Source organism: Henckelia pumila, chromosome 1, assembly GCF_033568475.1.
Source record: "Henckelia pumila isolate YLH828 chromosome 1, ASM3356847v2, whole genome shotgun sequence".
Lineage (NCBI taxonomy): Eukaryota > Viridiplantae > Streptophyta > Magnoliopsida > Lamiales > Gesneriaceae > Henckelia > Henckelia pumila.
In genome coordinates, this window is record NC_133120.1 from 78,199,016 (window position 1) to 78,271,104 (window position 72,089).

The window sequence follows — 72,089 nt, forward strand, 5'->3', positions numbered from 1 at the left end:
ATTCCCTTAGGAATTTTGACACCCTCAACCTCTTTAGTAGGTATGTAGGGACCTTTCACAGTAACCTTCCAAAGGTCATAGTCTACGGATTGGATATATAGGGACATTCGGTTTTTCCAATACCCGTAGTTTATGCCATTGAAAAGAGGAGGACAATTTGTTGATTGCCCTTGAGCATAGTCGCTCGCTAGATTTGCCATAGAGCCTTTTTGAAAATATTTTGTAAAAAGGTGGCTCTATACCACTTGTTAGAACCTAATGGGGGGGGGGGGGGGGGATTTAGGTTCTATTGGCAACTTTAGCAATTTAAAGCGATTATGCAAGTATGCAAGTGGAAGACTTAAAGCAATCAAAAATAAATGCGGTAAATAAATGCGTAAAAGAAATAACACGATAAATGAGATAGGATATGTTTATGGAAGTTCGACGATAAATCATCTACGTCTCCCCTTCTTGGTTAAGATTGATTAACCAAGGATCCACTAGCACTTCAACTCTTGGCCTTGATGGCTTTAAGGATAGCCGTACAACTCAACACGATCACCGCGCCGATACAACTCGAACACTTGGCCTTAAGGGCTCCAAGGATAGTCTCAACACAACACTTGGCTTCACACTCAAGTGCTTACAACGATAGCACAACACACTTGGCTTCACACTCAAGTGTTTACAACAATAGCACAACCAACTCACAAACTATTTTTACAAACACTCTCAAATATATCACACAAACACTTTGATAGTGAGAAATTGCTTGCAAAGGAGAGAAGAGATGAGTTGAGATGTCTTCAAATGAACTTGGATGGCCTCTATTTATAGTTGGCAAAGATTTGAATCTGATTTGAGTGCTTGGAGCGTGTGTTAAGAAGTCAAGGAGAGACAAAAAGTGTTCGGCGCCGCTGCCATCTTTTTCCCAGCACTGAGCGGATTTTGTGGAAAAATAATATCTTCCAGTCTAACCGTTGGATTGATCTGAAATTTGAACTGAAGGTTTAAAACATCCAGATCTTCATTCTGAACGGTGAAGATTTGATTTGAACAGTCAAACATTTCCAGTAATTTTCGGAAGTCGCTTCATCATGTTTTCGAACCTGTTCTGTGCAATAAATTTGAAAAATTCATATCTCTTAATCCATCCGTTGGATTGACCTGAAATTTGGACATAAGCTTTATAACATCATAATACTGGATCTGATCAGTGGAGATTTGATTTTGATTTCTCAAACATTCCCAGTTATTTTCTGAAGTAGATTCTTCATGGTTTCGTTCTTTGCAGAAGTGGGTACTGTGTAGTATATATGGAAAAATTCATATCTCTCATTCTAGCCGTTGGATTGCTCTCAAATTTGGACAGTACTTGTAACACTTCTTTATCTAGATTATGATCGGTGAAGATTTGATTTGGAGTCATAGAAAATTTTCAGTAAATTTCGGAAGTTGCTGCTCTATACTTTGGCTTCTTCTTGTTTTTCTTCATATCTCTTAACAATGTTCCATCCATTCAATGAGCAATACAAGACTTTATAAATACATGTATAGCTTCAAATAACTTCCAATAATTTATTTTTCAATAAATCTAATCTGCAAAATCTCACTTTAAATGGTTAGTAACAATTAACCGAGTTTTGTAATCATCAAAACATAATATTATGAGACTTGTTAATGCATTAAAAACATTAATCTCATAACACGAAATTTGTATGCGTTTAAGGCGTAACAATAAGACTAACTTCAATTTATACCATCAAAAATTAAATTAAATTCAATTTATTTATTAATGAATTTTACTTAAAAATATTATATATGTTGTCTATCGTCGAGATTAAATGGACTGCAACCAAATTGATATGAAACGCACATATTTATGTATCTTTCCGTCCTATCACTCGAAATTAATAAGCAAAACTTTCATAAGATCGTTTCATGATTCGACTTTGTGATACGATCTCTAATTCGACTTAACTTATAAAAATATTAATTTTTTATGTTTAAAATATTATTTTTAACCGAAAAAATATCAATTTTTATTAGGTATATATATGTTGTGATGAAATATTGTGTAGTATATAATTATTTGATTTGAGTTCAAACTAATTATATTTTTTTATATTTGAATTATTATTTTTTCAATACAAAATATCAACTTTTGTTAGTTAGGTTGTGAAGAAATATTGTGTAATATATGTTGATTTGAGTTAACATTATTATTTTTTAAGTCAAAAAAAATCGTGTAACATATATTGAGTTGAATTAAAATATTATTTTTATTTCAAAAATATTATTATAAAAATGCTTGATTCGACTTATTTACCGTGTGATCGATATATTGCATATCGTGCTTATATTGGGTCTCGTGCTAGTATCTCAAGAAGTTGACTAGATTTCTAATCAACTAGTCATCAAGTTAAAATGCATCTGACCCGAAAATTAGAATTGTAGTCCACATAGAATATATGTTCACACCAACTCGCCACATCCTTAGACTAGTCGACGGTAGTTGATGGTGTGTGTATTTCGTCTTTGCATATATTGTGTATGACATCATGACAATTTAGCACACAAGAATTGAAGTATGTAGTTAATTAAAATTTAAATTTTTTTTAACGTTAGTTACATAACGGGTAAATTACGATAGGTGAAATTTTAATATTTCGATCATCAACATGCATGTGATGTTAGAGTTTTCAATTAATTATGTGAGGAGATCACATGATCTAATAATCTTAACATTAAGACTCTGTTTGGTGTGAGAAATTGAGTGTGATAAACATACGATTTTTAACTTAAATCCATGCATGTTTTGCTCATTTTTTCCTATACTCATTTTATCAAGCTTGGAAATTACAAAATTTGTGTTAAAATCTGATAATTTAATTCACATACACCTAAAAAGACTAAAAATTCATGTTAAACACTAATTTTAGTCTCAAAATGCCTTAACCTCCTATAAAAAAAAGATAAAGAAAACGCTATCCTCCTATAAAAAAAAGATAAAGAAAATGCTTCATAAAAAAGTTTTAAAAGTTGTTTTAAGAATAAATATGTGTTTGGACAATTATTCTATAAAAAACATTTTACATGTCAAAGGTAATATGTTCATCTCTACCTTTTATAGTTCCATTCTAAAAACACCTCTCAAGTGTTCTTTAAAACTATAATTGGATAATATTTTTTAAAAAATATTTTACAAAAATTTTATCCAAACAAATACTTTAAGTTTTTTTCACTTATAAAACACTAAAAACGTTTTTAAAGTACATGTCCAAACGAAACTTAAGTGTTTTCGGTGTTTCGTAAGCTACAAAATTTACATGATAATAGTTTTAGATTAGGTCAACATTACCCATATTTACATTAAAAAGTAATATTTTTGGCATAAAAAGTAATTAATACTTTTCATGAGTAACCCAAATAGGAGATTCGTTTCATAAAATTGAGTCATGAGACCGTCTCATAAATTTTTTTTCCTAGTTTAGTTTATATCTAATTGATTATTTTAGAAATTATAAATGAAATATTATTAATTTTTTTTAAAAGTAGATAATTAAAAATTATGAATTCATGTTAGGAAAAATTGAATTTTAGTATATAGTTCAGTATCTCAATTTTTCAATATATTAGGTACGGTTTTGTTTGACATATTATTAATATATGTATAACTTATTTATTCAATATCATGTTTTTTGTCATATTATTTATCTATCGATTAATTATTTATTTTCTATAAAATTTTGTCAGGTAAATCAAACAAACTATAATCTATCAATCAAACCAAATAATATATTAACTATCATATCTTATTTAATTTTTTATTACATTATATTACTTATCTCTGTATTATTTATCTTATGAGAAAATTGCAAATTTAGTCATGTATGCTTGTCACTTTGCGATTTTGGTCCTTTATGTTTTCACATTTTAGTTTTAGTCCTGTATGTTTCGATTTTTGGCAATTTCGATCTTTTTTTTTCGAAAATGCTGACATGGCACTGTACACGTCAGCTCCACATCAGCATTGAATTGGTGTCACGTCAGCGTCACATCGGAAAAATGACTAAAATTGCCAAAAAAATAAAGATAGCGGACTAAAACTGCAATCTGAAAATATAAAGGACCAAAATCACAAAGTGACAAACATACATGACCAAAAAAACAATTTTTCTTTTATCTTATCACTTAAAACAAACTGTAATATTATTATTCTTAATCATTGAAATTTCATCCAAGAAATGCCAAACATGTAAGAGGAAAGAGATGATGTTTTCTATAAAAACAAGAAATTAATTTTTCCATCTAGCCATGAACAAAATTTAATTTAGAATGTGGGAGGGTAAAAAATAAAAGACTATAAAATTATAAAATAAATTAATAGTTGGACACATGTCAAACAATGAATAGCTCCGGCTACGTATATCATATGATAGGGTGGAACGAACCCAGTCGGGTAGTAATATGATGCATGCGCATGCATCATCAATAAATTCAACGAAGATTGGCGGATGAGCTGTCCAACACAAGTGGATTCATAAATATAATTAATTATACAAGTACTTGAGGTGTTATAATCCTACGTAATTAGTCAAATCTTGTAACATGCAATATAAATTTACCGTCAAATAATGTTCGAGTTATCACTAAAATAATCTAAGGTGCGGTTTGGTTTGAGTGATGAGATAAATAATACATAGATAAGTAATATAATGTAATAAAAAATAAATAAATAATAATAGTTGATATAGTATTTGATTTGATTGATAAATTATAGTTTATTTGATTTGGTTGATTAAATTTTATATAAAATAATTAATTATTATTTTGATCTTGTAACAATAAATAAAATATAAATAATATTATTTTATAAGGGATAGTATAGTAGTTTAAATTCAATGATTTGATTGATGTAAGATAAATTATTAATGATTTGATTGATGTAAAATTAATAATTAATAAATAGATAAATAATATGACAAGAATAACGCGAGATTGAATGAGACAAGTTATACATAGATTAATAATACATCCAATCAAACGATGTCTAACTCCAAATTTTTTAACACGCACAGAACTCTTGTGTAACAATCTTACGAGTCAATTTTGTGCGACAGATCTAATATCTGACCCGACTAATGAAAACACTGATTTTTATGTTAAAAAAAATTCATTATAAATATGGATCGGATCGAATCGAATCGAACCGTGCCACGTTATACTTATTTTTTAAAAAAAAATTATGAGCCTAAAAAAATAAAATAAAATAATATATTGATGATTTGAGTTATATTTATAACTTCGCTATAACCATTTTATTTATTTTTAAAACATTACTCTAAGATATTTCTAACCCTAAATTTTATTTCAGTTTAGACTTAATTACTTTTACATGTATTTTGTACATAAAAGTGTAATTCTTACACTTAATACAATATTCATCTCTTACCCGTTCAAATGATACTATTTACAAATAACTATTCTATTACGTAAAATATCTATATAAAAGTTATCAATTATATTATATATCAAAATTAAATGTAAATACATTTATTTAAAGATAAGGAATAATATAATAATAATTTTCTTATTTTGTATTATTTAAATGTTGGAGTAATTAAATTCGTCAAAAACTTTAAATTGCATTTTTGGAAACGTAGGAGGGTTCAGATACGACCAATAAAATTAGTAATACAATGTTTAAAACAATTATTTCATTGTAAATAATGACAGATTTTACAACTTAAAAATTAATTAGCATAATTAAAAAATTTCAAATAATTTCTAAATAAAAAAGATCAAAATAACACTAATCGTTATGTGACATAGTCGAGATTGTCTTTCTCCTCTACAACAGCAGTCAAAGAAATAAAGAATTCAATAACGAAGATTGAAGACTAAGGGTAGGAATTAGAAAATAATTAAGAAGATGTTTTAGATATAATACAAATGTATACATACGTATTTTCTCGTTTTTTCTTTATTCGTGTGTTTAGATCAATGTATTTGAGATGTATTTCAAAGAATTTTATTTGTTTGGATCGACAAAATTGGCGTGAATTTCAAATCTATTGTATATCAAGTTATGCAATTTCAACTATAATTATGGTGTCATACAAGATATGTGTAATCTAAAATTCATTTGTCAAATTTTTTATGCGAGTTTTGATTCTTTGACGTCATAAAAAAATATTTACACTTCTAACGACTCCTAACTACCAATCTAGTTTACAACCATTTTATTTATTCTGTTCTGCTTCCTTCGCAAGTTGAGATTATAGTACTAAGACACATCTACTCGGTATAGTTTATATTATATTTAAAGTCAATATGTTCCCCGTGTCTCTCCCTTTATTTCTTTTATATATATATATATACTAATTAATAATTATAATTTTCTTCACGCCACAATAATCTCATTGAAAGTTTGAAACCATCAAAATGCAAGTAACTTCAATTACTTTATCTCTGCCAACTTCGTTTTATTATATTTTTTTGTTTGTTTTGTTTTGGACAGGTCACAAACTTTGATGCCACTACCCCACTTTCTATGAAAATTGTCAAATTTCCATTAAAATAAATTTTAATTTTTTTATTATATCAAATTGTATTACTTTGTCATCTTTTTATACAAAATTTATATTCCTTTTGTAGTTGATCTAGCATCTTAAGTGAGATACTATTTGGTCGAAATAAATATTCGAAATGTTTTAAATATACCTGGTATATTATAAAATATTATTTAAGTTTGGAAATGACTCGCGAACTGTCGAAACAAATAATTTGATTCTAAGTTTAAACATAGAAGTAGTTTTATTGTGTTAAATCTCGGATTGGATTCAATAATTTCGAATATGAATTTGATGAAGTCAAAAATTTTCTTCGGGTTCGGTTTGGTAGAATGGATCCTTCTTCAAAGGAGGTCGGGTCGGGCACCAGTGAATTCTGCACAAGAAATAGCTAGGTCAAAGGGGCGCCGAAAGTGTTTTGGCGTGACCTCTCCGATGCCTAAGTCAGTATTTCGAAGGCAGAGGGTATGATGAATGAAAAAACAGAAAAATATGTGTGTGTAAAAGTGAATTGAGAGTGAGTATTGATGAATGAATAAAACCATAACAATACCTGTATTTATAAAAGTAGGATGAGCAAGTTACCTAGTCGAAGTAGAACTAGTCCTGAGGTAGGACTCCTCATTCATTGGACCACCTTAAAACTTATATTTATCTCGTGAACATCTGTAAATGATAAAGCTTATCTTGTATGCATATGAGTCCTACTTAAACTATAAAAGGTATATGCGGCCCATTAGGCCCAGCTCGGGTAGGCCCATTAGAGGCAGCTCAGGTCATGGCAAGACCTAACACGTAGAGAACTTGGCTAGACCTTACCTTCTAATAATAATCCCATAATTGGGTCAACCCTTATAAACCCATAATGAACGGGTTCGGGTTAAAATAATTTCACAAGGTATCAAAATCAAATATTTTTTGAGTCAATTCGATTTGTTTGTAGCGTTATTTGTATCTTTAAATAAGTATATATATATAGAAGTATAAAAATATATATATGTGTGTGTTTGTTTGTAGGATGTCCAAGGAAATACTGAAACCCAAATACCCAATCATACATCAAAAAACATATTGAAACCAATAAAAGCATCCGAAATGGGCCTGATATTCTTTATTGACGGCCCAATTATTTTACAAGCAAACATGCATATATAATAAGCAAATTATTAATCAAATTCTTCTTTTTCTCGAATGATATATGTAATCAAACCAGACAAACACATTATAGTATCGGTTATTCTTATTTGATTACAACAACATTTCGAAATATACCAAAGGGCTAGTCAATGGTTACAACCACAATCATTATATAATCGAGTCCCTCACATTTTTAATGTAAACTAACGTAAAAAATTAAAAATACAAAAACTAAAATTTGACCACACCATATGTTATACTAGGCACTCTAATATATAACATATGTCATATAGGATAAAATCACTCCAGTATAGCACATAAGTTAATGATAAAAAAATTGTCTATTTCTGCATTTTTTGAAAATGACCAATATTTTGTTTTTTTATGAAAAAATAAATAACTAAAAATCAAGTGATCTATAAAATTGAGAAGCTTCCATTTCCCCCCAAATTATTCAACACTAAAGTCAAATTACAGTGTTGTCATGATTTTTTTTTTTAAAAATAAAATAAGGTAAACATAAGGGAAAAAATATATCAATTTTTCTAGACCACATGACATTGTGGCGTGCTACCTTTAATAAAGAAAATTTAATGTGTTTTGTCCCAATGGCGTGAAGAGAAATGGGTGCAGTGTTTTGCTTTTGTTCCAAGCAAGAACACATGCATAATGATATGACAAATCTCACGTACTTGATTGAAGTGACCACTTGTATTTGATGGATTCATTCTTTACAAATTTGAATTAAATATTTATATTATTAATATATATATATTAGAAAAAAATAAATAACAGTAAGTTTCATTAGATGGAATTGAACAAAAATTAAAAATTTTCCTGGTCTCCTTCTACACACCTTCTTTCAATTTTTTTTTTTTTGTGCAAAATGACCTTCAAACAAAAAAAAAAAAAAAAACAAACAAAACAAAACAAGAGAAAAAAATTGAAAAGATTATATTTCAAAATTATAATCAAACAAAAGTTATTTAGTTAAATAATTTCACAATATATATCTATTATCATTATCTGTTATATTATCTATTATTTATTATTTTATAATAATGTGTCATCCCTCGTTAGCAAATGAAACATTTGTTGCCCACCAACAAACATGTTAAATGAAATCTAGTTCATTTTAGTTAAAGGATAATATCATAATGTTACATCCAAAAAATTAAAATTGATTCAAACATATTGAGGCTTATAAAACTATATGGATTACGTATAACTAAATTAAAATTATATAATTGGATATAAGATGAGGGTATTACTTTTAAGTTTTATGTTAAAATATCATGTGTCCGTCAATGAGGTTTGCAGGCAAGCCGACCTGCAACAAACCAAAACTCGCGAGTTGGAGAGGCGGGGTGGGATGAAAAATTAATCGATGGATTTGAACTATGACAGTATTTCGAATTCCCGATTCCAAATTTATAGTTTTCAAGTGGATTTCAGAATTACTCAACATAAAATCAAGCATTTTCAATAAATTATCTTAAGTTAAAGAAGTGAAATTTATTCTTGGCATTTTTTTTTGAGTTATTTGCACCAAATACCCCTGTGAAATATTAAAAATGCACATTTCTCCCCTGTAAAATTTTAATAGGCATCTTCAACCCCGGCCTTTTATAAAATTAGCACACTCGCCCCTTCAAATTAGTGATTGTTGCGCACGCGCTTCTCATGGGACTGGGCAAACATTTGATATTTTTTTGCACCAAATACCCTTGTGAAATATTAAAAATGCATATTTGACCTCCTAAAAGTATAATTTTTAAATCTATTCAACTATGATACACAATTTTTATTAAAATCCAACTATAAAATATTTAGCAAACACTTTTCGTTTTATTAATTTTTATTTTAAATTTAAATTTATTATGATTAAATAATTATTTATTAAAAAATATTATTATCTTATTTTGCTATCATTATTTTATTAAATTCAATTTTTGTTTCCAACTTCTCAATTAAACATGCATTCATAAACGAGATTTACATACCTAAAAGTAACAAAATATTAAACCAAAATAATAAGTTCATGCATATTACTTTTAAATTTAGGACTATATATTTTTGAACCAAAATCTAAATTTTTTAAAATGCATTGCAGAATTTGCATTAAATAATAATACATAATATTTATTAATATCCAATTATAAAATATTTTTAAAACATTTTAAATTTTATTAATTATTAATTTTTAATTCTTAATTAATTTGTTTCTAAAAAATATTATTACTTTATCTCGTTATCATTATTTTATTAAATCATTTCGTGTTTTTAACTTCTTCATTAAACATTATTAAAAAATAAGGATATAAATATCTAAAAGTACCAAAATATTGAACCAAAATGATAAGTTCATGAATATTAATTTTTCGATTTAGAATTATATAACCATGTTATTTATTATTATTTATTAAAAATTGTGCAATGCATTTTCTCGAAAAATTTAAATTTTGGTTCAATAATATATATTCCTTAATCGAAAAAACAATATGTTTGAACTTATCAGTTTAGTTCAATATTTTGGTACTTGAAATTATTTAAATCCTTGTTTATGAATGCATGTTTAATGAAAAAGTTGAAAATACGAAGTGATTTTAATAAAATAATGATAGCAGGATAAAGTAATAATATTTTTTAGAAAATAATTAATTAATGATAATACATTTAAAATAAAAAATAAAAATTAATAAAACAAAAAATGTTTGCTAAATATTTATAATTGAATTTTAATAAAAATTATAAATTATGGATTCAATATATTTAAAAATTATACTCTCAGGGGTCAAATATGAATTTTTAATATTTCATAAAGGTATTTTGTGCAAAAAAAAATATCAAAATATTTGTCCAGTCGCATGAGGAGCGCGTGCGCAACAATCACTCATCTGAAGGAGCGAGTGTGCTAATTTTATAAAAGCTCAGGATGAACATGCCTATTAAAATTTTATAGGAGAGAAGTGTACATTTTTTTTATTTGAAAGGATTATTTGGTATAAATAACTTTTTTTTTTTTTTTTTTTGGAATCAATCAATTCATTTAAAATTACCAACGGTAAAATGGATTAAATCACCGAACAAAAAATTCAACACAAAGTGGTCAACAAAACACACATCAGCAAGGTTCATGGAGATTCGTGCAAGAAGAGAGGCAGAGGCCACCAATGGCCAAGATCACATTTTTCACAGACTCTCACACACTTTTTTTCACACATTAATTTTGCATGTCACCGCCCAGGCAGTAATAAGTCTTTCCCCGCTATAAATTATTATTCTTCTGGCTTTTCCACTCGCTTCTGTCCCACACACGCACACTCACTCTGCTCCTCTGTAACTCCTGGCTCCGAAAACAACAAACGCTTGAAAGCAAAAAGAGAAGGGAACCCACTTCAATAATCATGGAGGAGAGGCCGGAGACTGAGCTTTTATCGATTCCGGCGACTCCCCGAACCTCCACTCCAGAGATACTCACTCCATCCGGACAGAGATCGCCGCGGGGGTCGGCGGCGGCTGGCGCCACGACCAAGTCATGGACGCCGACTTCGTTCATATCTCCGAGGTTTTTGAGCCCCATAGGCACTCCGATGAAAAGGGTCTTGGTTAATATGAAGTGCTATTTGGAGGAAGTCGGGCATTTGACTAAGCTTAATCCTCAAGATGCATGGCTCCCCATTACCGAGTCGCGGAATGGGAATGCGCATTACGCTGCTTTTCACAATCTCAATGCTGGTGTTGGGTTCCAGGCTTTGGTTTTGCCTGTTGCTTTCTCTTTTCTTGGATGGTGAGTTCTTTTTTTCTTTTGTGCTTCTTGAAAATGGCCTCAAAAATAATTCTTTTTTTTAACGGTTCCGAAGATTTTTCATTGTGTTGTTGCATTAAAGAGGGTTGGCGGAATTAACTTCAGCTGCATTTTCTTTCAACCTCTCTCCCCTTTTTGGGGTCTATTCAACACGTTCAAGATAGCATTTTGTGGTCACTTTCCAATTGATTCTGCTTGGTCTCTTTCAGACAGTACTTAATTTATTTCAATTCTCTCGTTTCTTGGGTTCATCTGGAGTCCAGAGCATTATAATTATCCTGAAGAAAACTTTCTTTTTTCCTTATCAATTAACCCTGTTACTAATGAAACGCTGAAAACAATTTCTTTGATGAAACTTTGCGTTTTGTCTTTTCAATCCTCATTAATTCGAATCTTGTATTCTTGTTGTCATTCCAGCACATTTGTGGCTCCACTGGGCGATTTACTTTAAGCCATGATATTTTTTTCTCACCTTTTTTCCAAATGCCATCATGAACATGATTTGAATCGAAACCAAAGATATATTCTTTGGCAAATGCTTTCACTTTTTGCTTTTTCAAATATGAATGCCGCTTCAACTGGGTCCAAGAATTATGATATCTTATGGAAATCCAGAGAGTGCAATTGCTTTACACTTGATTAATATCTGGGATTATTATTTCTGTTTTAAAAATTTCAGCGTGCCCGTTTCTTTTTCCAAATGCTCAGTTTTATGATTTTTTTCCCCCAGTAGTGCAGAGATTCTTGATTAAAACCAATAGTTTAGCATAGAACAAAGTGGGACCTCGACTTGACAATGAACCACACCGAGTTGTTTTGTAGTGTTGAAACTCGTATATATGTTGTGCTGTGTCTCGGCTAAATTCACTACATTGAGTGATGTGGTGGTTTTTATCATGGATCTTTGGAATATTTGGTTTAAAGACCATTAAATATATTTCCATGCAGGAGTTGGGGAATAATCTCCTTAATAATAGCCTATGTTTGGCAATTGTACACATTGTGGATTCTGGTTCAGCTGCATGAAGCCGTCCCTGGAAAACGATACAATAGATATGTAGAACTTGCACAAGCAGCATTTGGTGAGTGCAGATGCTTATTTTTGGGGAAAAAAGTTGAAAATTTAATCACACTAGTCACAAAAAACATTTTTACCTTAAAAATTATTAAGATGTTATTATTTCGCGCAAAAGCTCTTACATTTTGTACGAGTTTTGTTTTTAGGTGAACGATTGGGTGTCTGGCTTGCTCTCTTTCCCACCGTTTACTTATCAGCTGGCACTGCAACAGCTCTGATTCTGGTCGGAGGGGAGACCATGAAATTATTCTTTCAGATTGTTTGTGGTCCACTTTGTTCATCGAATCCTTTAACAACTGTAGAGTGGTACCTGGTTTTCACGACCCTTTGTATCGTATTATCCCAACTCCCGAATCTCAACTCCATAGCAGGACTTTCGCTCGTAGGTGCTGTCACAGCCATCACATACTCGACTATGGTGTGGGTGCTCTCTGTCAGCCAACCGAGACCACCGACCATCTCATATCAACCAATCTCATTGCCTACTGCAACAGCTTCCCTGTTTTCCGTCTTGAATGCACTTGGAATCATAGCATTTGCATTCAGGGGCCATAATTTAGCCCTGGAGATTCAGGTCTGTCCCATCTCCTTACACAAGTAGTGACTTTGATTATACTTGAATGCACAATACATACATCCAGATTTTGAAAAGAGTCTATACGATGTTTTTTTAGGCAACAATGCCATCGACTTTCAAGAAACCATCTCATATGCCAATGTGGAGGGGAGCAAAGGTCGCCTACGTCTTTGTTGCCATGTGCGTCTTCCCGGTTGCCATTGGAGGTTATTGGGCTTATGGAAACCTTGTAAGTATGGTGCTTCGCCAGTTTTGAAAAATGGTTCTCTTGAAAATATTAAATTGGACACAAGATAGATACAACTCTAGGTGAACCGAATCACCATAGGGCCTGGCATCTATTATATTGCACAGATGTTATGGTGGTTGACAGTGACGTCGCAATTCAAATATTTTAAGTCAGAGTGACATGACGATGCCACATGTATAGATATACATGATAGAAAATGCAATTGCTGCAGCTTAACATCTGTAATGATCCTTTGTAACCATACTCAATGCTTTTCTGATTGTTGCAGATGCCTTCTGGAGGGATTCTCAACGCGCTATTCGCATTCCATGTTCACGACATATCAAGGGGACTTCTTGCCATGACATTTCTTCTCGTCGTGTTTAGTTGCTTGAGTAGCTTCCAGATATACTCAATGCCAGTATTCGACAGCTTTGAAGCAGGCTACACGAGCCGGACCAATCGACCTTGCTCAGTTTGGGTCCGATCAGGTTTCAGAGTGTTTTACGGGTTCATCTCCTTGTTCATCGGCGTGGCGCTTCCATTCTTGTCTAGTCTCGCAGGCTTATTAGGAGGGCTGACTCTGCCAGTCACGTTCGCATACCCGTGTTTCATGTGGGTTCTTGTTAAAAAACCAACGAAATACAGCTTCGGCTGGTATTTTAACTGGACACTGGGTTGGCTGGGTATTGCTTTTAGCTTGGCATTCTCCATTGGAGGCATTTGGAGCATGGTGAACAGTGGAATGAAACTAAAATTTTTTAAGCCTCCTAACTAAGAATGAAATGGATCCTGTCTGGTTTGATTTGGCGCTGTTATTTCAGGTTCAGGGTGTTTTTACAATTGTGGTTTTTGATCATGGTGGATGTTACATAACCATCATCTTGTATGGTTCTAGTGGGAAAAAATTGTAAAATTTTGTTGTAAAAACTTATTATTGGGAGCATGTATCAATTATTGTTTGTTTCTTGTGGTTTACATGTGAAGTTATTTGAAGTAAAATTCACAAACACAATTATTAATGAAATTGTTAAGCTCATGGATTTCATGTTTTTATGTGATTATGTTAGTGCAAAAACAATCATTAAGGAATACTTTGAGAAAATATTAGTTTAGATAAAAGAAATACTAGTTGGAAAAAGTATATGCATCAAACCCAATCTATTGATCTCGTGAGAAAACATATTTCGTAACAAAAAAGGATTTGAAGAGGGAAAGTTGTGTATATTTGTAGCTAAAAATAATATTTTTGATATTAAAAAAATATTTTTTTATTAGTTTAATAAAATTAATTTGTGAGATTATCTTATAAAATTTTTTTGCATTATAAAAAAAAAACTTAGTATCTGTCTATATTTATAATCGTATAATATATATTTCTTTAAAAAAAAAGAATTGTTATGCACAAGTGAGCTAATTTAAACTATAAATAACTTTAAAATTAAAAAAAAAAATTGAAGAGTTAAAATAGATAATTTTTGGTTGTGAAAATTTATATTATGCAAGAATTGTAATTTTTATTAGGAAAATTAACTTTTTTAGTTGAAAGGGCCCGTGTCCTGATTTAATATTTAATGATCAAACAACCAGGATTAATTAATGTAAACAACGAAAACGAGTTAAAAATTTGCGTTTGGGCCTACAGAAATTTCGGCATGACCTATTCGTAAATAGGACATCCCAAAAACCTGTACAACACAACCAGCAATATATACTCGAAAATAGAGTCACAACTCCAATTTACAAACCTATAGCCGCACTGGCCAGGACTAAACACATGCAGAGCCGGCAAGGCTCGATCACACAAATAACAATTCAAAACAAGGTCCAAAACTATTTATACAGATACACAGGGCATCACCCCGGCAAATATAAACTCGCTAAACTGATATATATATATATACATATATCTGGGAACTCGACTCCACGCTCGCCTCACTGGGTACCACTAGATGACGCTCCACCAGATGCGTCAAATCCCCCTGGATAACCTGCTATGGAATCACAAACAACCACAACATAAAAAGAAAAAGGGGTCGGACCCCAGTACGACGAACTATAAAAATTACGACAAATATAACTGACATGAATAAAATCAAGTACAATGCAATGAAATGCAATGTAATGCGTGACAGGTATCAATGAAATAAGGGATACCAAAAGGAGTCCAAATAATCGTATCACAATAAACTCAGTGGCCACCCGTGCCAGGAACGCAGCAGACCTCGAATCATCACTGCTAATCCATACACGTAGCATCGGAGGGTGACAGGAGCGACCCGTCCAGCCTCATGCTGTCATCAGGAGTGTCGTACGTAGCATCGAGAGCACGGTTGCTACCCGCTCGGTCTCGTGCTAACTCAGGAGTGCAATAAATAATGTCACTCGCTCCATCGATGACTCAATACATCTCAAGAGATCAATATCAATAGCAATCAAAGGAGTCAAGGCTCAACGTGCTATGAAAAATTAGTAAAATGAGTGAATGCAATCATATAATCCACATAAGCACATAAAACACGTTATCACTCATTACAAAATACTTAATATCATTACATGCCATTATAGGCGTCGTAATATAAACAGCTCATACGTACCTCAACCAATTCTTAATTTACCATAGAAATTATCCCAAATATTTCTCGGATATTCCAATCCCAAATTTTCAGAATCTGTAATTCCAGAAAAATTGCTCATAAATCCTAAAATTCATATTTAATATTAAAACATCCTATTAATGACCAAATATCGAATATACGACTCTAAAAGTCGAATTACCTAAATATAAATAATCTGAAATTTCGAAATAATGCTAGAATAATTTCTGAAAAATAGCCAATACCTCCAAACGAGTCCGATATAATACCTACAACCAATAATAAATCAAATATTAATTCTCGGAAGTCGATTGAATCAAAATTCCCAAAATTCGAAACACTAATCTCGAAATCTACCTCAAATATTCGAATTAAAGGTCTAATAAACCGAAACAACAACCCTCTACACTCCGGCGGCGATCGGCGACGGCGAACGGCGGTGAACGACGGCGGCTGGTGCGACGGGTTTTCGGAAATCTCAATAAAAATATGAAATATAGGTACCGAAAGATAGCTCTCGTCGAGAGGATTCCAGAACTATATTTACTTTTGAAATCCGGCCAAAAACGAAGGAGATACGGAGATTTGAAGCGATAGGAAAATTTGAAGAAAAGAAACAAAAGAAATGAAGAAGAAGACGCGAGACGCGATGCAGGCGGATGGAGGAGAGAGAAACAGTCTGAATATATATATCCATATCTATTTAATTAGATATGTATTGCTTTAATGTGTGTCTTATTTTATTCATTCGGGGTTCAAACTTGACCCGGTTCGAGTTATTTCAACTCCTGTGTGCTCTATTAATAACATATTCATTTTAATATCGTCTATAAACCGATATTTATAAATACATATTTTTAACACATAAATTAATTAATATATTAATATCGGGTCCTTACATTTCTCTCCCTCTTAAAACAAGATTTCGTCCTCGAAATCAAACACACATCAAACTTATACACATAGTCAAGCATCTATCACTGATAGTACATAGGGAAATCAGAGTACATGGCATAATTCATGACATTGTCAAACAAATGAGGCCATTCTTGATGCATTCGAGACTCCAATTCCCATGTAGCTTCTTCTCTCCCATGTCTACTCCATTCCACCATAACCAAAGGAATCGTCTTGTTCCTCAGTTGCTTTTTTTTACGATCAAGAATCTGCACTGGATACTCAACATAGCTAAGGGAACTATCCAACTCCACATCATCAGCCCTCAAGATATGAGAAGGATCTGGTTCATACTTCCGCAGCATAGATACGTGAAATACATCATGTATCGCAGACAAACTCTGCGGCAAGTTCAAACGATACGCTAAAATACCAATCTTCTCAACAATCTCGTATGGACCGATATAACGAGGAGCTAATTTCCCTTTACGCCCAAATCTCATAGTACCACGAAATGGTGATACTTTCAAGAAAACAAAATCGCCAACCTGAAATTCTAAAGGTCTACGTCTGTTATTAGCATAGCTGGCTTGACGATCCTGGGCTGCTTTCATTCTTTTCCTGATCAGTTCAACTTTTTCTTTCATCTCTTGAATAAACTCTGGTCCTGACAACTGTCGTTCTCCTACTTCTTCCCAACAGATCGGAGATCTACATTTTCTGCCATACAAGGCTTCAAATGGCGCCATCCCGATAGATACTTGGTAACTGTTATTGTAAGAGAATTCCACCAAAGCTAAAGATTCTTGCCAACCACCACTAAAATCCATCACAACAGCTCGTAATAAATCTTCAAGTGTCTGAATAGTCCTTTCAGATTGACCATCTGTCTGTGGATGATAGGTAGTACTCATGGCCAATTTAGAACCCAAAGCTGATTGCAAACTAGACCAAAACTTAGAAGTAAATCTGGGATCACGGTCTGATACTATAGTAACTGGCACACCATGCAATCGCACTATCTGATCAATGTACATTTTCGCCATTTTCGTATATGTCCAAGTACGATCATATGGAATAAAATGGGCAGATTTAGACAATCTATCCACAATAACCCAAATGGCATCACAACCACGATTAGATCGAGGTAGGTGTGTCACGAAATCCATAGTAATGTGTTCCCAATTCCACTGTGGTACTTCAAGACTAAGTAACATACCACCTGGTCTCATTCTTTCAGCTTTAACTTGTTGACACGTCAAACACTTAGCCACAAAATCAGAAATATCATTCTTCATACCTTCCCACCAGTAATGGGCTTTCAAGATATGATACATCTTTCTAATTCCAGGATGTACACTATGTCGACTACAATGAGCTTCTCGTAGTATATTGTCTTTCAAATCTATCAAATTCGGAACCACAAGTCTACCATTATAACGCAAACATCCATCAGAAGCAACAAGAAATTTCCCTGACTGACCAGCTGGAGTTAATTCTTTCAAATGATATATATGGATCAGTCTTTTGTGCTGCTTTGATTTTTGAAATTATTCGTGGTTCAACTTGAATAGATGAAACTATGAAATGATTACCTTTAGCTCGATAAGTCCATCCTGAAGTTCTCAAATGCTCATGAACTTTAGAAATGGTTAAAGATGCCAACATCTTAGTATGAACTTTTCTGCTCAAAGCATCTGCAACTTGATTCACGTTTCCTGGCTGGTATTGAATATCACAGTCAAAATCCTTAAGTAATTCCAACCATCGACGTTGTCTCATATTCAAATCAGACTGTGTGAATAAATATTTCAGACTCTTATGATCGGAATAAATCACAAACTGTTCACCGTACAGATAATGACGTCATATTTTCAATGCATGCACAATGGCAGCCAATTCTAAATCATGAACTGGATAACGAGTCTCATGTGGTTTCAATTGACGAGATACATGCGCAATCACGCGTCCATTTTGAATCAAAACACAACCCAGTCCATTCAAAGAAGCATCTGTACAGACAACAAATCCACCTGAGCCTGAAGGTAATGCTAGTACTGGAGCCGTAGTCAATTTCTCTTTCAAAGTCTGAAAACTAGCTTCACATTCCTCAGTCCACACAAAACGTCGATCTTTTTGCGTCAATATAGTCATAGGCCTAGCTATTTCAGAAAATCCCTTGATGAAACACCTATAATATCCAGCCAAACCCAAAAAGCTACGAATCTCAGAGACATTGGTTGGTCTGGACCAATTAAGAACATCTTCAATTTTACTAGGATCGACAGATACCCCTTGTGCTGATATCACATGTCCTAGAAATAATACTCTGTCCAGCCAAAATTCACACTTCGAAAACTTAGCATATAATTGTGATGTTCTGAGTTTCTGAAGTACTAATGTCAAATGTTCTTTATGCTCCTTCCTTGACTTAGAATAAATCAAAATGTCATCAATGAAAACGATAACAAATCGATCTATAAACTCCCGAAACACACGATTCATTAAATCCATAAAAACCGCTGGAGCATTAGTCAACCCGAAAGGCACAACTAAGAATTCATAATGTCCGTAACGCGTTCGAAATGCTGTCTTGGAAACATCTTCCTCTCGAACTCGAAGTTGATGATATCCGGAACGAAGATCAATTTTAGAATATACAGATGTACCCTGCAACTGATCAAACAAGTCATCAATTCGTGGCAAAGGATACTTATTCTTCACAGTAGCCTGATTCAATTGCCGATAATCGATGCACATTCTCATCGTTCCGTCTTTCTTCTTCACAAACAAGACTGGAGCACCCCAAGGTGATACACTTGGTCTAATATAACCTTTTTTCCAGGAAATCTTGCAATTGCGTCTTGAGTTCTTTCAATTCTGCTGGAGCTAATCGATATGGAGCTCGGAAAATAGGACTTGTCCCTGGCATTAATTCAATGCTAAGATCTATTTCCCTTTGAGGCGGAAAACCCGGAATCTCATCAGGAAATACATCAGGAAAATCCTTAACGACAGGAATATCTGAAACTTTCAATTTCTCTTCCTTCGTCGCATCTAGAGCATAAATCATAATTCCTTCATTTTCTATCGACAATAATCTAAACATTTCCATTGCCGATACTAATGGAATGCGAGATTGTGAATCACTACCATAAAAATTCCACTTATTGCCATAATACGATCTAAATCTCACAATGCCATGGAAACAATCAACCGTAGCTCTATAATTCATCAGTGTATCTATACCCAAGATACAGTCAAAATCAGACATAGCTAGTTTGATTACATTGGTTATCATTATCTTATCCTCAAATCTAATCACACAATTCAAAACTATCTCATTAGACATCAAGAAAACACCAGCAGGAGTAGCAACAGACACAGTATCCAATAACGGAGTAAAAGCAATCTCATGCTCATCAACAAATGTAACAGATAAAAATGAATGAGATGCTCCTGTGTCTATCAAGATACGTGCAGGATACTCAAAAATATAACAAATACCTGCAATAACTCCCCCAGGTGCATCTTGTGCTTGATCCTGAGTCATAGCATGGACTTGAGCCTGCTGTGGACATGGAAAACGCTGCTGACTCTGAGGAGATGGATACTTAGGCTGCTGAGTGGACTGTACTGGAACATAAGGCTGTGTAGGAGCAAACTGTGGTACAGGAGCATATGGTCTGAATGATGGTCGTCCAGAAAACTGGCCAAACTGTTGTGGCTGAAATTGCTGTCTTCCAGCATTTGGACATACTCGAGACGAATGTCCAGCCTGCCCACAAGTATAACAAGTTCCTGGAAATCCTGTACAATGTGCACTCAAATGCTTACCACCACATCTGTCACAGTACACCCTACCAGACGATCCAACTGAACTTTCTGCACGACTACCACTGGAACTCGATGAACTAGACTGCTGTTTCTTTTTAAATGGTTTTCCCTTAGCTTTAAACCAAGGCCTTTTTGCTTGCTGAGAAGATTGAATAGGCTGATATGAAGGTAAACCCATTGGTGTCTGTGAACTACTTCCAGCTCCTTGAGGACTAGCTGCTGGGATTGATTGTGGTTCACCCCTGAGTAGACTTGCTTCAATCTTCTTTGCCTTTTCTACGACTTTCATATAAGTTGATGGAGTTCCTGTAGTTACCAATGTGTGGATAGTTCGTGTAAGCCCCTTCAGAAAATGTGAAAGCTTTGACCGATCATTCTTTGCAACATGTGGGACATAAGGCAAAAGAGCAGAAAACTGAGAAGCATATTCAGCAACAGATTTATTGCCTTGCACCAACAGATTAAATTCATCTTCTTTAGCAGAATAGTATGATGGTGGTGCATATTCTTGTGCAAACTGCTTACAAAATACTTCCCATGTGATCTTTTCACCAGAATCAAAAAGTGTTTCTGCTGTCGTTTCCCACCATAGTTGCGCTCGATCTTTCAGCTGAAAAGGAACTAACTTCAGTCGAATGTCATCAGGATATTCTAATCCATTAAACATATTGTTGAGACTTTTCAACCAACTAGCAGCTTTCTCACTTCCTTCATTGCCAAAGAACTTTTGCGGACGCAACTCCTGAAATTGAGAAATTATTAATCGTATTCCTCCCATTTTCTCAGTCAATCGGGCTACTGGATCAGCCTCAGCCTGAATCGCTTTTCCTTTGTCAGGATTTACCCGTGGTTGTTGTTCCACCTCTAATTCCACATCTTTCGGAGGCTGAATAGCTGGTCGACCACGTCTTCTCCTGACAATATCATCAAGATTTCTAACATTTTCCGCTGCAGACTCTTCTACAACTTCCTTCCCTTTTCTACCTCTTCCTCATGGTGCCATTCTACAAGACACAAGGATTTAAATACAGGCAAAAATATCTTAACAAACAGAAAACTATGATAGGAACTCAGAGTTCTAATAGAATTCATAAACTAATTCTAAAGCCAAGAACTACTGGTTCTAACAAATATGTTCAAAAATAAACACCACAAGTACGTCACGTAAGAACAAGTAGTCACACACATACGCAACCATTTTGTTAGTGTCTAAACTCGAGTGTCCTAGACTCTAGTTCGAGCATATCCCAGTATACGCTTTGATACCAAATGAAAGGGCCCGTGTCCTAATTTAATATTTAATGATCAAACAACCAGGATTAATTAATGTAAACAACGAAAACGAGTTAAAAATTTGCGTTTGGGCCTACAGAAATTTCGGCATGACCTATTCGTAAATAGGACATCCCAAAAACCTGTACAACACAACCAGCAATATATACTCGAAAATAGAGTCACAACTCCAATTTACAAACCTATAGCCGCACTGGTCAGGACTAAACACATGCAGAGCCGGCAAGGCTCGATCACACAAATAACAATTCAAAACAAGGTTCAAAACTATTTATACAGATACACAGGGCATCACCCCGGCAAATATAAACTCGCTAAACTGATATATATATATATATACATATATCTGGAAACTCGACTCCACGCTCGCCTCACTGGGTACCACTAGATGACGCTCCACCAGATGCGTCAAATCCCCCTGGATAACCTGCTATGGAATCACAAACAACCACAACATAAAAAGAAAAAGGGGTCGGACCCCAGTACGACGAACTATAAAAATTACGACAAATATAACTGACATGAATAAAATCAAGTACAATGCAATGAAATGCAATGTAATGCGTGACAGGTATCAATGAAATAAGGGATACCAAAAGGAGTCCAAATAATCGTATCACAATAAACTCAGTGGCCACCCGTGCCAGGAACGCAGCAGACCTCGAATCATCACTGCTAATCCATACACGTAGCATCGGAGGGTGACAGGAGCGACCCGTCCAGCCTCATGCTGTCATCAGGAGTGTCGTACGTAGCATCGAGAGCACGGTTGCTACCCGCTCGGTCTCGTGCTAACTCAGGAGTGCAATAAATAATGTCACTCGCTCCATCGATGACTCAATACATCTCAAGAGATCAATATCAATAGCAATCAAAGGAGTCAAGGCTCAACGTACTATGAAAAATTAGTAAAATGAGTGAATGCAATCATATAATCCACATAAGCACATAAAACACGTTATCACTCATTACAAAATACTTAATATCATTACATGCCATTATAGGCGTCGTAATATAAACAGCTCATACGTACCTCAACCAATTCTTAATTTACCATAGAAATTATCCCAAATATTTCTCGGATATTCCAATCCCAAATTTTCAGAATCTGTAATTCCAGAAAAATTGCTCATAAATCCTAAAATTCATATTTAATATTAAAACATCCTATTAATGACCAAATATCGAATATACGACTCTAAAAGTCGAATTACCTAAATATAAATAATCTGAAATTTCGAAATAATGCTAGAATAATTTCTGAAAAATAGCCAATACCTCCAAATGAGTCCGATATAATACCTACAACCAATAATAAATCAAATATTAATTATCGAAAGTCGATTGAATCAAAATTCCCAAAATTCGAAACACTAATCTCGAAATCTACCTCAAATATTCGAATTAAAGGTCTAATCAACCGAAACAACAACCCTCTACACTCCAGCGGCGATCGGCGACGGCGAACGGCGGTGAACGACGGCGGCTGGTGCGACGGGTTTCCGGAAATCTCAATAAAAATATGAAATATAGGTACCGAAAGATAGCTCTCGTCGAGAGGATTCCAGAACTATATTTTCTTTTGAAATCCGGCCAAAAACGAAGGAGATACGGAGATTTGAAGCGATAGGAAAATTTGAAGAAAAGAAACAAAAAAAATGAAGAAGAAGACGCGAGACGCGATGCAGGCGGATGGAGGAGAGAGAAACAGTCTGAATATATATATCCATATCTATTTAATTAGATATGTATTGCTTTAATGTATGTCTTATTTTATTCATTCGGGGTTCAAACTTGACCCGGTTCGAGTTATTTCAACTCCTGTGTGCTCTATTAATAACATATTCATTTTAATATCGTCTATAAACCAATATTTATAAATACATATTTTTAACACACAAATTAATTAATATATTAATATCGGGTCCTTACATTAGTCCTGTAAGTTTTTCACTTTACGATTTTGGTCCTCTGTATTTTTATGTTTCAATTTTAGTCGACTATCTTTATATTTTTTTTTTTACAATTTTAGTCTTTTTTCTGACGTGACGCTGATGTGACACCATTGTAGTACTGATGTGGAGCTGACGTGTATAGTGTTATGTAAGTATTTTTGAACAAAAAAGACTGAAAGTGTGAAAAATCGGAACATGTAAAATTAAAACTGAAATATGAAAATATAGAGGATTCAAATAACAAAATGACAAACGGCAAGACTAAGAGCCCGTTTGGGAACAGTAGACATTTTAAGAAAAACACTTATTTTTTAAAATAAGTGCTTTTATTAAAAAATCATGTGTTTGTTTACAATAAACGTTTTTAAAAAAGCACTTATTTAAGCCCAAATAAGTGTTTTTTTAAAAGCAAAAAATTTTGGCTTTTTGGATTCTGCTTATGTTTTAATTTAAAAAATTACTTTTATAACATTTATCCAAACACTAAAACTACTTCTACTTTTTTTTTAATAAAAGTACTTTAAAAGAACGTATTTAAGTGCTTTTTTAAGCCAATAACTTTTGTTTCCAACCAGGTTCTAAAATTGCAGTTATCCCTTTTTAATTAATACTTTTTCTTTTTTTAAAGTTAAAAGCTTGAAATTTTTAATTTTTATTAATAACTTCAGAATTATAATTTGGGTTGTGAAAGAAACATAAATTGTCGGGCATTTCGCAAATCTTGCATACGTAGAGTCACTAGCTACCTGGAGTTCCCTGATTCCACCAAAGAGGTTAGCAGAGCGAATTAGGAAAAATGATTATCAAGAAATTTATGGGTTTTCTGTTTGGAGAAAGAGGATATAGATAGGTGGTGGAGAGGTGTAGAGAGGAGAGGAGAGGAGAGGAGAGGAGAGGGACGATGTGTGACATAAAAAGGCCCTACTTTCTTCGGGGTTTTGCCCCTTCTACGTGCTCAGAAAGATTGGTAATTTTTTCTGGAGAAATTTGCTTTATCATAGTTCCTTTCTGGATCTTTGTCTGCATACATTGTAATGAATCGAGAAAGTTTGGGCAAACAGTGTATGGTTCAAGATTACATTTAAATTGGCTAGAAAATGGAGTTTATGAGTGGTGTTAGAAAATTATAGCAGTGTTTCTTTGTTAATTTACTATGGTGTGAAATTGGATAAAATTTAGTTTAGTTGCTTCCTTATTTTAAAGGTTATGATTAGTGTAAGGACACGTCTTTGTTGTTTAATATATGCAATGACAGTTTTGTAAAATTTATGGATCTAATGCTGCATTTCGTACCTATGGGGATATAGATGTTAATGGTGCATGCTTTGGCTTTGCTGCACGATGCATCATTTTTCTACTTCGTTCTGAACGTTTCTGTTTCAGAAAATTGGGCGAATTTCTAACTAAAAATATTTTATGTTTATATCCTCTTTTGTGCATGGAGAATTTCTAACTAAAAATATTTTATGTTTATATCCTCTTTTGTGCATGCGTCTAATTGAAGTTTTTAGTATACATTTGTTGCAAAAATGAGATGACTATTGCTTTGAAACATGAGGACTCTAGTATTCTATGTTGCTACGGTTGGAACATAGTTCTGTTATGATACCATGCACATTCATGACAAGTATTTCTTTTTCTTAGAATATACCTTGTAGCTTCATTAAACATATGGAAGGAAGAGCATCGGGTACCACTACTTTGGTTGGTCCTAGTGGAAATAATTGGTATGCGGAGTTAATATTGATTGGCGATGGCTTATTCTTCAGTGATGGTTGGGAAGCATTTGCTAGCGATCACTTTCTTGAACAAGGAGATTTTTTAGTTTTCGGATACGATGGAGATTTGCAGTTCACAGTGCTAGTTTTTGATCAGAGTATGTGCGAGAAGGAGGCCGCGCTTAAAGTTGAAAACCATCGAGATATCAACAAAAATGGTGGTCATGTGGTGAAAAAGAGAGACAGGGATATATCAGCTTTACCAGATAGCATAGTTGAAGGTGTTCCAAAAAGAGGAAGATGCTCCGAAATCTTATCCGATTGTGCGTACAAGATCCATTTAGACAGTACGAGTATTGGTGATGATAATGGCGGCACACAAGAGGCGGATCAAAATAATAAATTGAATAATACCGTAACTGTTGCTGTATCACCTACTGCTGCAGTTCAAAATGACTACTCGGGTAATATTTCCAAGTCATTCTTGTTGTATATTCATATGCAAGTTGCACTTTAGTATGTATGGCAATGCTTTTTGCAATGACAAAGCTAGGGGGAGACCTAACTTTATATATTGTTATAAATTATGGTTTCGCACGAGTACCTCATCACGTATTACATTCTCTCTATACAATACTTTTGGCTCCGTCACTGCCTTTTGTGACCAATCATCCAGGAAAAACAACTATTATGATTTAATGTAGAACTGTTGTCTTTCACTTGGTTTATTGCTTATCTAAACTAATCTAAGATGTCCAAGAGTTTTGAATGCAACTTGGTGTGTTAACAATGACATATTTGAACCAAAAAATTACTCGATTTCATAAAAATATAAGCCAATTTTCTTTATGAACTTGTTAAACAGATCTATCTGTCAGGAATAGAAACACCAAGCTAGATATGCTATTATCACCATTGGAAGCAGACAGAATAGCCCGATCATTTGCCTCATCTCTACCCAACTTCGTAAAAGTCATGAAAAGGTTTAACATAAGTGGTTCTTATACTCTGGTGAGTCAATCTTTTTACCTTGAGCTTTGCAATGCTTTATATCTGAACATAATGATTTGTCAATTATCTTATACTGAATTTATATTTTGAGTAAATTCAGTATTTATGTGAAATAGTAGGGTTTTTCTATATGTATTTTTACGGAACAATGGTTCTGTATCCACAATTTGTCCTTTTCACCCATGTTTACCGTTGTCATCTAAATGCTTCTCGTTATTCCTTGCACAGAATATCCCTTACCAATTTGCAATGGAGCACCTTCCCAAATGCAAATTACAGGTGTTGCTTCATAGCCTAAAAGGAGGATGTTGGACTGTTAATTCAATTCCCAACACAAAACTGCAAACATCTCATACTTTCTGTGGAGGCTGGCTGAGTTTTGTTCGTGATAACGATATTGATGTCGGGGATATATGCATCTTTGAGCTTGTGCGCAAGTTTGAGCTCCGTGTTCGAATTCTTAGGGTTCGAAAGGAAGGTATTGGTAGTCATGATAGCGAGGCAGCTCGTGATGGGGTTATCAATGGTTTTACAACATCACCTAAAACGTCTAGACGAAAATCAAAGATCATAAATAAACCTTCTTACGACAGAGGATCAGTTTTCGGCTCTCTATTGGATACTTGCCACGTAGAATCAGGTGCAAATCTGTCCTTAAAGTTGTATGATGTGCATTCTGTTAAGATATTTGTTGTGCACCTTCCCGAGCACCTGGATCACAATCCCATTTAAAATTCATGCATAAATGTAAATCTTATTGGCCCATCCTCCCATGCTTGAACTTTCGATAGGAGTAGGTTATGACGCTGCGTTTTCTTAAAACCTTCATGGCCTTCTCTAAGTTTCATTTCCTGCATATTTGAGCAGAGATTGGTAATAGCTTTGGCTCTGCTGACAAAAGGGGTTCACACACTAAAGGGTGTATGTCAATGAAATCTGCGCCAGAAGAAAAAATTGCTGCTAAATACTTTGTATCGACTTTTCCTCATTTTGTCAGAGTCATGAAAAAATTCAACGTCTGTGGTTCATACACTCTGGTGAGCATCCTTTCTTATTTTTCTAGGCCGACCTTTGGCACAATCGTGTATCTAAGTTTAACTTATATATTACAATGTTGTCTAACTTGAAACTTCTCTCATATTTTCTTTTTTATTTTCTAATGGTATGAAAGCAGACCATATTAAATTTTAATCTTGAACTAGGATTGTGTTGAAAGAACTTGCAGACTTGTGGTTTGTTTCCATTATATTATGTTCTTGGTTTGCTCTGTTTTTCTATTTTCCCACCATAGAACTTGTTCTTCTGCAAACTGCCTTCTTCACTTGTCATTGCTCACTCACAAAAGTTTCTTTTTTTCATCATCAAGAAAATCCCATATCAGTTTTCTGTGGAACACCTGCCAAACTTGAAAACGAAGATTGTTCTGCATAATCTAAATGGACAATGCTGGAGTGTAAATTCGATCCCCACAAAAAGGGTTCAGACATTGCATACTTTTTGTGGAGGATGGATGGCCTTTGTTCGCGATAACGATATCCAGATCGGAGATATTTGCATTTTCGAGCTTACAGGAAAATGTGAAATGCGTGTACATATATGTGGAATCGGGAAGAAGGGTTTAAACTATCGAAATGGAGTGAAGAACCATGCCAAGCCATCAGATGTGGAGGAACGTTGACCATACGTAGTTATGGCCCTCTTCCTTGACTGATTTTGATAAGATGATTCGCCGTTCCTGAGATTTATCTGACAAGGAAATGAATGAATTTGAACTTTGGGCAGTGGATACTTGGAGAATCTACTGGCAGTGGATCCTTAAAGAATCCACTGGACTTCATTTGAACAAGCAATGGGAGCGGGGATGATCAGTAAGAAGCAAGAAAGCTCAATTTCTCAATTTTGTGATCTCTTGTAAATTATGTTTTAGGTGAGATTTTTTTTTATTTATTTATTTATTTTTTTGTCTATGTTTGTACTGGTCAGGTCATTTTAGCACTAGTACGCAATTTAGATATGAGATTTTTCATGGGAGATATGTATGCATTTTCCTTTTTCCAGCTGCAAGATATTAAAGTCAGTGGTTTATAGCATCTGGCAACAATACCTCAAACTTTAAGACGAGATCTTGGATTTGAAATCTAATTATAAGAAACTCGTCGTTGGACTAACCTAAATCTCTAGCCAAAAGCACTTTATTTTAATGTAGATACGAGTGTGGCTGGAGAACTTATATCAGCAGGGAAAAGATGCTCTCTTCTCCCATAAAAAAACCTGCTTTTTGTCTTTTAGATGTAGAATGGACATCTTCTTTTCTTCTTTTCTTTTTCATTTTTTTATTTTTTTGCTTGCATAATTTTTAAATTGTTTAAAAATAGAAATTCAAGTTTAGAAAATATTTCTCGTTTTTAAAAAAACAATTTTGCATCTCTCAAAAGAGAAGTAAATATGATAACTCGTCTCTCTTTTTCCCCTAAACTTTCTTCCGTTTTCATATTTTCAAACATCTTTATTATTTGTCTTCTTAGTATCTCATAATAAATTCTTTATTATCATTTAGTCAAATAATTTCTGATGTTTACTTTAATACGAAAAAAAAAATTCTGTTGACAGGGATAATTTTATTTTTCCAAAACAAGACAAATATGTATTTCACTTCTCCCAAATATTTCACAAAACTCCTAATAAAATCAAACATAGGGCCACCTCCTTTTCTTTTCTTTTCAGATAGAATCTCACTTTAAATAAAGATTGGGCTAGTTTTCTGCCAGATAAAATGTGTGAAGATTATATTGTCACCATGACAAACACAAGCTTCAGATTAATGCACAATACTCTTTCTGACCACTAAAAATTTCTAATGATCAACTAGACAAGGTTTTGAATAAAGATAGTTACTCAAGAAGACCTCGAAATTCTACAACAGCCACCTAAAATGGGTGAAGAACTAGAACGTTGCTAAACCGTTTGCTCTTCATGTCATCACGACCTTGTAGCTAGATCTCTGGCAGGCAACAAATAGCTGCCAGCTGATGAAAGCCATTATCAAAGAAATGAACATCTCGAATCCTACTATCTTGGGGAAGTGCCATCCCAGGCCTCGTCTCAGATAGCTGCAAACACATGGATAAACACATAAAACATGGTAGTGTAGAGATGTGCATGGTATTCGATAAGAGATATTTTTAAGGAGGGATTCTTAAACCGAATAGATAAAATTTTAACATCAAGCGTCGCAGACATACGCACCTCGTGATTGATGGCATTGTGGCAACAATCCCTGCACATGTGTATATAATAGGAATCAAAGGCTTGGGCTTGTTTTTCCGAAGCCACATTAAAGAGCCTAATGCCGCAAGTGAAATGCACAACACCTGGAATATTATCGGTGGAAAAATTATATGAAAATATCAGAACATACGAAACAAAGCTGAATTCATTAAACTTATGAGGAACAAGTGATACTTTGGTATAAAACACGAGAGGAGCAATTAAGTACCAGATTGGCATTAGCCTCAAGACCCTGTAAAATGTAGTCCCAAGTAAATTCTAAGCCTCTCGCACCGACCCAAAGAGGTGCCAACCTATGCAGGACGGAGTCGGCAAAGGCCCAACCTGCCAAAATTGAATTATAATGCCAACAAAAATAAGCATATGGTAAACAAATGATGAAGGATGAAACATTTTAAACTTGTCACAAGTGTCCATTCTTTTTTATTGTCTGCAGGGGCCAGATGAACGGTTGTTTATTTAACATAAAAGATATCCCGAGACGAATGATTTGGTTTTATATAATTTCATTTTCACAGGTGTGGGATAAGTTTTACTCTTCACGTCAAGCATAATACCGTTCTGCACTCAATCACTTTAACCTTCAAAATAATTGAGAAAATGGAAGCATTACCACTCAACCTTAAAGCTTTGAGGCATGTAAAAGAAAATGTGTTTTCTATGCAATATTAACAAAAATGGTGATGAGCATAATCGTACTTACCAAGTCCAACAGCTTGGAATTTGTGATTTTGAGATATATTTCTGTGAGTCAGCCGTGTTAATGCAAAATAAAGTCCGGCAACATCTATGAACCCAATCATAGCTTTCATCAATTCCTGAGATAGAGAACGAGAGACGACAAAGTAATTATCGATTTTGCATTAGAAATGCTCTTTTAATGAAGTTCGACCAATTGTCATTACTCATAGTCTCCCATCAGAAACAATATTCTAACTAAGAGAAACAACCTCTCAAATAATTTTAAATCTCCTCCCATCGCGAAATCGCAGAAAATTGCAGGGAGAAAATACATCTAATATATACACAAGATTGTTTTATCAGAACTTTCTCAACGCATCAATTCAGCCATTTCCCACGTTAAAATTTGACACACAAAATTGCAAATCAAAAGAATGATAAATGTTTCACCATTAAAATTTCCTCACTGTGTGGCAAGGCAACATTTAAATAACGTTTAGGAATTAATGGGATTGTAATATACATTCATCAAATTGATGTGTTTTCAAGGACATGGAGACCATTATGGAGTCTTACATTTTCCACAATAAAAGAATACAAATATTTGACAGTGGTTTTGACTTGTAGACATATGATAGCAGAAGATTGCAACATGCACAGAAGGTTAGTGATAGATACGAGAAGAGAAAAATGTTAACATATGGAAAAAGGATACCTGATATGGATCAAAACTGTCACTTTCAGATACCTTGAGAAATGTAGCAAGACAAACAAGCTGCGAAATAAATTACATGAATTAGAATGCCTGAAAATGAAGAGGAAAATCAAATGGGATTGCATTAAAACAGCTCGACCAAAACAACCAACCTTAACCAATGTTGTTACGAGATAAACAACAGCTGCTTTAATTGAAGTGCCAATTGTATCATACTCAGATCTGAGAAAGAAAATTACTCAATACAATAATAATCTGGACCGACCAGCCCTCACCACCAAAAACTATGGGCTATGGCTATTGGCATAATTGCAACTCAACTTTCTAAGTCGTAGAGCAACTAAAACATCACATTTTGATAGTGTGCTACATGGACAACTATTTTCCCCTCTGTTGGCATTTTCAATTCAACAATCATTAACACGTATTTACCATATACAAATCCCTGAAAATTCCTGCAGGCTGCAGGTTGCGTTTGGATCACTGGATGTAAACTAATTTCAAACTCCTTGATTTGTTTACATGTACTAAATTCAAGTGAATTCGAATACACCTAATACCAGAGTTACGCATTTTTTTACATAGTAATTCTCATGGGTTTCAAATATACATGAATGCAGTGATTTCGCAGCGCAATCGGAGTCTGAACATAACTCTAATTTTCAGAAAAAGATCAAATCCATAAATTTGTATGCTGAACATCACAATCACTCACATAGATCGAAACCCACCTATAAGAGCTGATCACATTGACAACATAAAACAATAAAAAGGTAAAATTGCATCAAACTCGACCTTTTTCCACTAAGAACAACTAGAGCCCAATTCGTAAACCCTAAAAATATACTCGCACAAGGAACTCAAACCCATTGAAGTACAAACAAAAATCCCATTTTTCCACAACAAAGAGATCTGACAAAGATTACTGCAGACAGATTAGCTTACAAGGGGGTGGCGGAGTAGTAAACGGCGTGAGGGCCAAACGTCAGGATTGCACAGTTGAAGAAATGAAAAATCGTCATATTTTCTGCCGCCGTTAACGTGGGAGAGAAGGAGGAGATCCAACGCAGATTCTTGACAAAAGGAGTCGTTGCAGGTGAATGGGGGGTGTCTTCCGATTTGGATGGACGATGATGAATATGCAATAATTGGGCTTCAGGGATCTGTTGTGGGCCGAAAAAGGCTTAAGCTATTTGACCCAAACAAATAAACAAAGCCCAGTATGTAGTGTTTGGTCCACATGAGTAAACAAAATCGGGCTTCTACGGCAAACCCACAGCCCCATTTTGTTGGGCTACAGCCTACATGTGTAGACCTAGATTTTTTAATTTTGATCAACAACAATCATAAAATTAATTAATAATTAGATTGGAAAATATATACATCAGTGACAACATGTACGGTGTGCTGGTTCATGTCATTAAGTGAAAAACCGTTGAAATAACTATTTTTAATCTCTAACCAAAATTAATTCGATAATTTAACTTCACTAAAAAAGTTTCTATAATTATAATTTGGGATAATAGACGAAATAATTGTTTTATTTTGGTATAAGCATCAAATTTGAGTTTTGTTCGTACAAGTTATATTGTGTTTTGGTTACTGGATTTTTTTAATGGCATATAAAAAGTTATTTCAGTCACTTAAAGTTATATTTGTAATAAAATTTGGCATACACTTAAGCACATCATTTATCATGATCACTAATTAAATATGAGTTAAGAGTTTAATTCTTTAAACCTATCCTTTTATCTATAATATGAATCAAAACTACTTCCTCTGAAATTATTTAGATGGAGGTAGAATTTATAAATTTAAAATTTCAAGTCTCCTTCATATTAATGAGTTGAAAGGGTAACAAATCAATTTAAAATATTAATTTGCATTATTATCAATCACGTATTTTAAATTTTAAAGCCATTCATACCTCCCAATATATCCCATGCATGCACATGGTTTATCGTGAATTACCCTTGTCAACCAACTATCAGCATGAACTAATCTTTTATACTATTTCCTTCTCAATTATATACGATTCATTTTTTTTTTCAATCATCCCAAATATATAGTATAGTTTTTTTTATATTTAATAGCATTTTTTTTCTACTTAATCTCTATCAACAAAAGTCTTGGAAAACATATAACCAATAAATAAAATATAGATAAAATTAGTAAGTTTGTTTTTACTTTATTTTTCTAATTATTTTCTTAAAACTGTGTGAAAAATCAAACATGCATATATTATATTTAAGATGAATTGGGTAATATAAATTGTTTGATCCATAAATATTAATTAGGGTACGTAATTTCATGATTACGCGTGTTTCGGATTTGAAAACATACACAGAGAGTTAAATTGTCATTTTTATTTTCTATGGAGAGTTTGCAAGAGTAGTTGTAGCCTGTAGGACAACTATAGTTGGTGGTAATTGTGTAACTCAAATATTTTAAACTGCACAGTAGCTCAAGCGACATGGTTCGATCGTTCTACCCAACAGAGACCATTATTGCAACTCAACAATCTCTCTCTCAATAATTGCACTACTTGCAATCAATGAGAATCGATTTCATGACCTTCTCTTTGATACCAATTGTAGGACCGAGTCGTTTACCGTTTTACCAAAAGCTATAACTAGTTGTAATAGTGCAACTCAAATCATTTAAATCGACAGCAGTCCAAGTATCATGGTTCGATCGTTTTACCCAACAAAAACAATTATTGCACCCCAACAGTCGTGTATATATTGCAACAAGCCATAAATATTATAATAGAAGGTTTACATGTGTAACATAACATCCGTAGTAAATAAATATTATTATATACGATGTAAATCATGCGATTTAAAACTTAATTATATATCTCATGATATTATATTATTTAACAATTATAGTACACAATTAATGCCCACTTGGTGGTGTATGTGGGAGTGAAATGTGCATGGAGAAGAACGAGGAATTAATAACAAAATTAGATGATAATTAATAATGCTAATAATATAATTAGTCGGTCGTATATATATGTGGTGTGTCTCGTGGGCTCACGTCCGTCGAAATGGCGATCATTCCGGTGCTGATTCCACTGCCTTTATTTCTTCTTTGTCTTCTTCTCTTCCACAAATATCATATTCTTTTTTCGGATTTCAAGGCTAACACCACCACATATATGTCTGTTTCTCTCCATTTCAATATTTCGATCACAAGAAACTACTAATATTCTTCTCTTTTTTTTATAATGTTTTATACATTCTCCAGCATTAATTGTGTATCGGAACACGGGTTTCAAGACTTGGGAAATTATTATTATTATTATTATTATTATTATTATTATTATTATTATTATTATTATTATTATTATTATTATTCCATCTCGTTTGTCATAAATGATACGCATAATGATTTTGAATGACTATTGATTATGATGGAATTCACCTTTGAAACGTTGTATGAAATTGCATATGAGCATGTATATTTGTCTTTTTGTAATCTATTATCTTTATGTTATCATATATATGTTCTATAATGTGTCGTACGTCTCGGGTTGTCTAGATGATTTTTAATTTTTAAAAAATATTGATATATTTTTTTTAAAAAAATATTTAATTAAATTTATGCATATTTTGTTGAAATATATGCACATAAAAATTTATGCATATTAATTAATAACTAATAAGCATGTATATATATAGATAGATGCGTTTCTTTCAAGTGCCCACCTATCATGCCCACCACCATGTCCACCAATGATGTGACACTATTCTATTGGATGAGATAAAGATGTGATAAATTGTAGGTCTAATAGAATAGTGCCACATCATTGGTGGGCATGGTGATGGGCATCGTAGGTGGACATTTGAAAAAAACTCATCTATTATACTGGTCCACCATATACAAGTCAACTCATCTATTGTATTGGTCAACTCACTTATTGTACATGGTGGGCACGGAATTGGGCATAATAAAACTCTATATATATATTTAAAAAAATTGTTTGGGTGTCATCTAGATAGCCGTTTAAGGACCTAGGTGTTAGACTGTGGGTGGTCACCCGTCAACCGTCTAGTGCTTTTAGAACCTTGTTGTTATGAAATTCCAGTAATTGTCTGCAATTTTTGTTGTATTTACAATTTTTGTTGCTGACATAAAGACGATATTGTTGAGTGTCAAAAAGATTGGCATACAAAATGGAAATCGTAATTTTTTTTAAAGAAAATATTCATCTGCTTTCTTTTTTCAAGAAAAAAAAAAAAGTACATATTTATGTCATCGTACAAATCGGACTCTCCCTTAACTTCCAGAAGAACTAATTAACTAAAGCATTAGAGAGGCACGAGAGATTCAACCACAACCTTAATTTGTTGGTGAATGATTTAATTATAATCCCTCTTATTTATTTTCTTAATTGTGAATCGAGAATGAAATGTGTTGCTGTCATTGAAGTACCTCAACTCAAAGTATACTTTCAACCATTTTGCTGGGAAATTAAATAAACTATTTATTTTTATATTGTTTTTAGTTTTTTGTCTTGACTTAGGACATCAAATGAAAATGTTGTCATATCGAAAGATTGGTACCTCGCACATGACTTATCAATATATATATGACATGTCCCAAAAGGGACATTTTCCTGTTGTCTAATCTACAAATGCTCATTATTTTAGCCTCTTGCCAAACTGATTAAGCTACTTTTTTTTTTTATTTTTCTCCCAATAACATGTGTTTAATTTTATTTTATTTTTTAGAAAATTTCTCCGTTAGGAAAAACTTGTTACATTTATTTAGAAAAATTTATTCGACCATGAAATTTGAGTTCGGAATTTAGTAAATATTATTTCATTTTAATTTTTTGATTTTTTAAATATTTTGTAAAATATATAGAATTGCAGTCCATATAAATTTGGTAGATAAATCGCACAGGCTCGTTAAAATTGTACGAGCATAAAAATAATTATATGGTTCGGATCCAATTCCGATCCAACCACATAAACAAAAAAATTATTGTCCAATATTAAAAGGGATAGAAAAGAATAAAGAGTTAGGACAAGAAGAGTGAGACAATAGATTAATAACACCAACAAAGAATAGAGAGCATAAGAGACAAACATATGGAATATGTTACATAACATTTAAAACTATATGAAACGTATAATTTATGAAAGCGATTTTGAATGTGTTGACCGGATACCATATATTTCGAACCTTAATAATCCCAAAACCCAACACATATATGAACCAATAATAGAGTTCGTGGGATTTTAAATACTGTGCTATATTATTATTATTATTATTATTATTATTATTATTATTATTATTATTATTATTATTATTATTATTATTATTATTATTATTATTATTATTATTATTATATTTCGTGATGTTTGATTACGATACGTTCAATAACTATTTCTTTGAAAAAACTGTGAGCTGACTATTGCAAAAAATCGTCAAGTAACTTGACTTGTTTTGATTTATGATTTTATGTGTGATCAAAATTTGATCGCAATAAGTTTTATCTTTTCAACTTCTGATCATTTTGTATCGAAGAGATGATGTACTAAATATTATTAATACTAGTTATGGAGTACACATATTACGTGTGTAATATAATATATGTTATTAAAATTTTGTGGGTGTAATATAATATTATTAACACAAAATAGTTTTTTGTCAATATAAAGGACATAAAACCAATTGAAAGGGAAACAAAAATAATTAAAATTCAGGAAAGTAATAGAGAAAAAATGTGTTTTTAGTTTATAAGAAAAAATTGCAGTTGCTCTGAAAATGTATGTGGGTGGGTAGTTAGATTTTCAATTGAAGACAAAATGAGATTAGAGAATTTTTGAAAAAAAAAAAAAAAGTGTTGTCCATGACTTAAAATTTGGCTGCAAACAATAGACAAAACTGGAAGAAAATTTTGGTGTCCTCACATCATACCAAAAACAGTTTTTATAAGTGTCTAAAGTATTATAAAATATATATATATATATATATATATATATATATATATATATATATATATAATATATATATATATATACATACTAGTGAAAAAATGCACACGCCTTGCATGTGTAAAATAAAAGTTTTTTTATGTCTTTTTTTTATTAAATCAAAACATGGAGTGAATGGAGGTTTGTGTAATAGTGGATAATAAGAGATAATTATGAAATAATATATTTTGGTGTACTCAAAGGTAGTTAGTTTAATATGCTCATTTTTTACATAATAGAATAGATGCACACAAAATTTTATGCTACATTTGGCGCAACACACCGTGCTACACTTTGCCAAAAAAATGCTCCATTTTCTTAAATTATTAAAAATTAAACGCATTAAACACCATGGATGAACAAAATACAATTAATAATTGATAAAATATTTCATTCACCTATTTTTCAATTAAAATCGGCAATAAATTGTGCCTCAAGCACGATAAATGAGTAAAAATGTATATTGATGATTTTTTTACTTGAAAAAACAGGTGAACAAAATTTTATATCACTGATTAATTGCATTTTATTTATCCATAGTGTTTAGTGTATTTAATTTTTAATAATTTGTGCAAATGGAGTTTTTTTTAGCAAAATATAGCACAATATGTAGCACCAAGTGTAGGCGTATAGCAGAAAATTTCGTTCGAAATAGATGACATCAGATATTGACGTTGATATATCAGTTATCATTAGATAATAATACTGATGAAAACTAAGAAATCAACTTATGAAGTTGTAATGAATTTTTTATTACTCATGAGATTAAAAGTGAAAATAAACCAATTTATAAAACTCTTTAATTTTAAAAAATATATTTCCAATTGTGTGTGTTTTTGGATTTGAAGGAGAGAATTTTGGTTATAGTTGAATCTCGAACTCTAAAGTTAATCATCTCACCCTTGAAATCTTAGTGATAGATGATATCCACACCTCATCGGCTCATGATTCCAATTGTTTTTATAGTGTTTGAATAGACAAAGTGAAATATTGTAATTGGTTGAGAATCTAGAGCGGATCAGGCGCTGACCATGGCTTGGGAAAATACTAACAAATGATTACAATGTTTGCTTCTTATGTTGTTCGTTTTATGCGATGGAATCGTATATTCAATTCCACGAGATATTATAATATAATGTTAATTAAATTAATTAGGTTGAGGAAATAGCCAAGACTAGGGACGCGAATAATATTTTAGTTACATAAGAAAATAATCTCGTTTTTGGAAAATTTAACTCTACGTGTATAAATATTGTCTTAATAATACATCTAAGAGTTGAAATTTATTAATATACGTGAGCTCCATCAAAAAAATAATAGATCCCACATGTATTGAGACCTTTAGATGTGTCTGTACAAATAAAATTATTTTCGAAATTCTTTGAAAATGAATCAGTTCACAAATGTCCAACCTAGCTAACTAAAGATCTCACGAGCCGGTTAGATTTGAATCCAAAAGCACTATAATTTTGAGGTCTCATCCTTACCAGTTACCACGCACACACACACACACATATATAATATTGGATCCAGGTGGTGGTTTATTAATATTTATATAGTTAAATTGTTAATTAATAATAATAATAATAATAAAATATAAAAAAAATGAATATTGAAATTTTGCATCGGCCACAAAGTCACGTGAGGGGTAGCATGTTGACGCCGAGGAATGTGGTTGGGATTATCTGGCTTTCCCAAATTCCTATGGAATATTTGGACACGGGGAGGGAATATTGGTGTTTCCTTTTTCCTTATTACATCACCTCCCCTCAACTACTCCCACTATATACTTTAACCCTTTTACCATCAAATTTCATTATTTTTTATCCAATTTTTGACCCACGAAGCCTTCTCTTTTTCTCTTTTTCTAGATAAATATTTTATATTTTCAATTTTTTATTGATAAGATATAATTATTACCTATGAGTAGAGATTCTATTGATTTTATCTTCAAACTAGTGCCAAAATTAGACGGATATTCGATACCTATAAATGAACCCGATAAATTCTGGCAATGAGTGAATGAGTTGAGTGACAATGTAATATACCAAGGACAGAGAGCCAAACATAACTTCCCCTATCGATAGTACTAAGAATAAACTATTTATCATTTTGAATATATACTTTGTAGTACAGAATTAATAACATATTAAATTTAAAAGAACGTTGTATAAATTTCTCGCAAATTAAGTAAAAATGTATTATCATATTATATAAAAGTATATAGACTTTTGGTCGTAGCAAGTCACACGTGTACAGCTAGCTGTTTACAACGTGCACATCGAGGTTTCATATACAAATTGCAGGAAAATGAGTATCTTTTAGACTAAATAAAGTTGTAGGCAGAAAAAATAAAGAATACGTGTGGCTCACAAAGTCAATATGGTGGGGTAAAATTAGAAAAGCTAAAATAATCGAAAATCTGATCGATAAGCAAGCCTAGAGAAAATGAGCAATAAAAAAAATTACAAGAAATGAATATTTCTGTGATGTTTATCTAGTTAATGTGCTTTGTAGGTTATTACTACATTAGCATGGTGATAGAAGATTTTTCATCACATAAATTAGTGGACGAAGCACACACAATACATGTGTAATGTTATAAAACACATTTATATTTTATTTTAATTGATAAAAGTAAATACATTTCGGATGTTCAATTAAAATAGGGTTACCCAAGTAAATTTAATTTGGTATAACCAGGTGGAACCAAAACGATTTTCACAAGAGGATTAAATTTAATTAATAGTATAGATATTGACAATATGATCATATATACGATTCATTCGGTTTATTTCAACCTATCTTTACAGACATTATCTCCATAATAGATCTAAGTGTCCTAATTTATCAATACATGTAAGATCCACTAAAAATAATTAACCCCACATTTATTGGTAAATGTATACCGTTAGATCTATGTCAAGACAGTGCTTGTATAGGTAGGATCTAACCTTCTCAGAATTTTTAAATATGACATATATATATATATATATATATATATATATATATATATATATATATTTAAATATAAATTAACCAAGCTGCTAGCTAGTTTTTCAAATATTTTAAATTTTTATTATGTTACTGAAATGGTTTACATGATTTCTTCTTTCGACTTTCTTTAGTCAAAATCGTACCTCGTATATATAAGAATAAAAAAAATGGAAAAATTGCTTTTTTTTTGTTATGTATGTTTGTCACTTTGTGATTTCGGTCATCTACATTTTCAGATTTCAGTTTTAGTCCGCTATCTTTATTTTTTTGGCAATTTTAGTCCTTTTTTCGATGTGGCGCTGATGTGGCACCAATGCAGTGCTGATGTGGAGCTGACGTGTATAGTGTCATGTCAGCATTTTCGAAGAAAAAAGCCCGAAATTGCCAAAAATCGAAACATGCAGGACTAAAACTGAAATATGAAAATATACAGGATCAAAATCGCAAAATAACAAAAATACAAGACCAAAATTGCAGTTTTTCCCTAAAAAAATTGTTTTGATTTGGTCGTGAGCTTGGGTTTAATCAATCGATTGGGCTTTAATTCGACTTAAACTATATAAGAATCTATATTATTATTCGTTTTTTTAAAAAAATTTGATCCAAATTAAACATTAAAACTTCAAATCTCAAAGTCGAACCACAAACATTTTTTCGAGTTAACTCGATTATACTAGAATAATGTCTTAAGATTTAATACAATTATATATATATATATATATATATATATATATATATATATTGGTCATATATGATTTCTCATTTGAGATAATGCATTTGACGAATATTTAAGACCGAGATCCTAAAAGTAGATATCGATTAATCAAATAAATAACACTTTAGTCCCGATTTGTAATCAAACCAATATTGCCATTTTTGGTTTCGGTTTTCAATTTTTTTCCAAGTGAAATTATACATCACACCATTTCAAATCAAGGTTTCATTTTCTCCTTCATTATTATATATATATATTTTTTTAAAAAAAAAACTGTAAATACTGTGTAGTTTAATTAATTTGCTGTCTCCCTCTCGCCATTATTTTATCTGACATTCTGACTATGAAAAGCATTCTGCAACTCCTTTATATCTCTCTGTTCATCTTCTTCTTCTTCCCCTCCCTTTCTTTCAATATCATCAAAACCCTATACATAATTAAAAAAGCCTACCACTACAACTACATCTCTCTCTCACACACACTCTAGCACACACTCCACAGCCATGCAAATCATAAGCCACTCATGATATAATAATCACCTTTTTTTTTTGCCCCACCCCATTTCAATATCTACTACGTACCCTCTTCCCAAAGCCTGAGACAAACTCTTTAATTCATTCTCATCTTCTTACACTCCACCTTATTTTTCGTTTCTGTATCAGAATGTTTTTTAGCTCAAAACAACTAGTCATGAATATGGAATGTACCAAAGGTACTACTCATGATCTTTCTTTGCAGATGAGTACACCTAATTCGATATCCAACTCTACTGATCAGTTCAAAGAATCCTCCACCAGCAGCAATGGAAGCGATCTGAGCCATGAGAATATTAATGGTTTTAGCCATCTGCAGATGGAACCCACTTTGGGTTTGTTGAATCCCATTCCTGTGCAGATTAATCCCAGGAATTATACTTTTCAGCATTATAATAATAATTATCAGCCACAGATATATGGGAGCCGCGGGGATTTCAAAAGGAGTAGTTCAAGAATATTGGTGAATGGGATGATCAGTAAAAGAAGCGTCAGAGCTCCCAGGATGAGATGGACTTCCACTCTTCATGCCCATTTTGTTCACGCAGTCGACCTTCTTGGAGGCCATGAAAGTATATATATATATATATATGCTGCTCAAACACTTAATTTTTCAGTTGATTAAAGGGTGTATGTATGTATAACTTTTTCAGTTGATTTCAATTTGTTGATTTGATCTCTGTACGTATATATTTACAGGAGCAACACCGAAATCGGTACTAGAGTTGATGAATGTGAAAGATCTGACTCTAGCTCATGTCAAGAGTCACTTACAGGTAAATTAATTTAAGAGCTAGCCTTAATTAATTTTCATCACTTCAAAGTATATAGTACTATTTATTCATTGAATCATGCACAAGCTTATGATTTTCTTGGGTTGCTTCGCATTTGTTGCTGCAGATGTATAGAACAGTGAAGAGCACTGAAAGAGGAACAGGTAACTTATAAATTCGGATCATTTTTTTTTATTTTGCCTCACAAAAGAGGCCCCATTTGGATCAATCAATCCCACTCCCATTATATATATATATATTCCCTTTGTTTGTGCTCTTTAGTTTCCATCAACTGATCTGTTTCCCACTAACCCTCAAAGCCTCGCTCGAATCATTTCTTCTGATAAAGTGTGTGTACGTTTCCATTGTCTCCATAGTTGAAAACGTTGAGGCAGATCAAGGACAGACAGATTTTGGACTGAGATTGCAAGTTGGAGGGATCGAAGACGATCAAAAGGCTCATGATTTCGATGTTCACAAAATGTTCATGATCAGTCCACCACCATTAGCACTATCATCATTGCAACCAAATAAAAATACATTCATTCTTGATTCTCAGAGGTGAGTGCACTCTGCAACCTTCACTGGGACTACATTTTCTTTTTAAATTCAAAATCCATTAAGTTGTTCTTTTTCTTGGTCTCAACCCTTTTTAGGAAATCATAGTATTGTTCACTCTTATAAGCCATAATCATGATTAGTTAGTTATATATATGATACACTATTAAAAAATAAATATTGTTTCAAAAATAAATGCACCTTAAGTCACGAATTTGCTTTCAAGTATATATTCATGATTCTTGAATATTAAATGTATAAAATTTATGACATCCATACAAGAAAAAAAAAATAGAAGAAATTCGCATGATTAATTAGTTTGTTGGTCAAATGCGACATTTTTCATGTAAAATCAAAATATATGTGAGGATATGGAATGGGAATTGATTCTATTTTATTTTATTTTTTTGGAATTGCAGCTAGCTAGTTGTCAATTTAGACATGCTAGCTATCTTTTGGAAGGAAAAAAAAAATCTTCAAATCCATTTTAAATGTCTCAAAGGAACAAAAATCGAGGTATTTGGCAATAAATTAAAGTCAAAGGAATGGTTGAAATCTCCATAATTGGGTAATAAATAATGTTTTAGGGTGCCATTTGGTGTCACGGCAAGGGATCCTATGTTTGAATATAACCCAAATCTTGGCTGGATTTGTTGACTTAATTTATGGATGGCTTCGTACAAAGCTGATCAGGCCAAACAAAAAAGTATCATAAAGACTGACTTCATTAAATTTGAAAATAAAGTTCAAAGGGTTCATATAAATTACTAAAAAATTTCAAAAGACTAGTTTCTCAATTATTTTCATCAGAAAATTTAAACTTGGCATGCATATAAGTGATGAATATATGATGATCATCTAGAATGTGTTTACTTGTATCAGCACGCAGAATGATTCTCTTAAACATATTCATGCACATATTTGATATTTCAATCTCGTTTTCCTAATTTTGATCACTCTGATTACCAGAATTTCTCGGCCATCTCCGTCGACGAATCGACTAAATCTATCGAGTAATTTTCAAGGGGGAGTCGATGTAATGAAGGTATATATGTGTAGTTTTACAAATACAATAATGTAGGACTATAGGCCTATGAATTTGGACGACGATATCGATGTTTAATGTGTTATAAACATATATATTGTTTTTCTTTCATGAATGTAGGTGGATGGATTAGAGGCAGCCCACGATTTGTCTGCAGAAAAGGGAAAGTCGAATGATTTCAATCGACCATTTTCTTCTCAAGATTTGTCGATTAATTTAGAGTTTACGCTAGGAAGGCCAAGCTTGAGAATGGACAGTACCTCTTCTGCACTGTTAACTCTTTGAATATTAGATTTTCATACATTTGTCATATGTTTAGGCTAGAGTTTGATCAGACGACATAGGCAAAATCTTAATTTATATAATTTGTTTTCATCACATGTTTTCGATGCAAAAAAGAATCGCGATATTAATTATTGGAAGAGATCAACAAGATTTATCATAATTTTGAGGAATTTTGCGTTGTCCCGGATGGGGTTAAAAATTCTAACTATATATATATATGTATCATTTCATGATAATATACATAATTTCAAGTTAAATTAAACGGGTTTCTGAGAAAAAAAAATATTCGGAAACGGTTTTTCCGGGAGGATAATTGTGTTGCTCCTATATATCCCACATGAGTTAGGACAAAAAAAAAGATATTTGAAATGGTTTGTAATGAGCTACAAATGGACTATGCACTGCGACAAATTGCAATCGCGCGCTTGCACTGACCTAAACCCGAGGCGTGACAGTAATCATATTATCTGAATGTGGTTGAATCATAGTTTGGGGACCATCGGTTTGATTTTAACATATGGTTGTTGTTCTGATCCGCTATCGTCCTGGACCACGCCCATTAACGAATCGGGTTTGGAAGCGGTGTTGATGTTCCCTGCTCATGAAACACATGAATGAATGTAGTAGTAGGTATCGTAGCCATTGGCCTGAAGCTTTCATCGATTATCTCGTTTCGTGTTTTGAGTAAACAAATGTACCAAAGAAGCAGTACTATGAGTTGTTTTGCCATATATATGTGTTGGTAACTTTGTAACATCTTAAACAAAATTTCTAGATTCTAGCAACAAAAATTTAGATTTATCCAAATGTTAACATGAATGCTAAAGGACATTATGAGTCTTGATCCCTGATATAATTGATGTTGATCGATATGTAAAGCACTGCGGAAATGAAAATCACGCCGCCAATTATTAAATGTTTTCCAAAATTGAAGCATTTAGATTAAAGTGCATCTAAGGATGAATATTTAATAATAGATGTGAGGTACATTAAAAATCAATAGATTTTCCATGTGTATTGGTATATAATTGTCTAAGATTTGATGAACCATTATAGTACGATTTAATCATGTCAAATATCAGTCTTAGTTGTGTCAATCAATAATATACTGATGTGAAATTGCACATGCTAACATCACGTCAGTACTACATCAATGCCACATTAATACACATTGGAAAAATGACTCAAATTGGAATAACAAAAACAAAATAAAACAAAACAAAGACGGTGTACTAAAATTTCATGGACCGAGAATAATTTTTTTTTGATTTAAATAAACAATCATTTTCATTCATATTAAATGGAAAATATTTTTTTTTCTATATATGTATGAAAACCAAAATTTCTGAATTTGTACTGCATCGGGCTCAAAACTCAAACATGCTCCTTAGTGGACCGAGCCTTTCTTAGTGCCCAGTTAACAAATAATGTTACATGCCTCACATGTAATCGAGTTGGGATAGAATTTTGTTTGAGGCTTGGTCTTTACGTACCAACATTTGCATATATTCTGATTTTCTAATTCGGATGGTTCAAGCGTTAATTAAAACTATATCTAGAGATGTCGTTTGGTTTTATGGATGAGATATATGAGAGATGAATCGAAGTGTGATAAAAACATGATGAAATATGGATAAACAATTAATACATAGATATGAACAATATATTATTTTGTATGTTTTTAATTTTATAGGATTATTGTGTTTATTATTATAGAATCTCTTAATTGTCCTTTCCAATTTTTACTCATCTTCCACTGATACCATGGGTGAGAAGAAATTTTTCATCAATCCCACATATAATGTCATATTAGGTCATGAGATGACATTGTGTTAACAAAAAAATGAAAAAAAAAAAAAACATAAGATGAGTAAAAATTTATGAATCATCCCACTTTCATTTAATATACCAAACTGTACCATAGAGATTTGTGATTCTGATAGAGTTAAAGCTCTTCTTCATCATCCGGTATTCTAGGACATCGTGCATATGAGATCATCGCAAATGAAGCGGCTCACACCTTAGCTCGAGAAGCTTTGAAATCGGATTCTTCCTCCTCGGTTTCGGGATGTTGTAACTTGTGATATAATGAGTTAAATCTCATTACTTGTTTTATTCCGAAAAGAGAAAGAAAAAATATCTAATTGTCTATATGTTATATATATATAATCTCAAATAGTAAAATAATAAATATTGAACTATGTCCATTACAAGACTTTAAGGCATAATTTGATATACTTGATAATTGAGTAATTAATAAATTATCCTCTCGTATCCCATGTTTGGTATATTTTTAAAAAGATCATGATAAGTCAATGAGCCCGTGATAAATGTTTCTACAAGTAGACTATGTATCCATTTAATTTTGTGTGATAAATTTAATACAAGCAAAAAAATACCACAAAAATCCAAATTTAATTATTACATTTATGCATGTGCAAGATCTTGAATAACAATGAAAAATAAAATTTATTATGGTAAAGTTAATTTCGTCATTACAACTCAATATATAAATTTAATCACTCTTATTAAAATCATACCAAACATTTAATATAGTATCCTATCATTTTACTTATCCTTAATTTATCCTTATAGATACCGTTTGGTATCATGGATGGGATGTGCGATAGATGAATAAAAACATGATAAGATGTGGATAAGCAAGACATAGATATGAATAATATGTTGTTTTGTGTGTTTTTTATTTTATAGGATTATTGTTTTTATTCTCTTAATCACCATTGTCAATTTCACATAATTTCACTTATATGACACTCATCCTCCACTAATACCATGAGTTAAGAGGTATTTGTCATCAAACCTATATCTAATGTTATACCGGGCCATGAGATATCATTGTGTTAACAAAAAAATGAAAAAAACATGGGATGAGTAAAAATTTGTGTCTTATCCCACTACCATCTTATGTACCAAACGATACCTATATTGTATATCTTTTGCTTATGCTATCCTATGTATCAAACTATGTCTAAAAGAATATATTTTTTTTAGGAAAGAAAAGACCGAAATTTGTGGTCACTTCAAAAAACAATAATTAATACTTGGAATGAAATAATTGCACAATAATTCCAATCACATGATAATTATTTTCCCATCTGACCTGTCTTGAAAACAACCACCCCCTCATTACAGCTTAAAGATCCTCTGCTGCAAAAAAAAAGTAATTGCCACCATTATGACCCCTGTCCCAACCACACCATCCAGCCGTCCATTATCGTGAACCATCTCTGTCACCAAATCACGTCCGTCCATCTACTCCAAATAATATCGCCTACCCCTTTTCTTTCTTCATGCAAATTGAAATCGGAGACATTTGGATAACAATGGGGCCAATCGGAATATAAACATTTCACACACTCTCCTCCAATATTCTTAAAGTGGAGCAAATTATTAATTTCCCAAGGTATCGTTTGACGTAGAAAATAAGATTGTTTTTGTTCAATATTCAACTCAAATTGTATAAATAATTAGTTTCATATATCATTGTTAAGTAATGTTAATAGTTACTGTTTGATGATATCAATTATATAATTCTGGTTTCATTTAGATTTAACATAATGTTTCATGTATATTGCTTTACGAATAATATGTTATAACGCAAACCCCACCCCCCAAAAAAAAAAATTAGTGTATATATATATATATTGGTTTTGTTTGGTATTATTTTTAATAAACTTTAATGGGTTGTGTTCCATTTTTTTAATATATAATAAATTGGTTTCTCAAATAAAATAAAGTAATTTATTTTAAGTGACAATCAAACTCTTTTTCTATGGGATATTTGATTTATTTTTTATATTCGACTCTTCCGAGTGGACGACTAACACAGTGACACACAACACCCAATTAAGATTTAAGGTCGTTTTGCCTTAAAAAAATATTTAAGGACATTTCGTAAATGATTTCAGGTTTTTTTGTTTATTTTTTTTTCATATCGTGTATTTTAAATCATTTTTCCTCAAAAAATTAGATTTTGGTTTTTTGAGAGCATATATTTCTTAATTTTTTTATTTATTTTTTTTCTTGTTTTAAATCTTTGTTTTATTTAATTATGGGACAACACATTCGATATCAATGTTAGAAATACTAAAATTTATTGTAAAAAATAAAATTAGCATTGTTAATTTTTGCGTTTTTGATTATTTTTGTTTGACTATTTCTATATGTTGAATAATTGGTCGAAAATATTTGTGGATAACAATGTATTTTTACTATATTCATGAATCATAATGTAATTTAATTAATAAAGATAGAATAGATAATGTTAAATAAAATAGCAAAAAATTGAATGCAATGAATCTAGTTTTATCTACTAAGTTTTATCCAAAAAACTTTGCAGAACATGAGATGCTGCAATTAAAAATCCAATTTGAGTATTTTGATCATGTTCGACAACTTTATTATATTAAAAATCACTCGAAACTTATTTAATTATTTAGAGCTTGAGAGAGGTTTGAGCTTACCCTTTTCTTGTTTTTCTTTTTTTTATTTCTAATAATATCTCTATTTTTTTAAAAAAAAAATCAAAAATCTATCATGTTTACGCTTTCAGTTCTTCTTCTTTGGCCCCCTCTTGCGTGATCCTGGCTGCGTCCCTGATTGTAATGATATTGATTGTAATGATATTGAGTTTGACTTTACTATAGGTTTGTCTAATCTAAAAAACAATTAGACGAACAATCAATTCAATTCAGCATATAGTTTAAATTTTTTTAAATATTTATAATATTTTTCTAGATATTGGTCAGTTTTGCTATGTGATCTATATATTACATTTTAAATATCAAATGTAAAAAGCATAAATAAATTAAATTATCCGCATTTATTTCTTAATTTTCACAATATATTATATATATTATAATATTATATATATAAATATAAATAATATAAATCAAACTTGTCATTCTTGCCCAGTAGTACAGTTAACCGGACGTCGTCCAACATGTTCCCGCCAAAACCAGAAGCAAGCAATCGACGCGGCGGAGCCACGGCGGAAAGAGTGATCGTGGCGGTCAAAGTAGAGAAGGTCATCTCCAAGGTTGCGTTGGCTTGGGCTCTCACCCATGCGGCCCGGCCCGGTGACTGTGTTACTCTCCTCGCCATCGTTTCCCCTAAAAAAACCGGTAATTTGTTCAATTCTGAGCCAAATTCGGTCCTTAAAGTCTTCCTTTTTTTCCTCTTTCACAGCGATGCATCACTGAATTTGTGTATTCACTGTGAGTAATCACAAACACGTTCTGTGTTTTGTGTGTACTTAACAGATGGGAGGAGATTTTGGGGGTTTCCGAGGTTGAAAGGGGACTGTCGTAGTAATGTCCCGGCTTTGGTACCGGATCGGATTGGGCAGATCTCTGAGTCTTGTTCTCAGATGGTTCTCAAAGTTCAGGATCAAATCCAGGTACTTTGTTACTTTGGTGTCCTCTTGTTTCCTTTTCTTTTTCCTGTAGCTTTTTAAACTATTTTTTTTATGGATATCTATGAAATTACTGCCTTGGTTGAGATCCAGTGGCGGGATATTACTGCTTTTAGGCTGCAGCTAAAATTTGAGTAATTTTCTCACCGGAATCGGCAACTAGCTGCCATTACAGCCACTTTTGGGAGATGAACATTATTTTCAAGAAATCGGAAAATGTCTGTTTTGCTAAAAACTCGGTTGACTTGCCCGTATGATAGAAGGTTCTGACCTTGTAAAGATGTTCGGCTGGGTTTACTTCAACCTAACTTGAGGGTATTATCCTAATAGGAGATCTAACAACCCATGATTTGCCATGTCAACTCTATAATATTAATTATGCATATGTGTTCAGATGTGGACTCTTGGATGAATTATTTGGTTATCACCCATATGATAGGATCTCGTTAACCGTTCGGGTGAATCAGGTATTGTGAAAACAGTAAGTTGAGAGGTTGCTTGGACGTTTGAAATCCTAATGAGAAACCAAGAAATTCTTTTGGCATACTTATGCATTTCTTAGGCGATAGGTTTAAATGATTACATTCTGGTAATGCCCATCCTTAAAGCTGCTATATGCCGCAATAAAATTAAAATCCTCAGCTATGGCCAGTATAGTTTATCGTTTTTCACCACAGCCAAAAACTATAACACTAGCTTTACATGGATATGATCTAATGTAGGGCAGCCATTCTTTAGCATGTAGGCTTAACTGTAGATGATTATATTTTTGTCCTCTTTAAGTCCTGCTGCGAAAAGAGGAGGATAAGAGCTTATTCGTTGATGAAATTAAATTGCTAGATATACACAATATTATGCAGCTAATATTTAGTTGTTGGTCGCAGGTCAGAGTGCAGATTAAGGTTATATCAGCTACATCTGCTGGTGCTGTTGTAGCTGAAGCAAAAAACAATGCGGCCAACTGGGTCATTTTGGACAAGTAAATAAACCTAAATAGGTTTTGTACTTTTCCTGATATTACAAGTTCCTAGATTCAGACATGCTATTCGATATATTAATATATTAGTAGCTCCATTGTTAGCCTAGTATTGTGAACGGGTAATATTTTGGATCCACATTCTTTGTGTTAAAATTCAGCTAAGTCTATCAAATTTTACTGTCTTTGCCCCTATCAGTTATACTTCAAATGACAACCTGTGCATGCAGTTGTGAAAATAAATGAATTTTGGTACTCTGATGTATAATCATTAACTAAGCTATGCAAGTGGCATTTCCTTTCATTTGAATATCCAGTACTCAAGGTGCGACCTCTGTTTTGTGACTAAATATTACGAGAGTTTCATTCATAAATAAATAAATGAACTGACCGAGGTTAGAAAGAATTGGTATGATGCATTCTGATTCTGGTCATAAAAAATTTTGGAGCACTTCAATTGGATTTTGAGATCTAGAATATCATTTTGGCTAATGGTAATATGGTCTGGAATGAATCTAATTCTCTCCCTCTTCCACAATAATATCAACATAACAGTTCAAGCCTTGAATGCAAAAAAAAATTCCAAATTTGGTCTCTGTTGGTATGTTGAATCTGTTAAGTGGCTTCTTCCGTGCTAAGACTACAATATCACACTTAAGAGCCGCATCAGGAGTAGTTGTTTATATCAAATGAATTCAAAGAAACTTTTTGGATGGGAAAATACAAGTGTAAATTCAACCCACCATTGTTATATCTATTAGTTGACTCAATCAACGGCATGATATTGTTCTTCCAAATAGTCTGCATTTTCTTCAGCTAGGTTCTAACCCATCCGTATTATTTGGATCTGAAGAGCAATCTCATTGGTGTTTTTCTCCTAATACAGGAAACTGAAGAGAGAGCTAAAGCTTTGCATCGATGAACTACACTGTAACATAGTGGTCATGAAGGGTTCCCAGGCAAAAGTCCTTCGTCTCAATCTAGCAAGCTCAAATGATCCTGAAACACCCTTTTATTCGACAACTTCTTCACCTATTAGAGATTTCAAAAAGATGCACGGCCAAAATATGAAGCATACCACACCTGTTAGCAGTCCTGAGGACCCAAATACCTCATGCACTAGGACCTCAGAAGAAAATTCGTTATCAAGTCCTGACACGGGGGCTTCTGTGTTTGTTGTTTATGAACAAAATCCCTTATATGACGGGGCGAGTAAAAATAAAAATTCACTCACCAGACGGTATGTGTTCAACAATTTAAGCAAAAGAATAATCAATGTGTCAGAAAACATGGAATTGGCTGCTTGTCGGAATCAGAGAATCTTCTGGATTGCACAAAATGACACAGTTGATGAGAAAATTCCAGCAAGAGGAAATCTCAATAATATCTCTAAAACTGCATATACTTCTGCCACAAAGGAATTAGATAATTTTAGTCAATATAAGGAAGATACCAAGGTAAGAGGATCTGTACTTAATGAAATTGGTGATGGAGATCATGTATATGACTCTAGCATACGGGAAGCTGTCTCTCTAGGTAAAACTTGTCCAACACCACCCCCTTTGTGTTCTCTGTGTCAATCTAAGGCTCCAGCATTCGGAAAACCCACAAAAAAATTTCACTACAAAGAGCTAGAGGAAGCTACAAATGGTTTCTCAGCAACAAATTTTGTGGCAGAAGGTGTATTAGGTTTGGTACACAGAGGGGTTCTGAATAATGGGTTGGTCATAGCAGTGAAGCGACTAAAATTTTCTGGGCCTCAAAGAGAAGATGATTTTTGCAGGGAAGTGCGAGTATTGAGTTGTGCCCAGCACAGAAATGTTGTATTGCTCATTGGTTTCTGCATCGAGGGGGATAAGAGATTACTGGTATATGAATATATGCAACAGCTCCTTGGACTTCCATTTGCATGGTATCTTTTTTCTCTGTGATTATATCTACCATGAATACTATCTACCTTTTCAACTACTGATTGAGGAACCTCATAAGATCTGAAATGCACCGGCCTTCATTTTTAGGGAATAAAAGGCTTGTTCTTGATTGGCAAGCACGCTTGAAAATAGCCGTAGGAACTGCCAGGGGATTGCGATACCTTCATGAAGATTGCAGAGTGGGATGTATAATTCACGGGAAATTGCGGCCGAGCAACATCCTCCTAACACATGATTTCGAACCTCTGGTATATATTGTATTAATGTTTAGAAGCAAAGCATTCTCTGGTACAGTTTCAGCACAGATTGTCTCTGCCCTTGTAATCCACAATGAATTGATAATTCAGTATATATGAAGTATTTAATATTAATTTCAGTCATTCAGTTATAGAGGGCCTCCCCTTTTAGTTGAAAAGAGATTGATGGAACTGGTTACCTATTACTCTGATGGATAATATTGATCATCCACCCTCATCCTATGCAGCAGTCAGTGTATAGTGGAACTTTATCTACAATCACATGACATGGTCTTTTTATTCAGGTTGCTGATTTTGGAGTGGCAAGATTGAACAGTGAATGGGAGTTCTGTCATAGGAACCAAGTTGTTGGAACTTCAGGGTAAATTACAGACTTCCTAATCAACTATCTTGCAACTATTTGTTTTGTGCTATTGGTTATTGTTAACATACACCGTTAGTTCAGCAAAAGTAAATTATCCTGATACCCCAATCTCCAAAACTTCAGTTGATGTCTTTAATTTCAAGCACAGGTTTTCGGAGATTGGCAAGACATGGTTTATTGTTCATTTGGTTGGTTTTCGTTATGTTTCCTTAGGTATCTTGCCCCAGAATGTTTCTCTGATGGGAAACTGACGGAGAAAGTTGACATTTATGCCTTTGGCCTCGTACTATTAGAGCTCATAACCGGCCAGCGAGCTCATGATATGCAATATTGTATGGAACATCAATTTTTGTTAGATAATATTCATGTTTTATCTGCCATGGAACCAATTCACATATTGGCGTACAAGCATCAGTTGCTGGATCCACACTTGGCCTCATACCAAATTCAGGGTTTACCCTATGAGCTTCATGCAATGGGATGGGCTGCCTCATTGTGCCTACAGCAAGATCCTGAGCTGAGGCCACCAATGTCAAAGGTTCTACTCTCCTTGACCTTCACAATTTGTAGTGCTTTAATATCTAATTTAGACGGCAGATGACAGTTACAAGTGAATTTTACTTGTATATTGTCTGTGTCCAAGATAGGTAGTTAAAATGCTAGAAGGAGGAAATCAGGTTGCTTCCATGTCTCTGGACATGACCTCGGTTGGTTGTAGAAGTGGGCACATGCAGGGACCCACAAATTCGCAACCCCAATCGAAAAGGATGCACTCACGCAGGCTTTCTTACTGAGAAGTTGTCGAACCCCTTTGTCTAATGGTAATCAGATGCCCAAAGGTAACTAAGCTAGATGAACTCATGAACCTGAAAATGACATGACCCTTGTATTCTTGCATTTCATCCGTCAAGTCCAATGTCCTTGTGAATGCGAAAGACTACTAGAAATTCTATTCTTCCATTATACTTTAATCTGTTGAAATGAACAGTTCAATGCTATGCAGGTTTGGAAGTTGATGGTAAGCACTCAGTTGGCACGATCTGAATAAAGACAAGCACTCAACTCTATAAAAGGCCGGACATATTCTATCTGTCGAATATAAGTCAATATTCATTCTAAGAAAAGGAAATTTGTATTCACCAATCAAATTTTAGGAAATGTAGATGCAGAATGCTGCCTTTGTGTAAATTAAATGGTCAATCCTTGTAGAAGTTATTCCCAAATGCCAAAAAGTCCATTACTTTTTTTTTTCCTGATACTTAAATCTCTATCTTTTGCATGAAACTAAAGGTGCAGTCCTTCTAATTGATACACTAAAAGTAGTACACCATATTAGAAATTGAAAATCGATCAAATAAAAACAGTGGTATAACATAATCATTATCCTATTTCTTACAACTTGAAATCATATTAGAAAAAACTTATAATCATGTAAGTAATACATTCATTAACCATAATAGTCCATCACACCAACAGTCCAGGTAATTAACTCGTACTTTACAAATAGTTTCCTCCTTCATGTTCCCATCGATTAAAAAACAAAATCCAAAACCTTATAATCAAACACTCACCAAGATCACACGAACTCAGTACTTGGCAGATGGTATTGATTCCCAGTTAAAATTCCCCTCACTCTGCTGCATCAAAGCCATCTGCTGCAGATCCGGCGCTGTCTCCGACACGCTCCAAACCTTCACTGATTTATCAAGACTCCCACTATACACAACCCACTTCTTATCTCCGGAACTGGCAGATTCCTTGTCCTCCTCCACCGCCAGGCACTTCACCGGCCCAGTGTGTCCTGTCAGAACTGAGAGGCAAGTGTGCACGGCCCCTTCCCTCCTCCATATGCATATAGTCTTATCAGCAGACCCGCTGAAAACCAAATTCCCAGCCGATGCCAAGCAGAGAACAGCCAGTTTGTGCCCCTTCAGCACACCACCATGTGACAGCTGCTTCTCCAGTTCCCAGAAATTCACTATCCCATCTGACGACCCGCAGTACACGATAGAACCCGACGCATTGACAGCCAGTGCTGTGACTGCAGACTCTTGGCTGAGAAGTGTCTGTGTTAATACATGCCTCATCACCTTACCATTTTGTTCCCTTTTCCAGACTTTAACGGTCCCATCGGCTGAGCCGGTGTAGACGACCCCATTGATGCTCGACACAACGGAGTTAACAGCATCATCATGTGCCTTGACTGATTCGACGCATTTCGAGTTCTGTACCCTCCACACCTTAAAAGTTCTGTCCCAAGAAGCAGAATAGAGTAGCCCTGTTTCTTGATTCATGCTTAAGCAAGAAATAGCATCTGTATGTTTGATCCAAATCGCCGTCCTCTTGCGCTTTACCTCCACATAGTTTTTCGGCCTGATCGAGGCTTTGAAAATGTCAAAGAATGTAGGGAAGGTGCCACAGCGCTTGTGCAGACTAGGATCTTTAGGATTGATCTTCCACACCCGAACCTTCCCATCTTGATGGCCAGTGAAAATCTTATCACCACATATGATAATGGCCTTAACAAGGCCGCTGTTGGATTTGAAAGCCGAGAATTCTTGCATATTCTTCCAAACTCGAATGTTCTTGCTGTCCGAGCCTGTGTAGAGGATGTCATTCTTGGCTGCCAGTGAATAGATGTGGCCCTCTTCTCGAACAAGTGAGCAGATAAGCCCGTTTTGAGGGACGTTTTGGGACGAGTTCTCGGAGAAGTTAGACCAGGGGGACTTGGCAAAGGGTGAGGTCTGGTTCCATGGAGACATCATCATGGGGGATCCCTCACAGCTGAGGCGGTTGGCATCATAGGCCGAGAAGTTGCTGTTTCGCATGGCGAAATCATCTACATCGTTCGAGGCAGCCGATGAGGATGAGATGTGGGAATGATTGTTATTGTTTTCTTCCAACATTGTGGAGTCAGTTTGATCTTCTACCATATTCTTGATCATAAGGTAAAGGTTTTATGGATAATGCAGCAAGAAAAGAATATGAGAATCAAGAAGGAGGTGGCCTCTCGTTTGGGAAATTGATGAGAATGTGATGATTGTGGTATGGAGATGGGAATGGAGGAGATGATTTGTAGGGAGGGATTGAAGGCGGGAGACAAATTAGGAGAATTTATAGAATGGGAAATAAAATTAAGGGTATGGCTACATTTATGAGGAGTGAGTTACCTAATTAATTGTTGGTGGTAAAAAAATTTAGTTTATTTTATGTGCTCCATATTTTGTTGTTTAAATGATATTCTTAGGCCGTCTATAAGTACAACTTCTAAGCAAGGTATTTAAATTTTTAACAAGATTTTTATTATGTGCACCAATTTTGTGATTTTGCTACATAAACGAATTACATCCCACATATGCATCTTTCATATATATAAAATAAGATATGGTTAAAGTTAACATATATTATATATATAGTGTTGGACACCATAAAATAAATATATATATATATATATATATATATATATATATATATATATATATATATATTACATGTTAACTTTAACCATATCTTATGATATAATTTTTAGATCCAAATTATCATATTACACCACTACTTTAATCACCAAAATTAAAAGGCTTATGAAAACTCGGAGACCTATCATGGTAGCTAAGTAACGTATTGGCAAGTGAATGAACTTTTTTTTACTTTGAGTGAGCAAGTGAATGAACTTGGAGGTTTTCATAAGTGATTTCTGCTTTCAATCAATTACTATGTTTTAACGGTTATTTTAACTGCCATGTGTCAAATTGACACGTGCCAACAAAAAATGTGCAAACAAAATTTCTGGTCTTTGTCAGCGGTTGCCGATCCTTAATGCCAAGTCTTTCTTAATTAGGCACGTTGAAACAACAATCATTTAATGATGGAAAATCTTAATATATAAATTGGTTAAGTATGTGAACATTTGATCATTGTTTATTGATTCGATTATCTCTGTCAATATTTTCTCGAATGAGTTTATCACACAAGATTAACATGGATAATATAATTTACAAGTTATTGCGTCAATATGAGAGTTTAATCGTTTATCCAGTACATAATGAAGAATAACAGTTTTGGATTATATAATAATAATAATAATAATAATAATAATAATAATAATAATTGAAATTTCTTTTACTCGATCACAAAATTAATGTTATTTTAGATAATATGAGCCGTTGGTAAAATATACGCGCTTAATTATAGTACATATGACCATATAAAGAGAGGCATAGAGGGTGTAAAAGATATGATAAACCCTGTGGGATAGTACTTTGAGAGCATATTGTTCTTTCTTTTAGGAAATATAAATTAAGGTTTTGGGAAATCGGACCTTTTATACGACACTTTGTCACTTTTATTAATTTTGGAAAATTCATAATGGGAATTGGGATTCTAGGAAATCACATCATAACATCAAATGGATGTCACAATAACATTTTTGCCGATGAAAATAATATCGTTTGCTAAGAAACATTTTGGAAGTTGTATTTATTTAGGACACGTATTTCTTAGATTCATTGCTCCATAGTCTCAAACTCTAATGACACGTTTTATATCTTGGTTTTGATATGGTTCATTTAGGAGAAATGATAACTTTGGTCATATAATTTGTCTATTCTTTTTTTTTTTCCCTAAATTCGTTTTAAGTTACAATTTTAGTGTAGCAAGTCCATCCTTATCTTTCATTTGTAATCGATTTTTTACATGAGTATTAATGTCATGGAAAACATTGATGTGATTCGAAATTACTGAGTACATGATGCCATAAATTAATGACATGATTGATACCAAGTTAACACTTTTGTTCCTCGTGAAAGGATGCGGTGTGTATCGCTATTAGCTTCATCTTCCATACATATTACCTTTTTCTTGGTCTTATTGGGCGTGATAGCTTTCGTTTTAGCCTCAGTTTTCTTTGATGTATCTTTGTTGGACTCACGCATTGATGCCATTCCACATGGGTTGTTTTGTTAGCGTTACTATGCTGAAGAGAAGCTAAAAAATAGGCCACCGCTTTGGCTGTAGCACGTGAGGTTGTGATTAGTGCCTTCAGTTCGTCTTGGGTGAAGCACAACTCCGGTTGTTGTTTAGAAATAAGAGGGCGACGCTCGTTGTGGTGGGCAACACGAGAAGCGTGCGAACTATTTTTTTTTTTTTTTATTTTTTACAGTAGAAGCGTACAAATTATTAGGCATTCTCAAATGACAAGGTAACTGTTCTCACAGACGGCGCGACGTTACTCGATTGGATAAAAATCAAGTAATCCGTGCAGATCAGGTTGATCGGATTAGTACTCAAACAGTTCCAAAAAAAACTTCATGAGACCTGTGTTTTGAGAAGTTAATTAATCCGCCACCTGTTAAATTTCTCACTTCGCTTTCTACAATTGTGAGTGGAAGAAAAACATCTAGCATTCAATTTTGTCTAAAATGACTAAACCAATTTGTATCATGAAATTGGATGACCTATCAACCACAATGGAAACAAATCCAATACGTTTCGACATCTGTCTCCAACATAATAATAGGTTCGAAGACTATTGCAACTCCTTTCTAATACTCAAAATTTAATTATTTGAGCAAGTACACATGCACATATGTATTGGAATTACACGAAAATTCATATGAGATTATTTTATAGATGAATTTTGAGAGACATATATTTCTTATTCGATCGGCTTTTGAAAAAACATTATTTTTTATGTCGAAAGTAATTATTTTTTATTTCAGATATGAATCGAGTCGACCCGTGTCATTGATCTTGAAAATATCAGGCTTCTTAACACTACAAAAAAAAAACCGGTTGTTGCTACGGAAAAAGCGTTGCAAATGAATTTTTGCGACGGTTTTGCGACGCATTAATATTGCATAGGAAAAAAGTGTGTCGATTTGAGTTTGCAACGGTTTTTAAAACGTCACACATTTGCGACAGAATTCCTACGATTCAAACTGTAGCAATTTTAGAGAACCGTAGCAAAAATTAGCTACGGTTATACTAAAACCATTGCAAATTAAAGTGTCTATATATGTAAAGAACATACACTTTGGCTTCCGACGGTTTTTAAAAACCGTTGCAATAGTTGCTACGATTTATTAAAAATCGTTGCAATTGCTGCTACGGTTTTATAAAAATCGCCGCAACAATTTGATACTGTTTTTATAAAACTGTCGCAAAAGTGCTACGGTTTTACAAAAATTGTAGCACACTTGGGAGACGGTTTAATAAAAAACCATAGCGTGTTCAAGCCGTTTTAATTTATAAATATTTTCCATATTGTTAAATGATAAATTTTGAAATATATTTGTATATTTCAAATTTTAATTTTAATTATTATAATCATGATTAAATAAAATAAACAAAAACTGAAATACTTAAAAGAAATATCCAATAAGTGTATTAAAACTTAAATTAATAATTAATAAATACAGTATATATATGACCCAAAAACCACAAAAATAACAATTATAATAAAGTACGCACACACACAGTGCACCAATTCACACACATACACATATATACATGTCACACACATAACTCGTTCGTAGAATCGAATGGACGGCGGCCAATGAACCTCGCAGATATTCGACATCGAGAGCAATCGCCACGTGAACGAGAGAAGGTCGTGGAGTGGCATTCGTCGGCATTGCGGAAGGGTTGGACTTTTTGAAAGGAGAATTTGGCAGATGTTTGATGGCCTGAGACGATGTAATTGCTTCTGCTGGGTGAAAAGATTGCAAGGAAGGAGAAAGTACAATCATAAACATAACAATGGCTGCGGAGAAAAACCCCAAAAATCTCATAATCCAGAGCATTTTGGCGGTGTGAACAAATCTGTGAGTCTTTGTCTTTCTTCTTGGTTCACGGTGCCTTCAAAAATACAAAATAAAATTTAGGGTAAGGTTAAAAACTAGGATGTAAACGAGTTGAACTATTCGCGAGCTATTCGGAGCTCGGTTCGTGAAAAAGTTCGTTCGGGCTCGTTCGTTAAGCTTTATTAAACCGAGCCTGAGCTTAATTTCGAGCTCGACAATGTTCACGAGCCGAGCTTGGGTTTAAGGATGTTTGGTTCGTTAGCTCTCGAATATGTTCGTTAATAGGCTCGGGAGCTCGAGCTCAGCACGTTTAGGTTGCTCGGGCTCGGGCTCGGCTCGTTTAGTGGCTCGCCAGCTCGAGCTCGGGCTCGGTTCGTTTACTGGCTCGTTAGATTGAGCTCGTATTCGGGATTGTGTTCGGCTCATTTTGTTGGCTCGTGAATATATATTAGTTTATATGGATTTTCAAACTCGGTAGTCATTTTTATACTCATACCCATTGAGTAAATTTACAAATTATAATATTTAAAAACTAGTATATTAAAATTTAAAGTAAATCTTTCTTGAAATAAAAAAAATTTGATTTTTCTTAAAGAATAAAATTTTGATTTTAATTAAAATTTCAAATACAAAACCTTTCTTTTTATATGTCAACTAGTATTAACGAAAAATTTGTATCTGAAATTTTATCTAAAATTATTGATATGATATAATAAATTTATTAGATTTTTAAATATTATTGTAAAAAATTATTATATAAAAAATATTTTTATTATTTTAGCTAACGCATAAATATGGATAACAGTGTGAAATTGTTACAAAGAGAAAGATAAATAGATATCTAAAGAATAAATATCAATTTTTTTGTCGTTGACGATGAATATTGTGGGGACCTCGGGTTGCTAATCTCATCTTAGGGCAATTAATGATTAATGAACAATTAATCAAACAATAAAAAAATATTAAAACCAAGAGCTAAATTTTTTTTTTAAAATCCCGCACCTCGCTAGATCGGACAAACTCACCCGATCGAGCGAGCTTGAAAATCAATTTCTCGGGTCTGCATCAATTTTGGCCTCGCTCGATCGGATGAACTCACCCGATCGAGCGAGCCCAAAAGCTCGATTCTCTGTTTCCAAAATTTAAAGGCCTCGCTTGATCGGTGGAGTTCACCCGATCGAGCGGGCTCCTCTACTTCAGAATCCTGCAGAATCATTTTTGCTGTCAAACTTTAGAAACTCAATCTCAATCCTCAAAAACCAACTCAAATCATGTTTTATAAAATCTCAAACATGCAGTTATACATGTAACAAGGCTCGAGCGTCAACTCATGCATTTTTTATATCAAAATAATATCTCAAAAAGTACAAAACTACAAGCTATTCAACATATCATAAACAAACTTCAAATCTCAAGTTTCTTGCTAAGTTTGATGCTATCTATCTATCATTCTTCAGCTTAAACCCGAGTCCACACTTGCTACATCTCTCTCCCGAGCTATCAATGCCGTCTTTGATTAGCTCCTGCCCCATCTATTGTCATGCACACATATAAAACAAAGCAACAGCCGGATAAACTTCGGTGAGAATATAATTCCCAGTATAATCGACATATAAAGCGTTAAATAAATCATATCAACTCTAATCATAATCGACTCGACAATAGAGTAAAGAACGCATATATCGATCAAGAATTGATTCATATAACGTCGTTGCCATCAAGATTCGTAACCGATCTTGATATGAATATCCATCTATCGTAGTCATCTCAGACTAGAAAATTAGATCGCCTCAGATCTTGGCATAGAATCAATTCAATATAATATCATATCGTAATCATATTGACTCAAACTCAAAGATCCACTACCTGAGATGGATCGACAACATCAAAATCAAATCGAAAAGATAAAAAAGTATGTGATTTTGGCGGGACAACTCAAGAAGCTTCATTCTCGAGTTTCAAATCCCTGACTCGCGATGTCGTCATATACCTTCGTATTTTCTCTGTTTTGAACGCTTCAAATCTGAAACATAACATCAAAACATTTATATCAAACTTCATTCAATCTTATCATTTCAGAATCAATTCAAAATCATCATTCATCTTCAATCAAATTCACTTCAAACCTCAACTTCTTCTTCGTTGGTTCGAAGCAGAGTCTTAAGTCGTTAGCCTTCAAAACTATTCTGAAACTGAAGAATAAAATTGTTACAACATCAATAACATCTCAAAGAAGATCTCAACTCAGTCATAGGCTATCAAAACTATCTCAAAACATGAATCGACGGCGTAGCGATTGAAAATCGGTAACCGACAACATATCGAAACCATTCTAACTTCATAAACAACTTCTACTTAATTCATCTCAGTCATAAACCATCGAAACCAGCGTAATCATAGTCTATACAAATCGAACACATGTTGGAAATCATAACAAACACAAACGATAGTCGTTCGTCGATTCGATTTTAAATATACGAAGTATAAACGTTCAAGAACATAAATATACAATCAAATTCTGATCTCCACCAGATTTCAATCTTAAAACACGTTGAAATAAATCAAGACTTACATCAAATCGAAGTCCTTGTCGCAAGGATTTCAGAACAATTTTCGGAATCGAAATCGAACAATCGGATCAAAAGTTACGATGTTTTGAAAATCGGAATTTCCAAAAGAAAATAAAGAAATCGAAGATGGTCTCGGCTGCTCTGCAGATTTCTGAATTCAATATCATCTTTCCACGCTTTTATGTTGACTGATCAAATAATATTCGGATATGTATTGCATAAATTGCAATTTAGTTCCTGAGACTTCATAAATTGCAATTCAGTCCTCAACCCTCTTTTTAATTCAATTTTAATCCTAAATAATTTAAGAATATTAGAATTTAAATCGAAACTCTAAATATTCCCAAATTAAATATACTCGGATTAGAATTAAAAATATACTTTGCACTTAAGCCCTTGAAACTTCAATATTTACAAATCAGTCCCTGATCAGGTTGCATCTTCGAATTAAATCCTCTTTAATTCCCAAAACTTGGAATTTAAATCTTAAATCCCATAAATATTCAAATCAAATATTTAATCTTTTAATTTAAGAATTTCCGTAATTTAAATCTCAAAATTCGTAAATTCTCAAATTAAATATTTTCGACTCGGAAATTAAATCTATAATTTTCATAAATTCTCAAATCCATAAATTACAGAATTTAAATCTCAAATTCCTTTTCGGGCCTTACAAATATATTTTATTAAAATTTTAATTATTTTTATATGAAATTAGGATAAGTCATAATATCCAATTAAATTTCAAATTGAAATCGAAAATTACTACATTATCATATATATCATTTATGGAAATTGTAACATATATATATATATGAACACAAAAAATATTGATATCATCCGATAAAATTTCAAAATTTGAATAAAAAATTGGTACATTATCATATATAGCATTTATGAAAATATTTAGATATATATTGAAATAAATATTAATTAAAATTTAAAATTATTCATAACATCTGATCAAATTGTAAATTTTGAACCGAAAATTTTTATACTATCAAATATAAATTTTATGAAATTTTCACATATATATGTGGACACAAAAAATTAACTGAAATTAAAAAATAAAATATTATCATATATATCATTTGTGAAAATTTTTACATATATATACACATCAAAAATTTATTTGAAATTATAAAGTTGCGATAGCATCTTATCAAAATTTCAATTTTAATACGAAAATTAGTATATTATAATTATAATACATAGAAAGCCACTGATAATATTCAATCAAATATAGAATTGGAAATTTTTATATCATCATATATAACATTTATAGAAATTTTTACGATACGCGGACACAAAAATGAACTGAAATAAAAAAATTAGATATAACATTAGATCAAATTTCAAATTGTAAACCGAAATTTAGAATATCATTACAAATAGAATTTATGGATATTTTCACGTATATATGGATACACAAAAATTATGTAAAATTTAAAAATAATGATAACATTCAATCAAATTTAAAATTTCGAACGAAAAATAAGTATATTATTTATATCGTGTGTTGATATTTTTTCACACAAAAGACTAATTAAAATAAAAAATAGTGATAATATCACAGGAAAATTTCAAATTTTGAAGCGGAAAGCATCATATTATATATATATAACTCAAATTTTTAATAATAAAAACTTAAAATTTAATTTTGTCTTACCAAAATTTTATCAAAATTTGATATAAAACACAAAATATCTTGAAATTTAATATTATTAATTCTTTTATTTTAGATTTTATGATTATGATATACTTCGGGTGATATTAACAAAATATATAATATAATTTTTTAAATACACGAATTCTGTTTTATTATTTAGAAAAACATCCCTAATGAAAATAAAATTTTGACTTGTAAATAGGGTCTAATGAAAATGAAAAACAACATCAACTTCTTTTTCTCTTTGTTTATCTCATCTCAAATATTAAATATATAGATTTATAATTTACACGTATTTAGTAATTTTGTTTACATCAATACATGTCTTTAGTCATGAAAAATATCAGAACATTTTTTTCATACATTAAACATGAATAAAATGAGAAGCTTTTATACATTGTTTTTCAATGTTTTTTTTTTATCTGTGTGACGAAAAAACTAGATTTATATAATTGAAATGGAAAGATTATGATATAAATCGTATAACACATTATCGCGTTGGTATATTTTGAAAAAATAATTAAATTATTATATATAATTAAGATAATTTATGGAATAATAATCTCATTTTATTGGTAATAAAATTAAGCTTATAAATGATCAAATAAATTCTAAAACCTAATTTTAATAGGATTAAAACTTAAAACTATGAATCACTCTTATTAAACAATATGATGTTTATAATGTGATCATTAGAACTATTATGTTGAATGATATTTTAGAGCTCTACTACAACAATGTTTTTAACCATTGTGTTTTTCTATTTTTTTATGCAGACTATTGACCGAAAATTCCGGTTGTGAATAAATCTAGCAAACGGACTATGTCAAGTAATAGTAAATGGAAGACGAGTCCAAATATTGATCCCACAGAGACTAATAGATGATTACCAAAATATAATTATTCTACTTAATTTAGACTAAATAATAAAAGGAGATTGAGTTTATTCAATTAAAACTTGAACTAATAAATAAATTAATAGCAAAGAGATGAAAAACAACTTGCAACTAAAATTTGGAGAATAAATTCAATATTAAATAAATCGATCAAGACACATGAAGGTACCGAGTTAATTCATGCATACACGTGACACAATCTAAGACTCAAATTTATTCCAAATTACAATGAATTTTCATATTCTATTCAACAAGTTATTTCTAGACTTTGTCAAACCTATTCAAATTGGACATATTAATTATTTCTAATTAGTTTGGATGAAACTCAAACGCATTAAACAGTTATTTGAATTCCGTTTTTCACCTAAAATTGCACAATGAAATCGAATACTATTTTTAGTTAATTTAACATTGTGTTAACTGCTGGATTGAGTCTGAAATCAATTCCTAATTATTCGACTTAGAATCGATCACCAAATCATGCAAATAATTGGTCAAATCATTCACAAGAACAACATGAAAAAACCAACAACCAATAATTCAAATAAAGCAGAAATCCTAAATAGAAATCCACGTGTCTAACATAAATCATTATCGGCCTAATCTCGCGGCCTTAATCGAAAGAAATAACTACTCCATAAACAAGAACATAATTCATAAAGTAGTTTTAATCATAAATAAGAAGAAGAATAGAGGGGAAAAAAAAAGATAGAATGTTTTACAATAGCCTTCAAAATCCTCCAAGTCCTAGACGTCGTCTTCAATATAGAATCTGAATTTTTCTTTTCTTTTCTGCGTTTGAAAACTCACTTTTATAGTCTTAGAGTCCATGATCTCTTAGTTTTCTTTTTAAGAATCCGCCCGAAACAAATTTCCTTCTCGCGATCGCGCTCGAGCGGGCATTTTTAGAGGCGAAAACTGCCCGCTCGAGCGCATAAAGTTTTGTTTTTGCTCGTTGAAATCTCTTCGAACGCGCTCGAGCGAACACTTTGCCGCTCGAACGCATAAATTTATGCCTCATTCTTCAAATTCGCATGCACGCGCTCTAGCGGGTAAAAACTACCGCTCGAGAGCATGTTTTTCTGCCCAAAATCCTTGATTTCTTCATTTTACCTACCATTAAACCAAAAGAAACGAGAAATAAACCCCATGCATAAATACTAATTAAATAAAACATAAAACTATATATATAAAAGCGGAGTTTTTACTAAATATAGTAATTTTCCGCCAAAATGTAATTGCTAAAAAAATAATTATGTTAATTAATGGTATATATATGTATATAACGAGGATAATGATGATGATTTTTTTATTCAAAATTTGAATTTTATTCGGATATTATCATTATTTTGAATTTCAATTAGTTGTTTGTAAATTTATCCATAAATACTTTATAGGATAATATATCAATTTTCGGTTTAAATTTTGATAAAATGTTATATTTAAAAAAATCAATTAATTGTGTCTCCAAATATATATGAAAAATAAATGTTATATATATAATAATTTCTTAAACTTCAATTAAATTTTTTTATGCTGATAGTGAAAATTTTCATACGATAATGTATCAATTTTTTGTTCAAGTTTTGAAATTTAATTGGATTTATCATTATTTTTAATTTTAGTTAATTTTGTCATACAGTTGAAATTTCTTAAACGCAATATATGATAATGTTGAATCCGACATTTTGGTGATAACAAACAACAACTCATTGTATAGGAATGTGCTGCCAATCTTTTGTATTTCAGGAATCTACTACAACTCCTACCGCAACCGTCTAAACCCTTCAAGTTATCTACCGGAAGCTTGTCAACCGCCTTTGTCTCTCGACCGGTTGCAGTCACAAGCCTATCGACTGGTTATTCAAACCAGCAGAGGATAAATCTATCTACCGGTAGAATGCCAACTGCCTATCAAGATATCTCAAGACAAATACTTGAGACAAGACGTTCATTGCAAGATCTTTTATCAAAAGCAGAACCGGCGTATCAGAAGATCTGTTGACTCTTGCATCGAGACAACAGGTTGCACTAAAATGGCAAAAACGCAGAATGGCTACAGATAAAGCATTCGACCGTTTATACCAGTTTTGGACCCTGGAAGTTGTCTGCATTTAAAGAAGTGTACGATCTTCATGCAGAATCATCAATGCATTTATGAAGCATTAAATGTGCATTCAATGCAGCATCAGAACGTTCAAAATAAAGACGTTGATGATTGACCTATATAAAGGGAAGATTACTCAAGAAGTGACAAGAAGACAAGCAACACAAAAAATCTCAATCAACTCAATCACTTGAATACTATCAGAAGTCCTCATCTGATATACTGAAGCAATACTTGAGCACACTTACAAGATCATTCACTTGCTGCTCAAATAAACCCTCGCCTACAGTTTACATATCTGATCTTCAAGGATCATCCTAGGGTTTCCAAGCCTCTCGACCGCTCTGCAGTTTGAGAAGCTCAACCGGACTGTATTCATTATTGAAGAGACTTGAAGCTACTCTGAAAGCTTCCACCAGTCTGATAAGAACTGAGAATCTTATCTGTGTAAATCTAGGAGTTTCGGATTAGGCATTGGATAAGTCCTAAGTCTGAAGTGGGTGTATTGCAAGACGTTGTAATAACCAAAGTCTTCTAGTGAATTCCTTCCTAAGTGGAAGAAGGGGAGACGTAGAAGGATTAAGCCTTCGAACTTCCATAAATCGTGCTTTAGTCTTTACTGCATATTTATCTTATATATTGCTCATACATCGTGTTATAACTTGCCTTTGCATCACTAAAACCTCTGAACTATTTCCGCACTATTTAAGTTGTTCAAACCATTTTAGAAGTTGAGAAAACAAATTAAGTGAACTAAACTTCACTTGATCATTTTGAAAAGAAAGAAAATAAGTTTCAGAGTGTATTCACCCCCCCTCTACCCTCTGAACCGATCCCAACAAGTGGTATCAGAGCGGGTTCCTTTCTCAACTGCTGATCTAAAGTTTTAAAATCATGACTTCTTTCAACAAAATTCCTATGTTTTCTAAAGAAGATTATGATGACTGGAAAATTCGCATGCAGGCACATCTTGCAGCACAGGACGATGACATGCTATATGTCATAACAGACGGTCCTATCAAAATCATGAAGGTCAACCCAGCTCTAACCGATGGTGCAGGACAAATGATTGAGAAACCAAGAGCTGAGTGGACTACTGAGGACAAAAAAAAGGCCAATCTTGACAATGTGGCCCGGGACATCCTATACAAAACACTGGACAAGAACATGTTCAGCAAAATCAAGTCATGCTCCACAGCAAAGGAGATTTGGGAGAAGCTCACTCAGCTGTGTGAAGGAAATGACCAGACCAAGGAAAACAAGCTCACCATGGCCATTCAAAAATATGACAATGCCAAAATGAAGCCAGGGGAAACCATGGCTGAATTTGATGAACGGTTCAGTAGTATCATTTGTGATCTTATTGCTTTAGGAAAAACTTATACTAACTGTGAAATTGCTGTGAAGGTTATGAGAGCTTTGCCCAAAGAATGGGAGATCAAGACAGTGGCCATGAGGGAGTCAAAAGACTTAAGCAAGGTTGAATTGCATGATCTCTTTGCAGATCTCAAAGCCTACGAGTTCGAGCTCAACATGAGGACAGAAGATGAACCATCTACCTCTCAACCAACCAAGGCCTTAACCTCAACGGTGATACGTCCACCGGTCGAGGAAGCTCCAAAGAGATCAGCTGAGCAAATCAGCAACGAAGCCATGACACTCTTTGTCAAGAAATTTGGTAGATTTATGCGTAAAAACAATTCTAAATTTAAAAATTATCATAAATCGGACCATACAGACGATGGTCCTACTTGTTTTAACTGTGGCAAGCCAGGCCACTTCATTGCAGATTGCACCAAGCCTAAGAGCAATGATCAGAAGCAATTCTTCGAAAGAAGAAGGGGCAAGGAGGACAAGAGGACGTTTAGAAAAGGAAAAGACCAAAGGCTTCTAGTAGCAGACGAAAGCAAAAGCAAGTGGGCTGAGTCTGACTCTGACAACCCCAATACTGGAAGCTCTACAGATGACAGCGATGATGAAAAGGTGGAATGCCTTATGGCTGACATCGAAGAAGAAGCTGAGGAGGTATTTGACTTTGGTTCACCTGAATTTACTCACAGTGATCTAGTTACTGCTTTACACGAAATGACTAATGAATACAAAGCATTATCCAAGGAATTCGAGGAGGTAAAGGCAGAAAGAGCTGACCTAAAAGATAAGTCAAGCGAATCAAGCTGCATGCAGCGAAAAGAGCTTGATGGTCTTAAGGTCAAGCTAAGTCTGCTGGCTACTGAGAATGACACCTTGAAAAGAGTGTTCCAAGCAACCTTGACTGAGAACAAAAAACTACTTGAAACAATTAAGGCTTGGAATAAATCTTCTGTAACCATTGACAAGATTCAAGAAATCCAAAGACCGGCACATGACAAAACCGGTCTAGGGTTTGGAACAAATGAACAGTCTATGGAATCTTGTATTCAGTCAAGCCTGGACAAAGGCAATCTTAACAAAATAAGATTTGTCAGGTCTAGCACGATATATGAACATGATGAGTGCATCTTTGACAAAAATTAGAAAGTATCTAACGAACGAAGCTCTAAGCATAGAGGGCTGGGATATATGGATCCCCAGATCTCTAATCAAAGAGGAACTTGGATTAAACCAAAACCTAATGAAAGAAGAAAGGGAAACCAATCTAATTTCAAAAGGCCATGGAATGAGTCTAACTACTCTAAGAGAAGATGGTCAAAGGAGAAGCCTTACCAGTATTTTAATTGCAGGCCAGTTCAAAAGAGGTACAGGCTAACTGATAAAGATCAAAAAGGCAAGCAGCACACAGCAACCTCACAAGCACACACATTCACTGCTTATCGACCGCACAGATTTCTGGACACACACACGGGCAAACCTGTAAGGGTGTTCCAGGTGTGGGTCCCGAAAGGGCTAATCCGACCTGGATCCTACTAGATATGGGTACCAAAAGTTCTTCACTTTTTTTTTGCAGGTACTAAAAGTCCAAACGGGCGAGAAGACCACTTCTATCAAGGACACTACCTGGTACTTAGATAGTGGTTGCTCACGGCACATGACAGGAAATCCAGAACTTCTAACAGAAGTTGTGCTGTGCAAAGGACCAAAGATCAGCTTTGGAGACAACTCCAAAGGTAAAACCGTGGGTAAGGGTAAGATTATCCATGGTAACATCATTATTAAAGATGTGTTGCTTGTTGACAAACTGTGCTATAATTTGATAAGTATTAGTCAACTATGTGACAATGATCATTCGGTCGAGTTTCACAAACACACTTTCATCATCAAAAATGACAAAGGTGAGACTCTTATGACCGGTGTAAGAGACCTAAACACCTACAAGGTAAACTGGTCTTGCTCACATATTTTTTCACCTACTTGTCTTACTGCTCATCATGATAAACATTGGTTGTGGCATAAGTGGTTAAATCATCTAAATTTTAAGTCCATCTCTAACTTGAGGAAGCATGATTTGGTTTCTGGTCTGCTTGAAGGAGATTTTATAAAAGACAAAGTTTGTCCTGCTTGTCAACTAGGAAAGCAGGTGAGAGCAACCTTTAAAAATAAAGGGTGTATGTCTTCTTCCAAATGCTTAGATTTACTTCACATGGACCTATTTGGTCCTATACCAGTAAGAAGCATAGGGGGAATGAGATATGCTCTTGTTGTTATAGATGACTTTTCTCGATTTACTTGGGTCATCTTTCTCTCTTCAAAAGATCAAACTGCACCTTACCTGATTAAGCTTTTTAAACACTTGCAAAATGAACAATCTACTGTGATAGATAGAATCAGGAGTGATAGAGGGACTGAATTTTTAAACACCACTCTTATGACTTATCTAGATGATCAGGGAATCAAGCATGAGTTGTCAGCTGCTAGATCCCCACAGCAAAATGGGGTGGCTGAAAGAAGGAACCGTACTTTAAAAGAAGCAGCCAGAACTATGATTGCTGATTCAAATGTTTCTCAAAGGCTTTGGGCAGAAGCAGTTAACACAGCTTGCTATACTCAAAACAGATCTATGATTAATAAACGATTTAACAAAACTCCATATGAGATCTGGAATGGCACAAAACCTGATATTTCATACTTCAAAATTTTTGGGTGCAAATGCTTTATCCACAACAATGGCAAAAATCATTTGACAGCCTTCGATGCCAAAGCAGACGAAGGAACTTTTATTGGTTACTCAGCCATTAGCAGAGCTTATCGAGTGTTCAATCAAAGATCACTAACGGTCGAGGAAACCATTCATGTTGTTTTTGATGAATCTACTCTTTGTACAGAACAAACTCAAGGGAGCATAAATGATCTGAGTCATAGACTGGAAAACACAAATCTACAGGAAGAGAGTGACAGTGATCCATATCCTCCAAAGAAGGATGATCCAGTTCCCTCTACCGTGTGTGATCAAACAAGGGCAGAAGAGGATCCACCGGTTGATAATGATCCTCCTGCCAATGATGATCCAGTAAACGAGGACGTTCGTCAACCAATTGATGACAACCCTTTAGGGAATTATTTTAGGTGGAACAAAGATCATCCACCTGGGTTGGTCATAGGTGACCCTTCTGCTCCTCAAAAAACACGTGGTCAAATGATTAATGAATTCTTGCATGCAGCTTTCATATCTCAGGTAGAGCCCAAGAAGATAGATGAAGCTCTATCAGATGTCAGCTGGATTGAAGTTATGCAAGAAGAGTTGAATCAATTCACCCGCAACAATGTTTGGCATCTAGTTCCTCGACCGGAAAATCAAAATGTGATTGGAACTAGATGGGTGTTTCGTAATAAGCTCGATGAACATGGCACTGTTGTGCGTAACAAAGCTCGGCTTG

The 72,089-nt window shown here is 33.3% G+C and overlaps 5 protein-coding genes and 1 pseudogene across 6 annotated transcripts; 4 read left to right on the forward strand and 2 right to left on the reverse strand.

Annotated features, from left to right (window-relative positions):
• Positions 1-10,988: 10,988 nt before the first annotated feature.
• Positions 10,989-14,325, forward strand: LOC140875078 (lysine histidine transporter-like 8). Its single transcript, XM_073278625.1, has 5 exons — positions 10,989-11,484; positions 12,451-12,584; positions 12,727-13,154; positions 13,255-13,386; positions 13,676-14,325. The coding sequence occupies exons 1-5, from the start codon at positions 11,102-11,104 to the stop codon at positions 14,162-14,164; spliced, it is 1,566 nt and encodes a 521-aa protein (XP_073134726.1). The 5' UTR covers positions 10,989-11,101; the 3' UTR covers positions 14,165-14,325.
• Positions 14,326-24,652: 10,327 nt separating this feature from the next.
• Positions 24,653-28,784, forward strand: LOC140874750 (B3 domain-containing protein Os01g0723500-like). 2 transcript variants are annotated; one of them, XM_073278128.1, is made up of 6 exons: positions 24,653-24,932; positions 25,610-26,147; positions 26,549-26,694; positions 26,923-27,334; positions 27,562-27,731; positions 28,061-28,784. In XM_073278128.1, the coding sequence occupies exons 1-6, from the start codon at positions 24,867-24,869 to the stop codon at positions 28,370-28,372; spliced, it is 1,644 nt and encodes a 547-aa protein (XP_073134229.1). In that variant the 5' UTR covers positions 24,653-24,866; the 3' UTR covers positions 28,373-28,784. The 2 variants fall into 2 exon arrangements, with proteins under 2 accessions (XP_073134229.1, XP_073134230.1); XM_073278129.1 differs by having other exon boundaries at positions 28,076-28,784.
• A 605-nt stretch (positions 28,785-29,389) lies between these two features.
• Positions 29,390-32,479, reverse strand: LOC140875602 (uncharacterized). Its single transcript, XM_073279328.1, has 7 exons — positions 32,324-32,479; positions 31,531-31,600; positions 31,379-31,438; positions 30,686-30,800; positions 30,191-30,306; positions 29,941-30,065; positions 29,390-29,804 (listed from the first exon to the last, which is right to left on the reverse strand). Exons 1-7 carry the CDS (start codon positions 32,398-32,400, stop codon positions 29,666-29,668), a joined length of 702 nt encoding a protein of 233 aa, XP_073135429.1. The 5' UTR covers positions 32,401-32,479; the 3' UTR covers positions 29,390-29,665.
• A 9,060-nt stretch (positions 32,480-41,539) lies between these two features.
• On the forward strand, positions 41,540-44,303 carry LOC140882263 (probable transcription factor KAN4). Its single transcript, XM_073288173.1, has 6 exons — positions 41,540-42,185; positions 42,313-42,389; positions 42,514-42,550; positions 42,764-42,947; positions 43,914-43,989; positions 44,110-44,303. The coding sequence occupies exons 1-6, from the start codon at positions 41,744-41,746 to the stop codon at positions 44,272-44,274; spliced, it is 981 nt and encodes a 326-aa protein (XP_073144274.1). The 5' UTR covers positions 41,540-41,743; the 3' UTR covers positions 44,275-44,303.
• Positions 44,304-49,218: 4,915 nt separating this feature from the next.
• On the forward strand, positions 49,219-54,481 carry LOC140882256 (inactive protein kinase SELMODRAFT_444075-like; annotated as a pseudogene).
• Positions 54,482-54,605: 124 nt separating this feature from the next.
• LOC140875090 (protein JINGUBANG-like) lies at positions 54,606-56,295 on the reverse strand. Its single transcript, XM_073278635.1, has one exon. It carries the CDS (start codon positions 56,179-56,181, stop codon positions 54,823-54,825), a length of 1,359 nt encoding a protein of 452 aa, XP_073134736.1. The 5' UTR covers positions 56,182-56,295; the 3' UTR covers positions 54,606-54,822.
• Between the last annotated feature and the right edge of the window lie 15,794 nt (positions 56,296-72,089).

Excerpts from the sequence above, each read along its gene's own strand:
- LOC140875078 (XM_073278625.1), top strand. The coding sequence starts at position 11,102 with ATGGAGGAGAGGCCGGAGACTGAGCTTTTATCGATTCCGGCGACTCCC. Across the intron at positions 12,585-12,726 it reads ACTTGCACAAGCAGCATTTG|GTGAACGATTGGGTGTCTGG; the intron begins GTGAGTGCAGAT and ends TTTTGTTTTTAG. Across the intron at positions 13,155-13,254 it reads ATTTAGCCCTGGAGATTCAG|GCAACAATGCCATCGACTTT; the intron begins GTCTGTCCCATC and ends ATGTTTTTTTAG.
- LOC140874750 (XM_073278128.1), top strand. The coding sequence starts at position 24,867 with ATGTGTGACATAAAAAGGCCCTACTTTCTTCGGGGTTTTGCCCCTTCT. Across the intron at positions 27,335-27,561 it reads TACTTGCCACGTAGAATCAG|AGATTGGTAATAGCTTTGGC; the intron begins GTGCAAATCTGT and ends ATATTTGAGCAG. Across the intron at positions 27,732-28,060 it reads TCTGTGGTTCATACACTCTG|AAAATCCCATATCAGTTTTC; the intron begins GTGAGCATCCTT and ends TTCATCATCAAG.
- LOC140875602 (XM_073279328.1), bottom strand. The coding sequence starts at position 32,400 with ATGACGATTTTTCATTTCTTCAACTGTGCAATCCTGACGTTTGGCCCT. Across the intron at positions 31,439-31,530 it reads TCGTAACAACATTGGTTAAG|CTTGTTTGTCTTGCTACATT; the intron begins GTTGGTTGTTTT and ends TTTATTTCGCAG. Across the intron at positions 30,801-31,378 it reads ACAGTTTTGATCCATATCAG|GAATTGATGAAAGCTATGAT; the intron begins GTATCCTTTTTC and ends TCTCTATCTCAG.
- LOC140882263 (XM_073288173.1), top strand. The coding sequence starts at position 41,744 with ATGTTTTTTAGCTCAAAACAACTAGTCATGAATATGGAATGTACCAAA. Across the intron at positions 42,186-42,312 it reads CCTTCTTGGAGGCCATGAAA|GAGCAACACCGAAATCGGTA; the intron begins GTATATATATAT and ends ATATATTTACAG. Across the intron at positions 42,948-43,913 it reads TTCATTCTTGATTCTCAGAG|AATTTCTCGGCCATCTCCGT; the intron begins GTGAGTGCACTC and ends TCTGATTACCAG.
- LOC140875090 (XM_073278635.1), bottom strand. The coding sequence starts at position 56,181 with ATGATCAAGAATATGGTAGAAGATCAAACTGACTCCACAATGTTGGAA.